The sequence below is a fragment of the Spinacia oleracea genome, chromosome 3, assembly GCF_020520425.1.
Source record: "Spinacia oleracea cultivar Varoflay chromosome 3, BTI_SOV_V1, whole genome shotgun sequence".
Lineage (NCBI taxonomy): Eukaryota > Viridiplantae > Streptophyta > Magnoliopsida > Caryophyllales > Amaranthaceae > Spinacia > Spinacia oleracea.
In genome coordinates this window covers 92,059,543-92,131,631 of record NC_079489.1, presented here as the reverse complement: position 1 = coordinate 92,131,631, position 72,089 = coordinate 92,059,543, and the positions used below count along the sequence as shown (strand labels likewise).

Here is a 72,089-nt window from a genome sequence, read left to right as displayed (position 1 = left end):
ATGACTACCAAGACCGTCAAGCTGAGCCGTCTGCATCACTCCAGTAGGCAGACTCAGGAATCTCTCTGTCTGGTAGAAGGCGAGGGTCGGCATTCTGAATAACAATGTCTGGGAAGGTCTGGGTCTCCATGCCAGTCGGATCAACATGGCCACCTTCTTCATAAGACACCTCCACCTTACCCCAGCCACCCTCCGTTAGAGCCAAGGCTTTGACGGCGCAGCGGTGGGCTGCAGTCCACCCACCATTGTAACGCCCCTTCATATCCTCACAATAGAAATCAGACTTCATAAACTTCTGCACAGCCTTGAAGGCCACAGCCTTATGATCATCCTTGGCAGCCTTTTCAGCATCCCGAACTGCATGCAGCGCCGCATCCAGCTTTTTCTGCAACTCAACTGACTTCTACTCCTCGACCGTCAACTTGGCTGGAAGAAGCTCCAGTGCAGCTTTCCTCTTGCCTGCGGCAATAACATCCAGCACAAGTTTCGCAATCTCCTTCCGGCAGTCACCTTCAGTCTTGACCGATTCAGCAAGGTCAGCCTGAAGCTTCTCTTTCTCAGCTTGTGATCGTTTTAAACGACGTTGATAACTCCGATAGCACTCCACAAGCTCGGTAGCAGATTGCGTCACCTGGAAGGAAAATTGTTTAGAACTGAGAATAAAATCAAGTACGGAAATCAGAGAGAATAACCTAGTCAAGGATGGAAGTAAATACTGAATACAGGTCATGCATCAACTGTGCAGCCGGCGTCTCAATCTCCTGGGGTATACCGTCGGCAGGTGTAACAACTTGGCGCAAAGACCGGTAGCCCAGTGTACCTCCGTCTTTGGGACGGTAAAAAAGAATAGACTCACCCCTCAGAACATCATTCTGCGGCTGCCAGTGCTCATCAGCATGACCGGGAGCGACAGCTAGACCGGCAAGAGTATCCGGAGACAGCACGACAGTCTTGTCCTCAATAAATCCCCCAGAAGGAACTATGACCCCATACTTAGAGGCCGAGCTGGCAGACCGGTTCATACTAGGACTATGCCTCGACACGGGCATAGGGTGGATCGGATCGCTAATCAAATCGCTCAACACCTGCTTCCGGTTCAGTTTGGATAGCAGATCGACATCCAGAATCTCAACCGACTGAGCAGGCTGCTCAACAATCTTCGTACCAGCGCCAGATGTCTGCACGGGCTTGTCAACGCTGGCGTAGACATCCTTCACCTTCTCCTGCGTTGTCCCCCGCGACCGGTAGGAAGAGCAGCAAACCTGTTGCCGGCAGTCATTTCGTCTTGGGCGGGAGAGGTAGTTTGAGCAGCTGCCGGAATCTTTGTTCGTGTTACACGAGGGACAACACCTCGATTCACAACGGCAGAAGGAGTCACAAAGCTGGTTGGCCGACCGCGACAAGCTTTCGCGCAGAAAGTAGCAACGGTATAATACTTCTCAGCAGGCGGCGCCGGACACTTTTCAACCACCCTCCAGTTCTTGTCAAGACCGAGTGAAGCCTTGTTTAAAAGATGGTGCCCTGAGAAAAAGAGCGGTGAAGTCAGGAGAAAATTTAACAAACGCAAAACGACACAACAAAAAACCAAAAAATATAAACAAGTACAACAGGTAAAGAACACAAGCAAGCGACTGCATTTACCAAGGGGATGTGTAGGTGCAAGACCGACTGCACCCAATGCAGCAGGACTAAGAATATAACCGGCAGGAGGAAGCCAGAAAGCCGGCAAGGTTTTGGGCTTAGTCAACCCAACGTCGACATAATCAACCAACAGCCTGTCGTACGCACGTTGCTCACGGGGCCCAAGGTCAGCCTAGTCAAACTGTTCCATCTTAGGTTTAGGCTGGTAGAAAGTACGCCGAAGGGGATAGTCTTCGGGAACAGCCATGAAATAGAAGTGATCCCTCCAGTCCTTGCAACTGGAAAGTCGAGGACTTGCAGTCTGACGCTGATTCTTGGTAAAGATTATCCACCATCCAGTATCTTTCCCATCACGCTTCACCCAGTGCAGTCTTTTGAAAAGGTTGAGGGTCAAGGGCCACTGCTTGTATGAAAACAGCCAAGTGTACGCAACCAAGTTGCGAATAACTATGGGGGATAACTGAACGAGGCCGACATTCCAGGCCCGTAGAACCTTCTCAATGAATGGGTGCAAGGGAAAACGCAACCCATAGTCGAACATCTTCGTATATACAACAACATGGCCTTCAGGAAAGTCGGCCGCCGTTTGCTCTTCTTTCGGCACAACCAGTCTGTAGCCCTCAGGTAAACCCAAGAAGCGACCACCAACCTCGGAATGCCGGTTGGCAATGGCGTCTTTCACAAAATCACCATCTATCTTAGTGGTGAGGGCAGCAGAGTCATTAGGGGGAGGGGCCGGAACCAAGAATGTAGCGGCCTCACCTTCGAAATTCACATCGGCGTCCAAAGCCTCCTCTTCAAACACTTGCTGCAAAATCGCAGCATCCTCCTCATCTTCATCAGAGTCGGCAATGGGCGGTGCCCTTAATCCAGGAGACCCAGATTCAGAAGACTCCAGTATGGAGTCGCCAGGGGTGGAAGGCACATCACCACTACCGGCAGAATTAGCCTCACCCGCATCATGGACGGCTTCCGCGTCTGACGGCATGGCCCTAGAAACATATATATTGCCGATGCTAGTACCGTACTCCCCAAGACCAGAGCCGCCAGGCTGAGTAAATTCCCGGTAATCCCGCAAGTGGTACCTAACCGAAATCGGATCTACGTCTAAGATCGCCTCCCCTGCTGGCACGTTATGCTCATTCGGCCTAAGTTCCCTCTCCATTCGTGCCCGCAGGCCATGTAACTGTTGTGAGCGAGAAAACTGAGCCGCAGTCATGGGTATAAAAGGGCCGGTAGCAGGATTCCCACCCATGAACTGCGCAAAAGGAGGTGGCGTGTTCGATTTTATCCCCCACCCAGTATTCCTAACATTACTACCGGTCGTATTCCCGTCCATATTTAATTCAATGCCAGAGTCGCTACTTGTGTCTGAGAGGTTTATAACATTATCAACCCCAACCCAACCAGTCATGTTTTGGCTACCCCCACTCAAAACACATGCAAACAAAAACAGAAACACCCGACAAAAAGAGAAAGTAAAGCCAGAAACCGTACCTAATTCTGGAAATTCACAACGAAATTCACTCTCAACAGCTGCAAAGTCCCTCAAACAACCCAACTGAAAGAACAAAACGAGAAAGTCAGACAGCCAAACCCTAATAAAACACCAGACAACCTAAAAACCAGACCAAGTTCGAAACTTACCAAGAGGGACAACCAAACCCCAACAGAAAAAGGACGGCAGTAAGAGACAGGCACAAAAGGGAGAGAAAAGAAGAGAGAGAGAGAGAGAGAGAGAGAGAGAGAGAGAGAGAGAGAGAGAGAGAGAGAGAGAGAGAGCAAATTGGCAGCGCAAAGAAAAATGAGAGAGAGCGGAAATGGAAAGAAAGGAAGAAACGGTAATTTAAAGAAACGAAAAGAAGTTGAAACGACAGGAAGCAGATCTAGGCGGTTGAAAAATATCACAACTCCCAACATTTACCGGATGGCCGACACGTGTCCAGAGCACTTTTCAAATCTCCCGCCACGCGTATAAGGAAAACTAAACCGCCGCCACGTGTCACTCAAGGGGGCTAGTCAGCCTAAAAATTCAAGGGGGCTAGTCAGCCTAAAAATTCAAGGGGGCTAGTCAGCCTAAAAATTCAAGGGGGCTAGTCAGCCTAAAAACGCAAGGGGGCTAGTCAGCGTAAAAGACTCAAAGGGGGCTGGTCAGTCAAAGAAATAAAAAATGACAGTCAGCCAAGAGAATCAAACACAGACATGGACAGCCGGCCTACAGGAAGTTATCCACTTAAAGCGATCAATCCTTGTACTAATGGGGGCTAGTCGTGGCATTAGAACAAGAATTGAACACAAATCCGCATTACAAACGACAACTTTCAGAACAATCACACCCGTTGGGTATTGATCGTCCCTGAGGGGGCTAGTTGTATGGGGAGCTTACCCCCACTTTTCGCTTTTTTCTTTTATCAGAGCAACTACAAGCTGTCAAAGATAGCTGCAGTCGCTCTGAGGGGGCTAGTTGTACGGGAGCCCTACCGGCAGGCCGGTAGGACGTCCCATAACAGTTGTAAACACACGCATATGTTCATAAGAAGCACCAAGTGTGCAGTCGGTACCTTGGGTTTACAATCCCAGCCGGCATCTCTCTGACATCAACCTTCAGTAAGACCCAAAAGAGAGGACCCGGACCCAACGGGTAATAACCCGGATCCTCCGTACAAGTAACCCGTCTATATATACGGACCCCCATCAATGCCAAAGGTACGCAATTCCACCCCAATCATTCTTATAAGCATTTATTACAGAGCTATCAGCATAATCTGACTTAAGCATCGGAGGCGTAATTCTTGGATCACCCCCGAGGCTAGTTAACGGTTTCACTGTGCAGGATCCAGTCAGCAATTTCAGTCGGAAGCCAGTCATCCCTTTCCTGTTCCAAGTCCACAACCGGAACAGATTACATAGTTAGTAAGTTAGTTCATCATCTTTCTCGTCAAATTCATCTTCTCTTAAGTAAAGCTTATTGCTGGACAATTCTGCTATCCCCGTCGGTGTTTTGCTCTTGGACTCAAAAAAATCCTCGTCGGTGCTCCTCAATCCTCATCCCTACTGTTCTTCGTTGCTACTCGCCCAAACGGCAATATCTCTCTCGCTTCTATTTTGCCTCGCCTTACTGTTCTTGCTCATTCTCCCTCTCTAACAACCATAGTTTCATTCTTGCTCGTTCTACACTTCTACTGGTATTAACTAGGTTTTTTGTTGAGCCCAATTGTATTTAGGAGATTAGTTGCTCATATTAGGCCCATATATTAGGTTTTATATAAACGCATATTTGACACAGAAATAGAATCAAGGAAACTCATTTCCTAACATGGTATCGGAGCTCACAAAATATAAACCCTAAAAACCCTAAAACGATTTATTTTTTTTACCCTGCGCCTAGCCTGCAACAATGAGTGAGGATGGAAAAATCGATCCTTCTTCTCCGTTCTACCTATGCTCAGGAGATCAGCCCGGAAATTTGATCACTCACGTGGTCCTAAAGGGCAAAGAAAACTACTTAGCGTGGTCAAGGGCTATTACCCTGTCCTTGAAATCATGTCGGAAATTTGGCTTTATAGATGGCTCCATCACGAAACCAAAAAAGGGGACTAAGGTTCTTGATTGGGAGACTAACAACTCCATGATTGTATCATGGATACAGAAAACAATGTTACCCAAAGTTGCGGTCTCGATCCCATAGATGGCGGAAGCTAAACCTCTATGGGATTATTTAGAGAAACGGTTTTGTGTATCGAGCGGTCCTCGTCTGCAACAACTACGGGCCAAGATCACAGATTGTAGGCAAGCCAAGAATATGTCCCTTGAGGACTACTATAATACGTTGATGGGATACTATGACGATCTCAACCAATTGAAACCTCCCCATGGCTGTGAATGTGGTGCCTGCACCTGTGATGTAGCTGGTAAGTATGAGCAAGACAAGGATGAGGAGAAACTACATTAATTCTTGAGTGGTGTAGATGATGATTTATATGCAGTGGTAAGGACAAACTTGTTGTCTCAAAAACCTCCAGCAGATTTGGAAGCGGCTCTCGAGGCTCTTATTCAAGAGGAGGAGTCACGTGGAAATGCAAAAGGGAAGGCTATGAAGGCGAGTGAGGAGACTCATGTGTTTGCCTTACCTCCTGCTCGCTGGAAGGGAACTGATAGTTGGAAGGATAAGTCCAAATTAACATGCTCTCACTGTCCCAAATCTGGACATGATAATACATGCTGTTTTACACTATATGGGTATCCAGAGTGGTGGCCCGACAAGTCTCGTGGTGGAAAAAGCGGTGCCCCTTTGTCTCGTGCACCTTTGTCTGATCAGCCACGTCAGACTGCCAACACTTCTCATGTGCGTGCCCATGCTGTGAGTGGTGGGAGTTTTGCTGCAGGGGCATCATCTAGCAATGAGCAGACCCCTAGTGTGTCGTTGGAGGACTTAAAACCAGAACATGTTCAAGCTCTCCTTAATATGATAAATAACAACAAACAGGACAAGATGACGGGTGAGTATTTCTCATCGTCGTGGATAATAGACACTGGTGCTTCTCATCACGTCACTGGCGATGTATCCTGCATGCTTGATACTCAAATAATCTCGCCATGTCCGATCGGACTTCCTGATGGTGCTCACGCAATTGCAACGACGAAAGGCCGTGTCTCATTAGGCGATGAATTATTTCTTGAACATATTTTATTTGTGCCCCAATTACATTGCAATTTAATATCGGTGTCTCAAATGATTGATGATTCTCACTGTTTTGTCCGATTCACTGACTCTTTGTGTGCTATACAGGACCAACGTTCGGGGAGCCTGATTGGAGCCGGTGAACGGAATGATGGACTCTATTATTTTCGGCGACTTCCTACAGTATGTGCGGTGACAGTTCCGGAGATTTCTGAATTTGAGCTGTGGCATATTGGAGAATGGGGCATCCGTCAGACAGAGTCGTCAAGTTAATTCCTGCTGTTAGTACTAGTTCTAGTAGAAGAGTAATGAATAAAGCATGTGATGTTTGTCCTCAAGCAAAACAATCACGGATTCTTTCCCGGTTAGTGATAGTCGAGTCAGTCGGATTTTTGAACTTATTCATTGTGATTTATGGGAGCCATACAAGACTCCCTCTACTAGTGGTACACATTATTTTCTGACATTAGTTGATGATTTTTCAAGAGGTGTTTGGGTTTATTTATTGAATTCAAAAACTGAAGTTCATTCCGCATTTTGTTCCTTTTTCTCTATGATTCAACGCCAATTTGAAGTGTCTGTAAAGTTGGTTAGAAGTGACAACGGGACTGAATTTAAATGCATGTTGCCCTACTTTGATGAAAATGGCATCATTTTTCAAACCTCTTGTGTTGGGACTCCACAACAAAATGGTCGGGTTGAGCGTAAGCATCAACATATACTAAATGTGGGGCGTGCATTGATGTTTCAGGGAAATTTGCCAATTGGTTTTTGGGGAGAATGTGTTCTTGGTGCGGTTTATTTTATTAATCGCACACCGTCTCGATTATTGGGAAATAAAACACCGTTTGAGATTTTGTTTGGCATCGCACCTAATTTTGATGAATTGAAAGTTTTTGGTTCGCTTTGCTTTGCTGAATCAACGGGCAAAGGGCGACAAATTTGCACCACGTAATAGAAAATGTGTTTTTTTGGGCTATCCTAATGGCAAGAAAGGTTGGAAAGTGTATGATCTTGAAACAAAGGAAATATTTGTGTCTCGGGATGTCAAATTTTATGAAAATGAATTTCCATTTTCCCGTACAATAGGGACGGATGTTGATTCTGATTGTCCCACTGCGGGCAGTGGCGGACCCACGTTGGGGCCAGGGGGGCACGTGCCACCCCGAAAAAAAAAAAAAAAAAAAAAAAAAAAAACTTAAAATGTTATAAAAACAATTAAAACAGAGGATATATACATTAACCTCGCGAATAAGACTCATAAATATGTTCTGTTGTAGTGGTCAGTATAGTGAGTCACACATAGATTATCTTGGGTGCCGCGAGATCTGGGGTTCGATTCCCTTCAAATGCAATTTTTGTTTCTCCTCCATTGCACATTTTATTTGTCTTTTTTTTCCTAATTATTCTTTTAATCGTTTCTAATCAAATCATTGTTTGTATTTTCCAATTTTGTTTCTCCTCCATTTGCACATTGTATTTGTCTTTCTTTTCTTTTTTTATTAATCGTTTTTTTGGATGGATTCTTTTAATTGTTTCTAATAAATTTATTGTTTGTATCTTTAATTTTTTTTATCTTCTTAAATTTCTACACAAATTAAAGCATTTTTTTTTCTGTCCTTCATATTCAGTTGGACTACACTTGAAGAAAATTTTGTTTCGACTAGAACAAAATAAAATCAATGAGTTACTATTCTATGATAATAATAATCCCTAAAAAAATTCTTTAAGATTCTTTTACTTTTTCTAAATTTATAGCGAAATATTTTTAAAAAAAATTCTCAATTAATTTGAACTTTGAGCGATCTACCATCTATATATTGATACAAAATTAACATCGTAAAAAATATCTTCGACTTGTAGCTACAAGTTACCCTCTCTTCGTGACTACACTCTATTCCAAAACGTACAACAACTTTTTTTGTATATATTCTATAACTACGAAATACTTGTCTACTTTTGTGCCACCCCTGGCCCAAAATCTTGGGTCCGCCACTGACTGCGGGGGTGCCAAATGATAATGTGGGAATTGACAAGGAGGTTTTAGATGATTTGGAATGTGTTTTGGAGGTGCGTGACAACATTTCGTATCATCTTCACTTATTTCATAAAGGTGAGCCCAATTTTCTTCTGCAAACAACATTTCGTGGACACCTATTTCATAAAGGTGAGCCCAATTTTCTGCTACTGTTGATTGCGTAGATTTGGGTTCTTATTCTAATTAAATCGGAGATTTTATGTTTTTTGGTCAATTAATGATATAATTAAGCAATCTAGGTATATATCTTGCTCAATTTCCTTCTGCATTGGAAGAATTAATTTAGGGAAGCCAATGCATTTTATTCGGGTGTTCATATTTGTTTTCTCTCAATCACCAAGGGAGTAGATTTTAACGTACTTGTCAATGTTTTATTCATTTACAGAGTAGAAAAATCAAGAACGGACGAATTAAAGATCTCCATTAAAGAAGCGTCGAGATGAACATGGCAGCGACGAGGAAGATGAATAGACGATGAACTATGTAATCAGTTTTTTTTTTTTTTGGTTTTGGGTGGGTTTTTATTGGGGGGGTAATTTACGGGTTTTGGGTTTTTTTATTTAATTTTGCAATGGCTACAATAATTTGGTAATCATTGTAAATTTTTTATCAGAGCCGTTGAATTTCTAATATTAGATCAGGACCTCTCATTAAGTTGACTATTAATTAATAATAAAAATATTTTTAAAAATAAAATTATTTCTCTTTTAAAAAAAAACAGTTTGTTCCTCCCTTCGTACCTTAGATTCCATTGATTGTTCATCTAAATTTTGGATTAGAAAATGATCTATTTTGTATTTTTAAATTTATGAAAGCATTTTTTACCAATATCAAATTATCAACGTGGAAGTGAAAATAAACATAGTTGTAGAACATTGATGATTATGATGGATATATAGACGCAAGTTTTTTTCCCTTCAACTTATTAAACTTTATGTTGTTAATTTTGGGTAGAAACATATATATAATAATTATATGATAATATTGAAGGTGTTATCATAGAACCAAATTTACTTTTAATAAAAATACTTGCAGTGAATTTGATGTTTGATCTTGAGGATCGTCAATGGTGACTGCAATTTTTTTGAGGTGTGGATTAGCAGCGGTTTCTAAGCAATTAGATAAGAAATACTTTTTTTTTTATTGTGACTTAAAAATAGGAAATTAAACTTTTATAAAAGGTTAAAGTCAAACAATCGGATGGACAAGATTAGTCTCCAAAATTTTGAGAGTTGAGATTGAAAATAACTACAATGGCTACCTTTTCATCGTAGCTATTGAAAAACCTTCCACTTTTTATTCATTAATTAAAATATAATTAAGGTGATAATGGTGTAATTAGTTGACTAATTAGTTTAAAAGTGGATTTATTTATATCTAGGTAGTACTTAGTGTTGTGGGAGTTTTTCCTTTGTATGATGACGAGGAGGTATGAGGTTCCACGTAGTGTCGAGTCCAGTCCACGTCGGCAGCGTACCTACAAAACAAGAATATTCCCGAAGGAATATTCCCTCGGATGCTTAAGTAAGACACGAGTTTTTAGGAAGATGTAATTAATGAACAGAAAGCATTTAATGTAAGTAGTAGAATGTTTCTCTATCTAGAATTGTGTGTCCATTTCTTGGGAATTTGATGTATTTATAGTCTTCCCCTTTGGGGGAAAACCCTAGATGTTAGGTTATGATACATATGACATTACATAGATCATGCGGAAACAACCATTAACCCAGGAAACATATTATTTACACATAATCATTTAGCATAGTTTAGATGCATACTCTTTGTTGCGTGCCTTCCCTAGCTGCGCCCGAACCGAACAAGAACAAGTCTTTTAGGACTCCAAGTGTCGTCCCTCCGTAGAAAGTCCACAGCACGTCCGGATCCGCCTTAAGATTGACCAACTAGAATCGCCCTTAAGGTACTCAGAAAATTCGGCACTTTTGGGGCAAGATGGGTGTTTGAATTTTCTCTCAAAAAAAACTCACTTTTGAATACTTTGAAACTTGTGTATAAATTATGACCCCTAGGCCTTTATTTATAGAGTTATGGAAAAGGAATCGTAATCCTAGTAGGATGCGAATTAATTGGAATTAGAATTCTACATGAATTCTACTTAATCAATTTATCCAATAGGAATAGACATTTAATCATACACTGACTCTTGCAGATTCAGGAATCTCGCATGAGCTCAAACTCACACACACACGGCAGCCACAAGGGCTGCCCACGCATGCGAGCAGCAGCCCACGCAGCGCGGCCCACGCATGCGTGGCCTTGTGCGCGCTGGGCTGTGGCGTGCGTGCTTGCTGGGCGATGGCCTGGCTTCGTGCTGGGCCTTCGTCCGGCAGGCCTCGTCCGATGCTAATTCGTACGATACGCTTCCGATTAAAATTCCATTTCCGGAATCTATTTCCGATACGAACAATATTCAATATTTCCGATTCCGGAATTAATTTCCGTTTCGAACAAATATTTAATATTTCCGTTTCCGGAATTATTTTCCGATTCCGGTAATATTTCCGATTCTGACAATATTTCCGTTTCCGGCAATATTTCCGATTCTGGTAATATTTCCATTTCCAATAATATTTTCCGATACGTACCATGTTTCCGTTTCCGGCAACATCTACGACTTGGATAATATTCATATTTCCGATACGATCCATATTTCCGTTTCCGGCAATATCATCGTTTCCGGAGTATTCATTTCTTGCCTGTGACGATCTTAGCTCCCACTGAAATCAAGATCCGTCGGTTCCGAATATTCATAGATGGAGTATTTAATGCCATTAAATACTTGATCCGTTTACGTACTATTTGTGTGACCCTACGGGTTCAGTCAAGAGTAAGCTGTGGATTAATATCATTAATTCCACTTGAACTGAAGCGGCCTCTAGCTAGGCATTCAGCTCACTTGATCTCACTGAATTATTAACTTGTTAATTAATACTGAACCGCATTTATTAGACTTAACATAGAATGCATACTTGGACCAAGGGCATTATTTCCTTCAGTCTCCCACTTGTCCTTAGGGACAAGTGTGCATTTCCTAATTCCTTTGTCGCTCGATGCTTGCTCTTGATCATAAGGTAAGAGTTGTCATCCTTATTATGTCCAGAGGTGTTCCTCGGTTTCAGAGTTCAACTGATCAAATAAACAGATAATCATAGCCTATGATTCATCCGAGCACGGCCATGCATTTCACAGTTTCTAGCTCTCCGAGTGGCCTTGTACAACTTTTAAGCATCTCATCCCGATTTATGGGAGGACAATCCCAATCTTGCGATCTTGAGATTAGACTTCGTTTGATAGGTGATTACCTGAGCGTTGCCTTTATAGCCTCCTTTTACGGTGCGACGGTTGGTCAACGTCAAAGCAACCAGTTCTCAAACAAGTAATCTCAAATCACTCAGGTATTGAGGATTTAGTGTCTAATAATTTAATGAAATTTACTTATGACAGACTTTCATCTCTTACAGTAAAGTTTCATAGGTCTTGTCCGATACTAGTCTTCCCAAAGTAAGTATCTATGCAAATGATTATGACATTGCCATGTCCACATAGTTCAAGAAACAGAACTACTAGTCATCTTGCATTCTAATCGTCTAACGTTTTCTATGCGTCCAATTTTATAGAAAACTCCGACTAGGGACCATTTTCAACCTTTGACATTCAAGTTCACTTGATAGACATTTCTTAGTCACAGGACTGGTCCTGACAGTCTATCTTGAATATATCGTCAAGTTGAAGGGACTCATCATTTAATAAACCACAAATTAAATGGAAAAATGAATTCCTTTCATTTATTGTGAATGATTAACCAATAATGTTTTACAAAGATTTAAACTCTAAAACTTTAAAACATTAAACAGAGACATCAAAGCCATTCTCCAATATGCTTGATTCCCATAGCTGCAGTGTGCGAGTTGTGCTTCGCTTGCGGCAGAGGTTTAGTTAATGGATCTGATATGTTGTCATCAGTTCCAATTTTGCTTATCTCGACTTCTTTTCTTTCAACGAACTCTCGTAGAAGGTGAAATCTACGAAGTACATGCTTGACTCTCTGGTGGTGTCTAGGCTCTTTTGCCTGTGCAATAGCTCCGTTATTATCACAATACAGGGCTATTGGTCCTTTAATGGAGGGGACTACACCAAGTTCTCCTATGAACTTCCTTAGCCATATAGCTTCCTTTGCTGCTTCATGTGCAGCAATGTACTCCGCTTCAGTTGTAGAATCCGCAATGGTGCTTTGCTTAGCACTTTTCCAGCTTACTGCTCCTCCGTTGAGGCAGAAGACAAACCCAGACTGTGATCTGAAATCATCTTTGTCGGTTTGGAAACTTGCGTCCGTATAGCCTTTAACAATTAATTCATCATCTCCACCATAGACCAGGAAGTCATCTTTGTGCCTTTTTCAGGTACTTCAGAATATTCTTGGCAGCAGTCCAATGCGCCTCTCCTGGGTCTGACTGGTATCTGCTCGTAGCACTGAGTGCGTACGCAACATCCGGGCGTGTACATATCATAGCATACATTATTGAACCAATCAATGATGCATATGGAATCCCATTCATTCGTCTACGCTCATCAAGTGTTTTTGGGCACTGAGTCTTGCTTAGAGTCATTCCATGAGACATGGGTAGGTAGCCTCGCTTGGAGTCCGCCATCTTGAACCTATCAAGCACCTTATTGATATAAGTGCTTTGACTAAGTCCAATCATCTTTTTAGATCTATCTCTGTAAATCTTGATGCCCAATATGTACTGTGCTTCTCCTAGATCCTTCATCGAAAAACATTTCCCAAGCCAAATCTTGACAGAGTTCAACATAGGAATGTCATTTCCGATAAGCAATATGTCGTCGACATATAATACTAGGAAAGCAATTTTGCTCCCACTGACCTTCTTGTATACACAAGATTCGTCCGCGTTCTTGATGAAACCAAAGTCACTGACTGCTTCATCAAAACGTATATTCCAGCTCCTGGATGCCTGCTTCAATCCGTAGATTGACTTCTTTAGCTTGCATACCTTTTTAGCATTCTTTGGATCCTCAAAACCTTCAGGCTGTGTCATAAACACAGTTTCTGTTAAAACGCCGTTTAAGAAAGCAGTTTTGACATCCATCTGCCATATTTCGTAATCGTAATATGCAGCGATTGCTAACATTATTCGAATAGACTTTAGCATTGCAACTGGTGAAAAGGTTTCATCGTAATCCACACCGTGGACTTGCCTGTAACCTTTCGCAACCAATCTAGCTTTGAAAACTTCAAGTTTCCCATCCTTGTCCTTTTTCAGTTTGAAAACCCATTTGCTTCCAATGGCTTGGTAGCCATCTGGCAAATCGACCAAATCCCATACTTGGTTTTCAGACATGGAGTCTAATTCAGATTGCATGGCTTCTTGCCATTGCTTGGAGCTAGGGCTCGTCATAGCTTGCTTGTAGGTCGCAGGTTCATCACTTTCAAGTAATAGAACGTCATAGCTCTCGTTCGTCAAAATACCTAAGTACCTTTCCGGTTGAGATCTATATCTTTGCGATCTACGCGGGGTAACATTTCTAGATTGACCATGATTCTCACCAGATTCTTCTAAAGGTCTCTGAGTTTCATCCTGAATGTCATCTTGAGCATTCTCTAGAGTTTGTTGTTCGACTCGAATTTCTTCGAGGTCTACTTTTCTCCCACTTGTCATTTTGGAAATATGATCCTTCTCCAAAAAGACACCATCTCGAGCAACAAACACTTTGTTCTCAGATGTATTGTAGAAGTAATACCCCTTTGTTTCCTTTGGATAGCCCACAAGGATACATTTGTCAGATTTTGGATGAAGTTTGTCTGAAATTAATCGTTTGACGTAAACTTCACATCCCCAAATCTTAAGAAAAGACACATTTGGAGGCTTTCCAAACCATAATTCGTATGGAGTCTTTTCGACAGCTTTAGACGGAGCTCTATTTATAGTGAGTGCAGCTGTATTTAGTGCATGTCCCCAAAATTCTAATGGAAGTTCGGCCTAACCCATCATTGACCTGACCATGTCTAGCAAGGTTCTGTTCCTCCGTTCTGACACACCGTTCCATTGTGGTGTTCCAGGAGGAGTCAATTCTGATAGAATTCCACATTCTTTCAGATGGTCATCAAATTCATAGCTCAGATATTCACCGCCTCTATCAGACCGCAGTGCCTTGATCTTCTTGCCTAATTGATTCTCTACTTCACTCTGAAATTCCTTGAATTTGTCAAAGGATTCAGACTTATGCTTCATTAGGTAGACATAACCATACCTACTGAAGTCATCAGTGAAAGTGATAAAGTAGCTGAAACCACCTCTAGCATTTGTACTCATTGGTCCACATACATCTGTATGGATTAAACCCAATAGTTCATTTGCTCTTTCTCCAACTTTAGAGAAAGGTTGCTTTGTCATTTTGCCAAGTAAACATGATTCGCATTTACCATAATCCTCTAAGTCAAATGGTTCTAGAATTCCTTCCCTTTGAAGTCTTTCTAAGCGTTTCAAGTTTATATGGCCTAATCGACAATGCCACAGATAGGTGAGATCTGAATCATCCTTTTTGGCCTTTTTGGTATTTATGTTATATACTTGTTTGTCGTGATCTAATAAATAAAGTCCATTGACTAATCTAGCAGATCCATAAAACATCTCTTTAAAATAAAACGAACAACTATTGTCTTTTATTATAAAGGAAAATCCCTTAGCATCTAAGCAAGAAACTGAAATGATGTTTTTAGTAAGACTTGGAACATGGAAACATTCTTCCAGTTCCAAAACTAGCCCGGAGGGCAACGACAAATAGTATGTTCCTACAGCTAATGCAGCAATCCGTGCTCCATTTCCCACTCGTAGGTCGACTTCACCCTTGCTTAACTTTCTACTTCTTCTTAGTCCCTGTGGATTGGAACATAAGTGTGAGCCACAACCTGTATCTAATACCCAAGAAGTTGAATTAGCAAGTATACAGTCTATAACGAAAATACCTGAAGATGGAACGACTGTTCCGTTCTTCTGATCTTCCTTTAGCTTCAAGCAATCTCTCTTCCAATGCCCCTTCTTCTTGCAGTAGAAGCATTCGGATTCAGAAGTGGGTTGACTGACCTTCCTCTTTGCAGATTTGGCGCCAGTTTGCTTAGTTGGGCTGGCCTTGTTGCCACCTTTCTTAGCATTCCTCTTCTTTCCAGATTTCTTGAACTTGCCCCCACGCACCATAAGCACATCCTGCTTATCACTTTTGAGCGTCTTTTCAGCGGTCTTCAGCATACCGTGAAGCTCAGTGAGCGTTTTGTCCAGACTATTCATACTGTAGTTCAGTTTGAACTGATCATACCCGCTATGAAGAGAATGGAGGATGGTGTCTATAGCCATTTCCTGAGAAAATTGCTGATCCAGCCGACTCATATTCTCAATGAGTCCAATCATTTTGAGAACATGTGGACTTACGGGCTCGCCTTTCTTAAGCTTGGTCTCAAGAATTTGCCTATGAGTCTCGAATCTTTCGACTCGAGCCAGATCTTGGAACATGTTCTTCAACTCACTGATGATTGTGAAAGCATCTGAGTTGATGAACGTTTTCTGCAGATCCGCACTCATGGTGGCGAGCATTAGACATTTCACATCCTTGTTGGCATCAATCCAACGATTGAGGGCTGCCTGAGTGATCCCGTCGCCTGGAGCTTCGGGCATCGCCTCATCTAGGACATACTCCTTTTTCTTCCTGCATAAGAACTATTTGCAAGTTCCTTTGCCAGTCAAGGAAGTTTTTCCCGTTCAACTTCTCCTTTTCGAGAATTGATCGAATGTTGAATGAATTGTTGTTTGCCATATTAAAAACTACAATTGAAAAGAATAAACAAATAAATAACCATTCACAGTTTCTCTTAATAAACTTAAATTCTAGCATTCATGCATAATTCAATGTTTATTAAGCATTTTATTCAAGTTATGTGTTCCGGCAGGTGTGAATAAAATGATTCCAAGATCCTAAAATCATTGAAGAACTAAGCACAGTTTGTCGACTTAATCCTAGAACATCTTAGGTAAGCAAAAGCCTTTTGCTAATAGTCTAGAAACTATTCTTGGTTGATAGGTACGTCTAAGAACTTATTAGGTAAACCTATCGAATTTGCCACGACATAAAAGGACTCCTTACTTATATCGTTGAGTTTCACCAAAACTAACATGTACTCACAATTATTTGTGTACCTTGCCCCTTTAGGACCAATAAGTAACACCTCGCTGAGCGAAAACTATTACTAGATTGATGTAAAGGATATCCAAGCAAGTGTATATTTTGGCATGGCACCTTTTAACTCAATTTTTAAGTTTGGAACTTAAGGCTCTTACTATGTTGGTTAGATTTTAAGTGAACTAAAATCCTTAATCATGCAACATAATCAAGCTTTTGATCTCATGCATTTTAAGACATATTTAAAGCAATAAATAACTTAAAACATGCATAAGATATTTGTGATCTAGTATGGCCCGACTTCATCTTGAAGCTTTGACTTCAAAGTCCGTCTTGAAAATCTCCGTGGGAGGCACCATTTTCTTCAAATAGGATAAGTTATAACTAATTACAACTATTTGATGGTACGCAGACCATATTTGAATTGAAAAACAACTTTGGTACTTTAGACCAATTACATTCAAATTAATGGTACGCAGACCATATTTTCTATCCTATTTGGGCCATACTAGTCACTTCATAACCTGCAAAACAGTACATATACAATATATACCATTCACCCATTCATTATCATGAATGGCCCACATAGCTGGTTAGTTAAACACATTATGCATCACGTAAACATTTGCAGCAATTAATCAAGGGCACCAATAATCTACCAATTATTCAGTCCTTATTAATTCTAATCGAGTTGTTTTAACCTTAAGGATTTGTAGACCTAATCAAGAGTTTATGACTAAAAGCACTCCCACTCAAACCAATAAATTCATATGCTTTACTAATTTTAAACATAAAATTGTATTTCTAGTCTAACCGGAAACATACAAATTTAATTAAAATTTAAAGCTCATATAAATTTATAATTGAATCCAAAAATTTAATTTTAATTTCAGTCACATTTAAATTAATTTATGATTTTAATTTTAGTAAAATAATTAGAATAAATGCCATTTATTATAATTATAATATTCAAAATTAAAATCCAAGAAATTAATTCAAATTACTAATTTTAAAATCAATTAAAAATTACGTGAACTGAAATTTTCAAATTAAACATTCAAAACGATCTAATCGTAACGCAAACACCCTACGCGTTGCACGCCCATGGGCTGTACGCACACAGCCATTGCTGGCCATGTGCGCGCAGCCCATGCGCTCGTTGCATAGCTGCTGCTGTCCCATACGCAAGCCTCCGCACAGCGCCCACCGCACGCGAGCTATCGCTCGCAGCGCGCGCGCGTTACCGCGCTCGCTGGTGCGCGAGATCGCTCGCTGGTGCGCGCGAGCCATCGCTCGCTGGGGCGCTGCATCGCTCGCTGGCGCGCGAGATCGCGCGCTGGCGCGCGAGATCGCTCGCTGGTGCGCGCGAGCCATCGCTCGCTGGCGCGCGAGATCGCGCGCTGGCGCGCGAGATCGCTCGCTGGTGCGCGCGAGTGATGCTGGGCGCAGCGCTCGTGGCACGCGAGCTTGCGCTCGCTGCGCACGAGGCTGCGCGCTGTTGTGCGAGGCAGCGCGCGCTGTGGCGCAGCTCGCTTGCTGCCCACACGCGACTGCCTTGGCTCGCCCCTCGCCCATGCCCATACGTTCATTGCTCGTGGCACACGACACAAGGCAGGGCTGCTGCCTTGCGCTCGTGCACTACGCCCTTGCTCATTGCATTCGTGCCGCACGGGCGACGAGCTCCCTTGCTCGTCGTCGCATGCCCGCATTATACAACACCCCTTAAGGGTAACACGAAGCGTCCATTGCTTCGCGCGTGCAAGTTATTTGAACGAATCGCATAAAATTTAAAATTTATATTTAAAATTAATGACAAATTAATAAATATTATTAATTTCATAATTTTAGGGCGAAAAAATCGAAAATTTATTATCCAATTGATTTCCGATTGTTATGGATTCAAGTCTAGGTCATAAAAATTTAAAATTTATCATAAATTTACAATTTTTATGGTGGTTTTTAATCATAGATTTCTAATTAAATTACAATTAATTATGAAAATCAAATTAATTCTAAATTATTCTAATTTTCAACAAATTAATCATAATTACAAATTAGATTGCATAATTAACAAGACTAGGCATTCAAACTTGTTAAACATATGCAGTAGGTCAATCAAAAATTCAAGATTTATCAACAGGAATCGCAAATATTTAATTTAACATCTTAAATTTACGAAATTTTGCATCCGAAAAACTAAAACCTTCGAAAAGTCATAGTTAGGCTTCGAATTTGAGAATTCTGGGTTCGGCAGAAAAATACTATTTTTGTCAAAATTTTAGAATGCCTTTTACATGCGGAATTGACACAAAAATCACTCAATTCGGATGAGTAATGAAGAAACTGCCGAAAAACTGCGTACGTATAATTAAATAAACGCAATTTGCAACTAATTAACAATTACGAAAATTAATCACCCCTTTTAATTCTTGCAAATTTGTAATATTTAACCATGTTCATGCAATTTAGATTATGAAAATAATAAGGGGCTCGTGATACCACTGTTAGGTTATGATACATATGACATTACATAGATCATGCGGAAACAACCATTAACCCAGGAAACATATTATTTACACATAATCATTTAGCATAGTTTAGATGCATACTCTTTGTTGCGTGCCTTCCCTAGCTGCGCCCGAACCGAACAAGAACAAGTCTTTTAGGACTCCAAGTGTCGTCCCTCCGTAGAAAGTCCACAGCACGTCCGGATCCGCCTTAAGATTGACCAACTAGAATCGCCCTTAAGGTACTCAGAAAATTCGGCACTTTTGGGGCAAGATGGGTGTTTGAATTTTCTCTCAAAAAAAACTCACTTTTGAATACTTTGAAACTTGTGTATAAATTATGACCCCTATGCCTTTATTTATAGAGTTATGGAAAAGGAATCGTAATCCTAGTAGGATGCGAATTAATTGGAATTAGAATTCTACATGAATTCTACTTAATCAATTTATCCAATAGGAATAGACATTTAATCATACACTGACTCTTGCAGATTCAGGAATCTCGCATGAGCTCAAACTCACACACACACGGCAGCCACAAGGGCTGCCCACGCATGCGAGCAGCAGCCCACGCAGCGCGGCCCACGCATGCGTGGCCTTGTGCGCGCTGGGCTGTGGCGTGCGTGCTTGCTGGGCGATGGCCTGGCTTCGTGCTGGGCCTTCGTCCGGCAGGCCTCGTCCGATGCTAATTCGTACGATACGCTTCCGATTAAAATTCCATTTCCGGAATCTATTTCCGATACGAACAATATTCAATATTTCCGATTCCGGAATTAATTTCCGTTTCGAACAAATATTTAATATTTCCGTTTCCGGAATTATTTTCCGATTCCGGTAATATTTCCGATTCTGACAATATTTCCGTTTCCGGCAATATTTCCGATTCTGGTAATATTTCCATTTCCAATAATATTTTCCGATACGTACCATGTTTCCGTTTCCGGCAACATCTACGACTTGGATAATATTCATATTTCCGATACGATCCATATTTCCGTTTCCGGCAATATCATCGTTTCCGGAGTATTCATTTCTTGCCTGTGACGATCTTAGCTCCCACTGAAATCAAGATCCGTCGGTTCCGAATATTCATAGATGGAGTATTTAATGCCATTAAATACTTGATCCGTTTACGTACTATTTGTGTGACCCTACGGGTTCAGTCAAGAGTAAGCTGTGGATTAATATCATTAATTCCACTTGAACTGAAGCGGCCTCTAGCTAGGCATTCAGCTCACTTGATCTCACTGAATTATTAACTTGTTAATTAATACTGAACCGCATTTATTAGACTTAACATAGAATGCATACTTGGACCAAGGGCATTATTTCCTTCACTAGAGTCATGTCACATGATTGGTTAGTTTACCCGATAATGACATATGTCACTATCATAACATTCTTTATGGGCCATGGGCCTCGAAAGGGACTAGCACATTTAGTTTAACCTTTCATCAGCATAGGCTGATTCTTAGGTGGCAGCCAAAATAGGCGGCTGACCAGTGATCAGGAGCCACGTGTCGCGTGACGTTGGTGCCACGTAGGTGGGGTATTTTTACCCACATCACTTAGCAACAATTGTTAAAAATTGAGGTAGTAATTACAATTTTTAAAGGGCTAGGTAGTAATTCACAAACTCACAAACTACCTAGCCAACCTAGGTAGTAATTGACAAATTTTCAATTTTCAATAAGGTATTCCTTGAGAGATTTGTGATCTAAAGTTAAACAAGAGAGGACAAAATTAAGATTTTTTTGTTATATAAAGTGGATCAATATTGGTGTTTATTTATAGAGCATAAAAAAATAAAGACATTTATAATAACTATTTTTTTTGAGTTGTAATATTTATTTTATGGGCATTGTAAATTTGCAATGTGGATGTATTTTTAACATAACAAATCTATATCATAAATCACATAGCAATTAAAAAAAAAGGATAACCAATAATTTTTGTCCCCATATGACACATGTCAATATCTTCAAGCAAGATTTTGGTTTTCCATTTGGTGTTCATGAACACCAATTTTTTTTTTTGGTTTCAAATTCTCTATATCTTTCTCTCTCATCTCTCTACCTCTTTTATTATTTTTATTCACTTCTCTCTCATAAACACCAAATCAAGGTGTTTGATAACTATGATTTTAAGTTGTCTCTGTCTAAGGGACTAACCTGATTTTCTTTTCGTACATAAAAAATAAAAAAATAATTAAAAAAAAACCAACGCCAATTATACGTACCACAATATAATGCATAGAAAAGCAAGTCCAATTATTTACCTAAGGTTGTGGTAGAGCTGTCAAAATGGTTACTCGAGTCGGGTTTGGGTCTAGTCATCTCGGGTCTGGTCATCTCGGTCTCGGGTCATGATCTGGTCGGGTCGTGTCGGGTCGTGATTTGGTCGGGTCGTGTTCAGGCCGGGTTCGGTCAGGTTGATTATTTAATTCGTCGGGTCATGTTGGGTTATTTTACCATTTCGGTATCGGGTTCGGATCGGGTCTTTTCTGTCCGGGTACAATTTCGGGTTCGAGTTTTAACGAGTCGGGTTTGAGTCAGACTTGTAGCAGTTAATTTCGGGTTCGGGCCAAGTTCGGATCGAATAAATATTGGGTCGGTTAAAATTTAGGTCGGGTTCACTATCGAACAAGGGTTAAGACCGAGTCCTATAACTATTAGGTCTAGTCAAGTTTAAACCTTACAATTAACTTTTATAAATTTTGTTTAACGCTTTTCACTTGTTCTAGATTAGGTAATTATAAAAATTAATATTAACTCGGGTCAACAAAAAATATAATCGGGTTATAATCGGTTTCTGGTTGACATTGCGTCGGGTGTTGATTTGGGTTCGGGTCATTTTTCGGTCAGGACAGTTGACTCGGTTCTGTTATCGGTTATATTTTGGTCAGGTGTCAGGTTCGGGTCCAGGTCATGCATTAATGGGTCAAAATCGATCGTCGGGTTTAACGGGTTGGATACGGTTGAGTTATGGGTTTCCTATTTTAACAACGTACATTTCAGGTCTCGGGACGGGGCCAAGTCCTTAAAAATATAGGTCGATTCAGGTTAATTGGTTTCTCGGGTCGGGTTAGTTTTTGACAGCTCTAATTTGTGGGATTAACTTTTAGCATACTAAAACATATCACTAATTAGGTATATCTGAGATCTTCAAATTCTTTGAAAAAAATTGTCCCATACAACTAAATTTATTTTATTAATATTCGGGTATAAAATGTGCACATGAGTTAGTAAGTGGGCCTATAAAGAGAGATAGAGCGAAACTTGGAAAAAGTTACTAAATAAGGTATAGAGCAAACAAATATGGACATTCCAAAAATAAATATGATCCTTTAGGGACAAGGGTAGTATGAAAAGTTAATCTATTACTCTCTCTGTTCCCATTTGATCTTCCTATTTGAAGTTTGGGGTGGAAATTAAGACAATGGAATATTGTGATAATTGGGTGTAAAAGTAATGATTGTGTGTAAGAGAAAGTAATAAAGAAATGAAGGAGAGAGTAAAGATATTTTTATTAAACTAACAAAAAATCATAAAAGTGGGGTTGGGTGGGTGAATGGGGAAATGTGAATGAATTAAATAAGGGATGGTGGGGAAGTTTATGGTAAAAAATCATGTTCAAAAATAGAAACAGGAAGATCAAATAGGAACGATATTTATGGAAACGGGAAGATCAAAAGGGAACGGAGAGAGTACATTATACTCAAACAGACACCAAAAATGACACATTTCCTGGTGCAAAATTTTCCCGCCAAAAAACTTTTTCCTAAAAAATATATTTACTTTGTTTTTTATTTTATTTTCTCTCATTTTGTATAAACTGTTACGTATGGGAAAAAAATAAGGTTATAGAATTTTATAGTAATAGACGATTTTGGTAATATTTAGTAATCGACATATCAGTTATAGAAAATATATTTACTCTTAGTCAAATTAACATATTAAACATATCAAATATTGTGGTAAAATTATCATATTTAACATATAAAAATATATCACGTAACAGGGAGAAATTTTCATATTAGATGATTAAATAAATATTTCAGTTAAATATTTTACAAGAAAGATGCTAAAATAATAATTTTCCAATATATGTGCTTGCACGAGACATGATCTAGTTTCTTATATAAATCGGTTGCACGACAAATATCTAACGAGGAACCTGATACCACTAGGCTTTGTTCTCTTCACTTGGGCTGGTTTGATTTTTTTAGTTTCTGATCTTGTATGGTCTGGTCTGAATGATTTCTGTGAGTACTTTTTGCTTTTTCTGGTATGACATTATCTGGTCTTATCTAATACGAAGTAGTAAACATAGAATAAGGTGAAGATACCAAAGCATAAGTATGAAGTATCTAATAAATGGCATCAATGTGTTAGCTTATCATGTGTTAGCTTAGCTTGCAACCCCTTGTGCTTTACTAATAAATGGCATCAATGTTCGACACTGCTGTTTGTTACGAAAACATCCTCACTTTGAAAGTTCGAAAATGGCATCAATGTTCATTGCCACGTTGACATTGCAACTAAAATATATCCTCACGAAATTATGTAATAAATAGGGTCGACTTTTATGAGTGTTTCATTTGGAAAAGAGTTAAGGAATTCGGTTGTCAAGCCTTATAATCTGCTTGCCCGAGCAGTAAAAATAGCCTTCTTTTTGGGTGGTTGGTGTTTTCTAGTATGAATTATTGTAAAAACCACTACACTTATCGAGTTTTCATGTCTCAACATGCTTAATCATTCTCCTGTAATACCGATGGTTATTGGCTTAGTGGTTAGACTGAGGACTTGTATACGATAGTTATCAGGTTCCAAGTCCCCGCCCCATTTGTAATTTATATTGCCCTTGTCACTCGTTCATACCAAAGGGAAAAAACAAACATTCTTATGTATGAAAGATTTAATCAAAGGGTTTTTGCTTAATACTCACTATTAAAGTCTGATCCAAATACCAATTGCCTGTTGGTTCAGTGGTGATTGAGACTGAACTTGGTAGGGAGGACCCGTGTTCGATCCCCTGCAACAACAATTGGGAGGGACTGAAACCTATCCCCCCAGAACTCGCCCAGAATCCGAATTAGCCCTAACAGTGAACCGGGTGCTAACAAAAAAAAAAGTCTGATCCAGACGGATTAATGGCCTAAGCCTGCCTAAGGATTCTTCTAAAACAAGAGCACGTTCTTTTCTATTTACATTGAGATCTCTGAATAAGAGTGCGTTCATTTCTATTGGACAACAGCGCACAATGAGCAAAGAACACAAGCACCCTTGTAAATTAACATGTCATGTTTAATAGTTAAAAAAAGAGCACATATACAGTTGTCGACGTGGTGAATATTCAAAGCCTTAGGGGGTACATAAGGAATCACCTTAAACTTCATTGTTCTTAATCCAACGGAAATCAAACTTGTCATAGCAAGGAACTAAGGTTTGGATGTTAAAACAAAATTAATCCCAACCCATAATATTAGAACTTGATTCTACAGAACATACAATATTCAGACAAAAAAGGTTCAAGAGACGGTTTGTGGGAACTACGAACCTTGGAAAAATACTCCCCCCCCTTGCTATAGAACTTAAATTTGTGGGAGACCTTCCTATCAAAAGAGCCCAATAAAATAGAAAACTAACAAGAAATCAAATAATAAGAATGAAAACTCAGAATGTCGAACATGACACAAAAAATGGAGCAAGAAGCAGCCAGCCATTTAACTTCTGCACGAATCACCCCTTGATTGAATTCTGATCAGCGTCGAGGCTTATGCAGACGGGGCCGATTGCAAAACACCCGACCATTGGCTCTCACAAATACAGCTATAGCGATGCTTAAGCTTGCCCACAGAAGTGAAAAGAATAGGTGTCGCCAATCTAACCGAACTGTTTATCAAAATTGCAACAAAAATAAGAACATCTGGATGTTTGTTGTACGCAATTATTCTTAGAGAACAATATCTATCTATAATAAAATGAGGTACATAAGATATTAAAAAACAAATCCTTGAAACAGAAGGATGATGCAGGCAACAAACATGTACCAGAATTGGGCCAAAAGATCATGCCAATTGGAAACCAATCCGATTTTTCAGGATGCTGTATCATTATTAATTTGTTGGAAGTAAACATGTTGTATACGTAAAATATAATCATAAAAGCTAACATAGTAACCATTTCAAACATAACTTTGAAATCCTTGTGCTACCATGGACAAATCCTTGTGGTAGATATTAGAAAAGGAAAAAGTATAACATGATTTTACTTCTAAACTTAACACCCATGAACATGAAAGGAAAAGTAGACTTAAAATATATCTGAAAGAAAACAATCTCACAGTTTGTTAGTTATATTCTGGACAATTTAATTCCAATTGGATATTGGTTCGATACTTCATTCACCAACTTGCAACGAGATCGACCATACCTAAATGCAGTTGATGTTCTATAGAAAGTGAATTAGTTAAACCTGGGATTAGTTACTTTCCAAAAAATATTGGACGCAATGTGATGAGTTTCAGTATCCTAGCACAACGTCATGATGGTTTGAGGAAAATTTTAAGCTGTTGGGAGTTAGTGGTTGCAGTTGGAGGCTGGATAAGAGTTGTTAAAGGAGGTATTATTTTGAACAAGACCATGTTAGTTCTCTGGCACTCATAATAAGAGTTTTTTTTGCAACAACAGAGCTCCTCCAAGGAACATTTTTATGGCTTGGTTTACTATGGACATAGGACAGGCTTCTGTCTTGGCAGGTCATTTCTACTGATGTTTGTGTTTTCTGTGGTCTGCATGGGGAAACTGTGGAGCATCTATTCTTTCTTTGCTGTTTTCTGCTGAAGCTTGGGTGAAGGTTCTAAGGGTTTTTCACTTGTCAGGCCTGCTAGAGGATTGTCAGAGGAATTGAGTAGGTTATTAGACGCAGTAAGAAGTCAAGCCTCAAGTTCAAGTTGTATCTGATTTGTTTTGCTGAATGTATTTAAAAAACGTGGCTGAAGAGGAATGGAATTTTTTTCTCTCAGAGTTGTAAAGTTCCGGATGTAATTTTTAGAGAGATTATGTTTAAGGTAGCATGGAGAGCTTCTGAGGCGCAAGTATAAATCATACTCAACTCTTAGCGCTTTTTGCTTTTGCCTTGGTTTGTTTTGCTTATGGTGATTCCCTTTCATTGCCAAATAAATACTAGACACATATCCTCTATTTGTTGTTTTTTTCCCTGCATAATACTCATACTTGGAATAAATTAAGCCAGTTTTCCTTTTATTTGTGTGCTATATGATAGATATGTAGACCAAGACTCCACAGTCCCACTTCTTCCTGGTTTCCTCTTCTGTTAGGTCGGGGGGTGAAACAAACAGGTACACTGAAAATAACACGTGGGCAACTGAAGCAAACTTGTTTATTTGTAATTCTACTTTATAAAGGAAGAGACTCATTTGCATAAGAAAAGTCAGCCTTAAGAAAAGAACCCAACAGTAATATACAAAACACACCTTGCTTCAGAGACATGAATGCGAAAACGATTCCAGCCAAGACCAAGGAAAGACCTATAGGAACAGACTACAATAACAAAAGTCATTAGATCATTACACGTTTCCAATGGACTGTGTCTACAAAAGGGTAAAGAGGCACATAGGGAGAAAAGGTAGCCACTGAATTCTAGCGATAAAGTTATAGCAATCACTCACAGCTACAGTCTCAAGGCCTCCTTTTTGAGGTTGTGTAGTCATATCTCGACTGACAGAAGCAATGAAGTGTCCATGCACCATATCAATGGCATCCTGGAAACATGGCAATAACAAGTGAACAACAAATAAGGGATCTAGTTTAAGGAATGTTTTACATGACCATAAGAAATCAGAAAAAGAAAAGAATTGAGTAACATGAGATATGAATATGATGTTGCTGGACAGTTCAATGCAAAAGAGACAACATGAACTAATTGATACAACCAAACTTATTTTAACTGAATGGAGAACATATTGAGTACAAAGCATTAGATTTCAAACATTTTCAAGGGAAGATTGATAATCATGTATCAGAAAAAGAAAAAAAAAACATTTTCGACAAGGCAGAAGTAGTACACTCCACAATGCACATTTAGTGTTAATGCACTATAAAAAAAATATTAAATGGAGCTGCAGAAGGCAAACTGAACTACTGATGAACAAGTATACATTAGCTTGTAACATATCAATTATTTACTAGATTTTAACCTGCTTCGTTTTCCATTTTGTCTAATCCTCAATAGTTGTCCACTTTGCTTTAGAGAACATGCTACTCTTTTCTTATCAAATCAAACATAAAATTATGCAATAACTCACTCTTTAAAAGTAAAATTATTTACTGCAGGAAGAATACAGGAGCCATAACTAACAGATACGAAGTATTACTCAACGAGCTACAAGGAAAGTTATTACACCTGTTTGGTTCCATCACAAAAGTTATTCAGATAATATCTAGCAAGTGCATTCCTCCCATCATTGAACACACCTTCAAATGTACGCTTGCCATATCTGTAAAATAAAGTGTTGCATAAGTACATTGCTCTGCCTTCTTATGTTGAAGTTAATATTAGCTTGTGGAATCAGTACAATCAAAAATATAATACAAGTATCAACTATGGGAACAAAACATTCTTAATAAGTAACAACATAAAGTACAAATGTTAACAGATTGATACAATGTATCGTTATGATGCCATATGAACTAGTCCGAATACGCATAAGAGAGAGCAGGGGAAGGATAGCTAAATAAATTAACCACTGATAACTCATTACATTATTTTCTTATCAACACTAAACCAGGACCAGAAACAAGTTATCAACAACTTTTTTTTCCTGGAATATAGAAAAGTTTAGGCAACCATAATACCATACTAATACTAACACACCCAACGGAAAAACACATCACTCAATGAACAACTTTGAAACTGTCCTTGTCAGTTAGACCCGATAACAATTGAAAGTCATTGCATAACAAAATTGGAATACAAAACTTAAAAATAATTTCTGGAGGAAGTATATTTAGATAAGAATATATTGCCAAACAAGGAGAATTACAAGGACAGAAAATCCACCAAAATCAAGCAATAAATAAATAAATGAAGAGCACCAAAAGAATATCCTCAAACATAGTGGGGCTTTCTCTGTACAAGTCTAGTTACTTCACCTTGTACAGATGAAGGTGACAAAGTGCCTTACCTGGACTAAGTGAAGGTTACAAAGTACCTTGGTCCATAGGAAGATCCCCTTTTTTATGCAACTTTTTCCCCCTCCCCCCCCCCCCCCCCCCCCCTCTTTCACCGTAAGAGAGGGTATTTTAGAGAGGTAACTTAGTCATCTAGGAGGGAGGAGGGGGGGAAGGGGGGTCTATCTGTCAACTAGAGAGGTAATAATCATGATTTGCAGTGGGCATCAAATCAAAAGACATCTTTACTCTTTTGATGGAATGTCGCAACTGCAGGAATACTAATAATTTAACAATCACCACTTTCATTTTCTAATGAACTGCAGAAGATGTCCTGCTCAGAAATACAAAGAATTTCTGATGTAACTAGAGCCCAGTCCATCAAATACAATAGAATCAAAACAGGCGTGGCTTTCAGGAGGCCTAGTCAGACACACAGAAGTTGGCCCCAAAATTTTGGGGGCCAAAAAAGTCGAGTTAAAGTCTAAAACCCAGAAACAACGGAAAGTCTTTCTTCCCCACTTGGGCCAATTCACATGATAGTAAATGAGTAATAATCAATAAAAGTAAATAACTTCCCTCATTAAAACCCAATTAAGCTTTTCAATTTCTCCACCAGTTTCCATGATTTTGATTTCTAATACTTTGTAGTTGATGCTCTTAAATCTCAATTACTATATCTCTCTCTCCAACTATAATCGACTGAACTACTTCCTTTATATTTTTTTGCAATAATGAAGAAATCACCCATTTTCATGCCTATCAAACCATTTAATTCATTTTCTCAAATAACCCGTTTAAAATCTTAAACATTCTTAGTATTTTGGCTCTATATTTTTGTATAAACAATCTTAATAATGTGATTTACATTTAATTTTCACAAATTTTCTAGGGGCCTAATATTTAAACTTAGAACAAGGCCCCCATATTGCCAGAGATGGCACTGGAATCAGGTAAGCACTTAGGATCCAGTAAAAAATAATGGCCACAAAAAGTCAGAGGTTTAATTCTTCATCCACAGGCCCACTGGAGATATGTTTTCAATGATGGCTTTACAGATAACAAAAAATGATACACACTGGTACTAAAATACACCACATCTAGAAGAATCCATTGGCTTCAGGAGCCTGACTTTGCCAAAAGTTGTATCAAAATGGGAAAGCAGTTAGTATATAGTTAACGCATCTACAAAAATTAAAATGGATTGAAAAAAAGAAACTCTATTTTAAGGGGTATAACAAACTGCATCTAACCATAGACAGGTGTCACACACTCACAGTTGCTACAACAGGAATTCTCAATTCAGTGACTTTCGATTGTGGACTCTTGAACCCACCAACCTATAAAGCAATAACACCCCTCCAAACAGAGTACCAAAATTACATCATGCAATAGCACACAAAATAAATAAATAAAATTGGAGTTCCAAGCATATGGTGATGTAAGCTCTCCATACCACAAAGACATGCAGCAGATTTCGATCTTGACAACTACTGCCTTTTAAACAATAGTTGCTCTCTCCATTTTTTTCATGTATGCCACTCCCATTTTCCGAGTTGGGATGTCCAACAGTTAAATGACATTTACTTCGAGTAAGCTTTATCCCTCTATTTATTCTTTAAGTTGAAAGCCAAATCCCACCAACACCTATTTCTCTATACACAATCTCATTTATCTCCGCGCAAAAAATAGACGGTACTTAAAACAGGACGGGGAGTAGTGGACATTTGCCAGAGGAGACTAAGAAATTAAATGATCTCATAAGTCGTCTACATACCCTAACCATAAAGTTCATCAAAGCCATGAAGTATAAAGAGTATTCCAGTTGAATAAAAAATTCCCAATGTTTTGGGGATGAATATGTACTCTACTAGCCTAGAAGGAGGTGTACTATTGGTATTAACAACATGAGTTAGTTAGGATTAGCTTGAAAAGGAAGGCATTGAGTTTGTAAGATGTGAGAGTGAAGAAGTCAGAAAATACCTAGAGGTGACCAGTGAGAAAAACAAGAAGAAATTAGTTGAGTTTTATTTTGTTTCTTTTACTCCCTCCGTCCCAAAATTATAGTCCTGTTTTTTAAATCGGGTGTCCCAAAATTATAGTTTCGATTCTAATTTTGGCTATTAAGGTCCCCACTTTCTCATGTACTATATTAATTAAAAATGCATTGAAAACCCCAACCATGTACTATATTCCACCTTCCTATGTACTATATTCTCTTTCCCTTGTACTTTATTCCATTTTTCCATCCAACTCAATCATTATTTGTACTTTATTCCACTTTTTCATGTACTATATTCCTTTTTTTTTAAAACCCGTGTTTTTGGTCAAACAGGACTATAATTATGGGACGGAGGGAGTAGCTTTTAGTGGGAGTGTCAAGCCACTATAAAGGTCTGGGGTTGTAATGTCTGTACTTTGTAGTGATGACTTAATTGCATTTCTAATACAACCATCTATTGAATGTAAGCCAAATTCTGTTCTTTATAAAAATCTGATTATCTGACCTATTACAGAATCAATGCTACATTATATGTACAAAATAAATGATTCTATAGAAATAAACCTACAACCAACCTTAGTTTTAAAAAGCGCGCTAAAGCGCTGGGAGCAAAGAAGCGCCACTAGGAATGCTTCTGTTGGCAGAAGCCAAGCGAGGTACAGGAAGCGCATGCTTCCAAGCGCTTCTGGGGAGGCGAGGAGCGATGGAAGCGTGGGCTTCCTGTTGTCTGGGCGCGCTTTAGATCCCCACGTGACTTATCCTTCTTTTTTAAAGTATAACTGATTTGTTTTTAAATGCACCTGAGTTTTAGTTTTAGGCAGTGAGGAGTAATTTGAGAGAGAAAAAATCTTTCCATTATTTTGGGGGTTTTGGAGAAACCCTAGTGCGATTCTCCAGCCTTCTCGCCGCCCACTCCAGTCTTCTCAGCGCCCGCTGCAGCCTTCTCGCCGGCCAGCGGCCAGTCGCTCCAGCCTTCTCGCCGGATTTTTCCTTTTTCTAGTCTTTCTACTTACTTGTTTTATGTTGTTTGTGACTTTTGTGAGCTTGTGACTTACTCCAAGTCTTTGTTTAGTACTTTAGCCTCTTAGAGGTATTTCGGTGTCTAGTATGAATTATGCTTCCCTTTGTTAATTTATGCATTTATAATATAAGTATCATGTTGTTTTAAGTACAATAAGTATCATGTTGTTTTAAGTACAAAATATGTTCTAGAAATGATTTTAAAGGTTTTTGGCACTTAAGGCTGCGTACGCTTTGCGCTTAGGCTCCATGGCTCTTGTGCGCTTCGCGCTTTTTAAAACTAAGCAACCAACAAGTTTAAACAACGTTGGCATAATTCTTGTCAAAGTGAACCTACTGAAAAGCTGAAGATAGTAAGCAGTAAGCACCAAAGCCAATCACAATCACGCAATTTTTTTTTATATCCAAGGGACAATGCCATCCAAAGAAATGCACATTTTCGCATTTACTCCTGCACAAGTATAGAAATATAATGTGCGTTCCCTTAGAAAACAATGATTACATACCTGACAAAATCCCCTTTCAAAGCAGGAGTGCCAGAATACTGGATGCTTACATTATCCCCATGATTTGCCCACACTAAAAGAGAGACGAAAGAGGAAATAAATCAACACCTTTGCTTTTATACTATTAATATAACGTGAATGGTCTCTTAAGCACCAAAAACGCCTTGCACCTTTGTTGCAATTTCAACACTGTTGCATCACTTGGATGTGACTAAGTGAGCTAATGGTTTCAACAATGTCAAAATTTCAAATGATCAAACACCATTTAAACAAAAACAGTAGTACTCACATATTTTGAAATTCTCATCAAATTTTAAATGTGAGCTAATGGTCTCTTCAGCACCAAAAACACCTATACGCCTTAGTTGCAATTCCAACATTTTCCGTCCTATCATGCTCTGTTACCACAATTCATGAAGGCATGGCATAACATCAACAGTATGAGATCAGCAAGATATGTTAGACTAATACAAAAAGTATAAAATAACTGAATAAGATAACTGCAGTGAAGAAAATGTAGAGAACAGATGAAGTTCAATTAACACAAACCAGATACGCCGCAAAGAAAATTACCGAGTGTTATCAGAGGGAAGTTTTTCTAATCAACACCCCACATAATGGAGTTCAACTAGAAACATACATGGGAGAGTGGATTCTCATTCAGTTATAGCACAAGTCAAACAGAACCATTCAACAAACCCACCTGTGTGACATTGGTGCGATCTAAGCAATCAATACAATTTGTTCTCACAACGCCACTTTGCTCCTCAATTTTTTCTCCTTTTTCATTCAGCAGGAGATACCTAAGACAGGAATTGATTTACAGGAATGAGCAGTCCTTAACATGAACATCAGTAACTAACAAGTACATAGGATGTTCCTATATATACAACTTAACAATTTCCAGCATTCATTGAAAATATTAATTATAGTGATAGAGGAAAATATTAACAACCATTAATAAACGAAAAAAGTTAAAGAAAGATCATACTCTGTGTTATTCCATCTCAAGAAGAAAAACTACATACATTCAATAAAACAAAACAACTGAACATACCAGATTCGGTAGGTCAACATACTCTGTTGCCAAAGAGTTTTAAATATTGTAGCTTCTAATTCATAGATCAATGAAATTTTAAATATGGTATATGGAGATTGATTTGTTCAGTACATGGAATGCCAAACTTAATTACAATACTCATGTTCCAAGCTGTTACATGCACTGTACTCCATATGAGCCAGGTAACCAGTTCAACTCCCTCTCCTGCTGTCAGTGGCCTCAAGAGAAAAAAATGGAGCCATGGGTAATTTGTAACAAAGTGCAACAAACTTTGCTCACTTCGAAATCCCTCATGTTGATCTAAATAATTCTAGACAACTTCTTCCTGAAACAAATCATAAACAACCTCCTCCATCACCACCATGACCACAAACTGGTCTTTATTATTCACTCCAGTCTCCAAACAGCTCTAAGTTCCTTTTCCCACACTTAACTAGAGGTGCTTCAAGTACACAGACACAGATTCCTTATGCAGATGCCACTTTAACAACACCTCCAATAGGCAGAAAAATAATCATAAATCCAAATTTTTCAATTCACTCATCACCTTACAGCCTCATACTCCACGAACCACCAGAAAGAAAATCAAGTCCGCACAATCAACATATACCTTCTAAGTCCAACCACACTCATCATACTTTCCAACTTTCTACTAGTTCATGTTAGTTGCAACTTTGTGGGGGGGGAGAGGGAAGTTAGAATCCTGTCAAATTAATAAAAAAATTAAAGGTTCCTATTTTGTCGTAACAGCTAAGTCTGAGTATTTAACATAAGTCGGACATTGGTACATTAGCTGGGCCAAGGACCCAAGGCCCTCTTAATTATGGAAAACTCGATAGAGTATAAAACTAATCTTGAGGCTCCAACCATCAGCTTAAGCTTTTGGTTGAGTTGGTCCTCTGACATGGTATCAGAGCTAGAGTGACACAAAGGTCACAGGTTCAAATCTCATCCACCCCTCCTTTCAAAGTGGAATATTTATCGCCGGGCATGAGGAGCCCCATGCTGCATCCACACTTCAAGCCCAAAGGATTTCATGTGAGGGGGCGTGATAGAGTATAAAACTAATCTTGAGGCTTCAACCATCAACTTAAGCTTTTGGTTGAGTTGGTCCTTTGACAAAAATGATTGTGGCCTCAGCCCGATCGATCTTTTGGGCACGCAAGCAACAAAAGAAAACCTTTCCAGTTTTCTTAGTACTCGCACTCGGTCGAGCCACTCCGCCCGGGCGAAGCTCTTTTCCAAGCTTTACTTCCAACACCTATGTCAAACACTTAACACTCCAACAAGGGAACGGAAACCTTACCCAACTCTTCAATTTTCACTTTGACGAGGTCCTTATATCATCCGATTATGATGATCGAAGAACCCGAAATGGTTCTATTTTCTCAATTTAACCTTAGCTTCTCATATGATCTTGATTCTATATATGTATACGTAGATGTCATAGGAGATAATTGGGTAATTCTTTTAATTGAAAAGGTACAGTTGTACATGTGCAGGAGAGACTAGAGAGTGGTTTTTGTTTTTGAATGAGAGGAAGTGTGGTACCTTGACTTTATAGAAGTAAAAAGAGAGAGGCGTTAAAATATTCGTGGGACCTTTACCAAAGTAGATAGAAAAAGTAATTCGGGAAGGATAAGAAAAGAAAGTGTGAGAGGGAGTTATTAAAATGTATTGAATTCGCTAATCTTCATCATACAGAAAACTTCAAAGACTAAACTTTCATCATCGTTTAGTAACGATAATGAAGCACTAAATTCATAATGAAAGACCTAAAGCTTTAGCGAGTTACTTGCCAAACATGAAACAAGATTTAAATTAAGACTTAAAGTTATAAAAAGTCAAAGTAACACGATTACAGAAGATATAAGTATATCAAAGACTAGTAATAGCATAGCTCCCCGATATAAAAAGGATGAAAATAAGACAAGAATTCTCATAAACCGGTATTTTTAAACTAAATCGATTGAACTCGACTCGAGGATATTAATGATAACGAGTCAAATCTAGCAATTATTAACTCTACTAGAAAACTTGCAAGAAACTCGCAATTTTTTCACTATTTTAAATTTGTACTTCATATTAAATTATACAGAGTATGAAATATTTAATATTATATGATTTCTCTATTTCTTGTTAGTTGACACACTTCCATTTTGGGAAAGTTTTGTATGCTGAATTGTCATCTTTACCCTCACTCCTCTTCTCTGTCACCCCTTTCCCCCCATCGCTTCTCTTCTCTCTCCTCCCTAGCCCACATTATGCCCTCTCCCCACAGAGTAATCAACTACCATGGCCTACCCCCACGACCCCATTTCTATTTCCTCCTCCCTCATCGTCGGTGTCCTGATTTCTCCTTCCTCGCCATCGGCTTCTCACATCCGTCATCTTCTCTCTCACCGTCGCAGACTATCTTCTCTCCTCTATCGCTGGCCGGAAGTTGCTCATTTGTTCCCCTCGTCTTCCCGTCAACGTCCCACACGTACTAAAAACCCTAACTTTAGCGTCGTCCTCCACCACCGCCCTCACAACCCTAATTCCATCGCACTTTTCTCTCCCCCCGATGTGTTGTTATTAAGCGCTTGGACTGGAAAAACACATGGCATTAAAAGACGATGAATCGATTCAAATTGGAGAGGTACGGAACTATAATTTAGAGAAATTTGGGTTAATTCGAGAAATTGTTGATTTATAACCTTATGTTGTTATAGATTTCAGTCTCATGGGCTTGTTCGCCCAGGTTGGAATTGTTGGATCTTTCCCTACCCTAAGTGACGGTGAGGAAGGGAGTGGTTGGGTGGTGACGAAGGTAGGGGTTGTGACATGTGAGTCTGCTGACGATGACGGAGGTGGTAATGGTGAGGAAAGGAGTGATTAGGTTGTGAGTCTGAGAAGGAGAGAAGGGGACAAGTTTTACGGCAAGGACATTTGCGGCGAAGAAGGTGGGTGTGGAGGTGGTGGTTGAGGAGTAATTGACGGTGGGTAGGGGTGGTTGGTTATTGTTCTGTCGAGGAGTAGTGTATATGGATAAGGATAGGTAAGGGTAGATAAGGGTACTTTAGCCTTTTGTGTTTCTCTTTTACTTTAGCTTAATACATGTGCCTATTTCAAGTGTGTCATTTAATAATAAGAAACAGAGGAAGTAATACACAAGGTTGGTTTTATTTTTCATAACGAAAACTTTAACAAAGCAATAGGCATTTGTTTCTGGCGAATTTTAAGTCTTAACTCAAGCTTGACTGTCGGGCTCGAATCAAACGTCAGATTTTTGGGTTTTCTAGTTTTGAAGTTCGAGTTGAGCCCGTCTTGTAGTCAATTTTGTCATTCTAAAATTTAGTGCATTTGTAATAGCCAAATTCAATGTTTGGTGCCATTGTTACCTCTTGCTTAAACTAAGATAGAAAATAATGGGCATTGACCTTATTGCCTCTTGCTACAACATAGGCATACCATTATGCTATAAAAGTAAGCGTTTTTCTCTTTATTCGTGAAAGAAAAGGCTTTTAATTGTTAATTTAAGCACTAGTATATGTTTTTGAGGTTCCTATTAACCTTTCACAAATACCCTGAGGCCCCATTAAGAGTAGAACAAAGTGGTGGTTACAGCCTTACATGAACATGGAATTGAAAACGAGAGGACGGGAACGGGACGGGGAAGAAGGGAGTTGCTCATACCTGTTTTTGTTCAAAAAATCTGAGATTTGGTCGTACAGGATTGAAAGTCGCTCGAAATGCATGTGTCCACATATACGATGGAAATCGAAGTGCAAATATCTACACCAGAAAATGGCCTTAGCAAAAATAAGAGATATTAAATGTAAGGGACAAAGGAATAGAATATTTCAAACACCTTATTTCCTCATTCACAATCTTCTGCATTGTACTCCCATACATCTCGCACAATTGGCCCTCACCTCCGCTCTGGCAAGAACAAGAACAGAAAATGGCTTAAGAATCCTAGCAAAGAAGATTTTATAAATGTCTTCACTAACATAAAAAGCAAGCATAAAGAGCAAGTTGTTTGCGTATAAGCATCTTCTCACAAATGAAAATCATCCAACTCAAAATTTGGAAATGTTGGTTTTGGAAAGTAGTCCTTGTACATCTATAAAATATATTAATATTATTTGTAAAAAAAAACCTTTTTCTTTTTCGAGATGGTCATATAACCAAGAAGTTCCTTTACATACTTTTGTAATACTTGGTATGGACCTTTGGGTTTTCAAGTAACATAGAACCAAAAAGTTGGAAAACATCAAGCAAGAACAACAAAATGGAGTGAACATAGGGAGGAAATCTGACTAGAATAACAACTACTCCCTCTATTTCCTTTTTGTTTGTCCATTTAAAATATTCCATTTCAAGAGAGAAATTTTGACCATGCAAATATATAAAGGGGGTGTTCGGTTATGAGAGGTTTGGACAAAAAAGAGACGTTTGAGGTGAGTAGAGGTTTGACCATTTCAAAAAGCTAATGGGAGTGTTTGATTATAAGAGTTTTGGAAAAGGAGTTTTTGGTTTAAAAGGCTAATTTTGAAAAAGTTAAATATATGAGTTTTTGCATTAAAAGTTTGAAAAAGTGGGTGTAAGATGACAACTTTGTCCTAATTTGTCTCAAATTACAACCCTTACCAACCTACATCTTTATGTCAATGTCTTTAATGGTCATTTTACACATTAAATAGCTAATACTCCCTCCGTCCCACATTACTTGTTACACTTTCCTTTTTCATCCGTTCTAGATTACTTGTTACAATTCTAAATTAGGAATGACCCCGCAATTATTATATTGTCTCTCTCTTCCCACTATAAAAAGTTTGATCCCTACTCTCTCTCTCATACAATTAAAAAAATACTTCACTAACTCCTATCACATCTACTTTTTCAATAAAATAACAATTGATAACCAAACAACCACTTATCACCTAAAACTTTGTACAAATGTAAGTGTAACGAGTAATGTGGGACGGAGGGAGTAACTTAAAACTAGTTTACCAAACACTTTACACAAGCATCTAGTTAAACCAACTAACAACTAATTGCCAAACAAGGCCAAACACTTCATAATTTTTGAAGTGCATAGCTCAAGACAAAAATTCTCAAATTTATGCATTGGAAACTGCAAAAAAAGGCTAATGGGACAAAAAAAAAAAGGGAGGTAGTATAAAATTATTGAATGTTGGGGACTTTATACGAAATACCAAACACTGATAAGCATTTACTGCTCTTCTCTTAATGAGAACAACATCATGGAAAAAGACAACAAAGTTTCACAAAACAAAAAAAAAGCTAAATCCTTGCATAGAATAATGTAAGAGTGAAACGAACAAGATAAGAAGAAACATGTCAACGAAAGCAAATGAAAGTTACTAATATTCTGTAAGTGACAACTATTTCAGTAACACTCTCCTACCCATAAAAAATTTAATGTCCCAAACTTATGTTCGCAATCATTGATTTAAGGAAATTAGGTTAGAGAAGTTTTGGAGAACTCTAAAAAGAATAAAGGGAAAGGGAAATCAATAGAAAGACGAACCAAACATCATTAAGGGAATCAAAGTTACCGTTTCCCTTGCCTATTCTTGAAAACCCTGAACCAAACAGCCCCTAAGTTTGTCGAGCAAACCATAAAGAGAATCCCGAGAGCATTAAGTAGTATATGACACATCTATACTTGGTAGGTACACCATATTGATTTACATGACAATGGCTGGTGGGATCATTTCTCCCATAAAAGCTAGCTGGTATTCAGTTATGCGCTGTGAGAGGCCGCATCCAGGCAGGTTACATTACTTATGTAGGAAAAGGCAATACTTGGGTTCAAAGTGTGTATATGGGGATAAACTGGTAAACTGTCAAAGCTAGTTACTCTTGGCTTCAGGGTCCTCAGGAAAGTGTGCTTCGCACATATGGGTTTGGAGTAGGTATTATGTACCTAAGCATTCTTTGATATATTGAACAGCTGCTTGTGTGAGCTTAAAACAAAAGATAAACTGGTTATGTGACGATGATTTATGCCTTATTGTGGCATTGGACCTGAGACCCTGCCTGTCTATTCAATACCGACCCTCTTGCCCAGCAATTCATTTTTGCTTCGTAATTTCACTTGCTATTAAAAAATTGCAGGCTACAGATATAATCTAGGGAAGAAAGGAAGCAGATCCTGGAGTTAATCCGAAGAGAAGAAGTGCCATCCTTGTATTGATGTGATGGTTTGCAGGATTTGGTGTGCATGGAACAATGCTCTTTGGCAAGATAAAATTTTAACTACTTGTAGTACTTCATGCAAAACTCAGGATGTGTTTGTAATCAAATTCATAAGCTCGTATCTAATAAATGGCTGATAGAGAGTGGTTTCATTTCTTACTTTCTGCTTTCAGATAACTGGTTAGCTTAAAGCAGTTTTTGGTAGTATCTTCTATAAACAGTCCTTTACCAGAACTAACTTGTTCAATAGGTAAGATGAGTCACATGTCATATTTTTACTGGTCCTACTTCTAAAAAATATAAATAATAAATAAAATAAAATCCATGAATTTTCTTTTATGTCTCTTCTCCCACGTTACTCTGGGAAAACTTTTAGCACTGTTAGGCGCTAGCCACGCTACTCAACATTGCAGCCACCTCTCCTACTCCTTTGTTCATCTCCCTTTCATTCTTAGTTTATAATGACACGTAAATTATCAAAATAATTCATTTATAAAGAAACTCAAATCAGAAAATGAATGCAAGGAATAAAATAAAAAATCAACCCCCTTTTCCCCAAATAAAAGGGCTTAAAAAATTAACAAAATTCATAGGTTAATTTCGCTTTAATATTCATTCATCTTCCTCCCATTGTCAATTGCAATGATGTACCAGCACGAGTCTTCCCAAATTTGATTTTGGTGTTTGAGATGTTAAATGAACTTTTTTTTAATATGCGAATTGCACTGACCAATATAATCACGATCTTTCCAAATTTGATTTGGTGTTTGAGTTTTTCAATTTGTCATGGATTTCTCTGCAATTGGGGGAATCAAAAACAACATTATCAACTAGGAGGAGAGAGAAGGCGCTGTGAAGAAAGGGGGTAAACATAGAGGAAGGATTAGAGCTGGTTTGTAAATTTGCACCAAAATCTCACTGAATTTTCTGGGATTTTAGGCAAATCTGGAGCTGAAGGAAAACAATACCCAATTTTTAAATTCATTTTGAGCAATTTCTGTGAATTTTAATTGTAGGTATTGGAAATATATTCCAATTCCACAACCCCTTTTTCTGAATATATTACATATTTACATATGGGAGTATGTATACATATGTCTACATTAATCACTGATAAATTTTTTCAAATAATAAAACTTGAGTTACATCAATGGCGGATTAAAAGACTGCAGATGAAAGAGGGAGGAGAGAGAAAGGAAAGCAAGAGGAGGAGGAGGAGGAGGAGGAGGAGGAGGAGGAGGAGGAGAGTGAGGTGATGAAATTAAGGAAAAGCGCAGATGACCAATAAGATAATGAAAAGTGTCACAGGCATTAAATGGGTTTTAGAAGAAAATAGGCCATGTAAAAAAATGTAGCCGGTCACTAGTCGGCAGGGACTGTTAAAAGAAGAAGGTAAAGAAATATAGGATTATTCTTAGTTCCCAAGGATGAGACTGTTTTAAGAAGACCTCCCAAATGTTGGATTTTTAGAATTAACTTCTCCTAAAAATTAATTAAACTTAAGCTCAGTACATACTCCCTTCGGTTTTTTTATGACGTACCCACTTTCATTAAGGGGTGTTTTTTTTCTACTCACTTCTACTTTATTCTATTTTTGGCAAACATGCACTTTTACCATCTTACCCTTTTCCCACAATATTTACACATTTCCACTCCCCTTTCTCTTACTCAATCACCTTTTTCTTACACCTTCCCACTTTTTTACTGCATCTCTCTTGCTTTATCCACCTTTTTCTTAGTCTACGGTACTTCAATAAGTGGGTATAACAAAAATAAAAACGGAGGGAGTATTATAAAATTTAAGAGAATCCAATTACGCCTAAATCAGCCCTATCAACAAGACTAATTATGTTGGTCAATACAACTAAATGATAGGAATTGTTCTCATACCTTATTGACAAGATCAACAGCTAGCACAGCACCGTATCTTTTCCTCAAATCCAGGAAATGTCTCTCAGCAACTTGTGGCTGCATGAGGCACAAAAAAAAAACCCTGTAAGTTAAACAATCAGATTATGAAATTCATTGAAAATGTGGACCCCACCCCTAAGAAGAAAACTCACTGCTTCCTCTGGGTTCACGATTTCGAATTTCGGTTTATATTTCAGATTAACAATTTGCTCCCACAGAAATGGCATTGACCCACGTACCTGCAGACAGCATAAGGAAAGAGTATTACTCATACCTATAACCTACACAACACAGCCCAATACATAAATGAAGAGAGCAAGAAATATCCGCGAAGACTGCTCATTTACTAAAGTCAAGTAATACAGTTCATCAGATCAACATTCTCAATCAGTCGAAATCCAAATTTTTTTCCCTTTGCGGCCTCCATATCAGCAAATGTATGGAAAATTCATTGACTCACCAGAAAAACTTTTTGCACCATAGAATTATCATTGTGTCTTTAGGTTGGCCAACTCAACAAGAAGATTTTGTGGTAGATAAACTACTAATAACTATCATCAGTTAAAACAGATCAAACTTTCAGGAAGAGGTGAGAACCAAGTTATTTCTCACTAACATACATGGAACTTTTTCCCTCCCATAATATAGTATGGATCTTACTAATACATAATAATCTGAACCTACTCTTAGTACTAAATTGAAGAAAAAATACCAGTTAACACAGACTCTTATGACAAGTTGACAACGCTACATCCATAAAGGAACTAGCATTCTAGCCCAAATCACTACATAATCTGGATAATAATCCCAATATAACTTTACCTATAATGCATAAATTTCAAGGACGGAAATAGTTAAAGACATACGTAAACATTTTATAAGTATTCATGTAAAACAAGCGAAGAATTTTTTTGAAGAATTTTATTTTAACATTTTTTTTATTAAACCACTTGGAATCGAGGGATTCTATTGTTTATCATCAAAGACATAAACCTTTAAGAACTCAAAAACTACAAAGAGAAATCAATACACTAGTGTTTGCTCATTATTTGAATGTTGCTTTCCACCGTAACCCCTGAAATTATGATACTCTTACCTGCACAAAAGATGCTGTGTAGCCATTCAACTGCATAATTTGCTCTGTTTCAACAAAATTCGCGACATAACCATCAGGATCAGCTCCTCTTCTCCACATTCGGGTACCTTTAAAAAATTGAGGACTCCTGAATCATTACAGTGACTTAGTTGATGGAAATAAACCCTATTTCCTACCAAAGAAAGTGAATGAAAGATGCACAAATCAGGTTGTTTGTCTTGCAGAAGCTATTAAAAATTCCTATAGAGAAACAGGTAACCAAAACAGTAGCCTACCTTAAGAAGGAAAATCAAAAATGGTGTAGCCTATCAATGATACATATCCTTTTCAGTATCAGAAAAGTAGGGACTGGAATATTAGACACCACAATGTCATACAATTCATAATTTCATCTTCACAAATCTTCAGTAGCTAAACATTAAATTACAAAAGAGAATTTTTTATCATGTACACAGAGGGACAGCAAGGACCTCTCAAGAATGATTTTGTAAGAGCATGATATATACTCCCTCCCCCTTTTTTGTTTGCTCCATTTGACTTTTCACTGTCTCCAAGACACGACTTAAAACGTAAAGATCTACAATTCTACAGGCGTAAAAAATCTAAAAAGTTGATAAATATACCCTAGTCTAACAAGATCTCACATGACTAGATTATTTGACCCTAAAAAATGCAACTGCGCAAACATTTAGGGACTAAGGTACTCCCTCCGTTTCGAAATAATGGGGACAGTTTACCTTTTCAGCTTGTCATTGTAAATGTTTCGAAACGGAGGGAGTATGGAGTAACTTTTAATAGAGGCAATTGCCGATTGGTATCCCTCCGGACAATCAAACTATATTTGGCACTCGGGTTTTCGTCATGGACTAAATTCCATAATATCAACAATATTAAGAGCATACACAGAAGATTACCTTGATCTATTAGAAGAATAACCCTACTCAAAACAGTGGAATAACACACATAACAAATGAGACAGAGACACCTCAACTATCAGAATGAAGGAGATAGGAAGCTGAGTTAAAAACAAAGTACCTTTGTTTATTACTTTATCCTTGCAAATAAACCAATCTCTAGCCTTTATGTCAGCGCATGATAAAATAAACAGACTCTTTTACATCATGGATTGCGTTATCATATTTTCTAAGTATTCCAGTTCCAGCAAATCAAAATAGTTTAGCTGGCTTTCAATTGCAGATCAGTGGACCAGAGAAAAGATAATTACTAGATGTATGCCATAACTATAAGTCAATAAGCAATAAATTGTGATCAGATTAAAATAGGCTATGTCATCACTTCTCATCTCAGCAATTAAGAGTAAGTTTTCAAGTACATTGGCAACATAGGGCATGTTCAATGCATTACAAGATCCTTGCTCCACAATTTTAGTCATTTAGAGGTCTTGGGGTCACTAGGTTCTCAACAGTTTCAGAGGATACCCAAGGCGAAAGACGAGTACAATAACAATAGGCAGAAAAGGCTCCTGGTGGAGCAGTAAAGTTAAATTTTAAATTAAAACATGCATACCAGTTCTCCTGGTACATCTGCGAGCAATCAAAGTAACATCAATAGTATCATTCCCTATACCAGCTTGGAAGTGATGGAAAGCTTATGACAGTTAAGGACTCCAGTCAACTAGGAAGATATCAATGAAAGTTGCTTCCAAAAAACAGAAAAACTACATAAGAAAAAAGGATACTTCCTTGGAGAATGGGAAGCAAGTATGGATCAAGCTGCCAAAAAAGAACAAATGCAATAATAATGCAATAGCAAGAGTAATAGAAACTATTGAAGAAACAGTAAAGTGGATAACTAGTAATAGTGATGATGGGTCAGAAACCAACAACACAGAGAAATAAGACCATTAACAAACCTTGTTGTCAATAAGCATTTCCATCATATAGTTGTTCCAGCAATATCTTGGGTCTGCCTGCAACAACAATAACTTAAGCATTGACAAATTCCCTTTTATATAATCAAATTAGATTTTAAAAAAATAATAACAATAATAAGCATATGCAGCTCGCCAGCCTCAAACAGAAGTTAAAATTACAACTGAACTCAATTCCTCTGAATCACTTAACTGAATGGGCATAAAACCCCTAAACCCCCTATCCCAACAAGGAGATGAAGAGTAAGGCAACACACTTGATAATGTGGGCTATGAAACAGAGTCCCAAGAACATAGTACATTTCAATAGTTGAAAGTTGGATCAGTTACAAAATTGTAGTTCCTCCATTATTTTTAGACGCAACTTTTTGACTTTTGCATTATTCAAATATTCTATTTTGACTATGTTTGGTAATTTAAACTCAAGGAAAAACATAGTCATGTGATCATCTTGTTACATTCATCTCAAAAGTATATTTTCAAAATATCAACTTTATACAATAATTACTTGTTGATAATTAAAGATATAAAGGGTTAAACTTATGCATTGGCAAGCACGAAAATAAAAATGTTGCATACAAAAATAAACAGAGGAAGTATTTCGCAAGGCAACTTTTTTTGTGGTTCGAATGGGCAGGTTAATTGATAAAGTTTATGTTTCATGATACTGTGTAAGTCTTTTTATAGTCTGGACTCTGGAAGCCTTTTGCTTAAGTTTTGAACTAAGTTTTTTCCTTATTTACTGCTAAAAGCACTAGTGACAATTACATGCACAACACAAGATATGATATTCGAGATAAATAAGTAACTTCACTTTGGTCAATAAAAATAAACAGCCTCGTTTATTTTAAAAAGAAAACTTGAAGTACTACGTCACTTAGGTCAATAAAAAGTTCTATATAGGAACATCTTTCATTAAGAAAATGGTGTTCATATATGTACAAAAGTAACTTATCTGAATAAGTCTTTTAAAAGTAAAAGGGAGAAAATGATTACTGACTACTTCCACATGAATTTCAATACCTCGCACACAAACTTGAAAAGAAGTAAATTTCCACTGTGGTAGTACGGTACCCCTAAGGTTTAATGAAATACACCATGTACCCCAATTTTTCTAAAAATTCCCCATGTAACCCCACAAGGTTGGATATAATATCTAAATTGGAACAACCTAATGGAGATTTCGTTTTATCCATAAAAAAAAGAAAAAGAAAAGAAGAAGAACGTGAAAGACTACTCCAAACTATCACACTTAGCGCCAAAGAAAATAATCACCATCTCCGTACTACATATAGGGGACATGAACCTCATCTAACCTTAATCCTAACCTTTAACTAATTAATGGCTACAAATCCTTTCCAACATCATACCGAGCATATCCACGGCTAAGGTAAAAGTAACAGGTGCTGGTAATCCTCTCATAACCTTTATACCGAAAGAGACTTGTCACTTGGGCTCTAATACCTTATGCCAATAAAATTGAACAAACAAATCTAGATTTTTGCTGATATAAAAGTTGGACAAGTCCTGCCCAAAGGCTTCTGTAAGAGGAGCTCCTGTGAAAAAATATATTAGGCAAGACTATCGTCCGGAGATCTCTAAAATCCATATAATCCCATCTCTCAACTCTCCTTACCGATGCAACTTCAGGTCGACTTTTCAAATGCCCTCACCAACATAGACATTCACCCATAGCTTATACTCAACATCCGTAACTCCAACAGTAAACCTTCTTCCAAATATCTTCATTCAAAATTTTATCCCTTAAAGAGTTTCGTACATGCATCTCAACATACACATCTTTCTAGTCTGCGACATTTTTATTCCTAATAAGATCCTTCCTAAAAGGCCAATATTAAAACCCACATAATAAGGATGGTATAATAGCCATCCTAAAGAATTTCCCCTTTACCCTCAGAGGTGTGATATGGTCGCACAAAACCACAGTTATTGATCTCAATTTAAGCTACCCAAACTTAATCCGGTGAGTACATAGTGGTCAATATCTTCATCATTTTGCGAAAGGACCAAGGTACTTAAAACACTCACTAATGGGTATCTGTTTACAATCTATTGTTACTACCACCTCAATTGAATCCTACTCAGTGGTGGTGACACTCCATGTACTCAGTTTTGGCTTACTCTGCAATCTTAAATTTACAATGTGAAAGATCAAGTCACATGAATTATCCTAATGCTTCTGCCTAAGACTCCCAGCCAATAGAAGAAGCACAATTCCTTCTGTATTTCAATTGTTCGGTTGTCAATGCTAAACAGTGGTTGCTTCAAGTATCTTTCCAAACACTAAGGGTTTATTTAGCCAAACTTTTTGAAATCAACTTTTGTTTCCAAGAAATGGTTGAATGGTTACTGTGTGTAAGAGGTGCTCACCCACAAAAAGGCATCATCTTAGTTTTTTTTTTTCCAGATGACATTATGATGTTTTGAAACCCCGACAAGATAAATTGGTTCAGTTTTAGTATTTTCTTTCATGCTAGTACTGATATCGATCAAGTCCTCAATGTCGATTTTATTTCGAAGAGAAAAATCGAGAATTTTAAAATCCAAAGCGGTGCTTGCAAGTAGGGGTGTTCATAAAAAATGGAAGCCACGAACCGTACCGAAAACCAGATTTTAAACGATCGGTAAACCGAATAGAAAAATTTAACATAAACAGTATGGTAATCAAACCGGCAAATTAACAGTTAAACGAGGTCGGTTACGTTTACACATTTGACAAAACGATTAACTGGAAAAACCGATCTATTTTTAAAAAAAAAAATTTTAATTTAGTTGGAGGTGACAAAAAGCACAAAATAATACTTCCTCCATTTTTTTTTAATTGCACCATCTTGGATTTCACGCTTGTCAATGCACTATTTTAACCACTAATATATCTCATTATACATTTTAAAAAATTATAAAAATTTGATAATTTTAAAGTATATTTCGAGACGAATCTAACAAGATCCCACTTGATTATATTTTTCCTTACATATAAATCACAAAAAATAACTGTATAAGAATATGTGAATAGTGCTAAAACCAAGATGGTGCAATTATAAAAAAATGGAGGAAGTAGCAGTTAAGTATTTAAGTATAAGAGGCTTTTGTTTGTGCTAGCACAAAGTACTCTAATTTGTAAGTTTTCTTAGCCCACTAGAGCATTACTCCATGTCTCATTGTCTCCATTAGCTTAGCCCACCTAAAGCTAAAGTGGAAAGTTTTCATCTAGGGTTTCATCCTTCAATTGCATTCTAAACTTGTCAAATTCTCCTCTCTGTAATTTGTAATTTGTCTCATTTCCTTGTCGAACAGTCTCCCAAATCGCCATTGTTATCGCAAGCTACCGAGAACCACCGAGGTTGTGCTCCCCCTCCTTCATTGTCATAATTTTAGTCCTTGTTTGAGGTTACTTATGTTTGACTTTTCACATTCTCCTCTTCGTAATCTGTTGAACGGTATCCTACATTGCCATTATTGTTGCGAGCCACCAAAAACCACTGAGGTTGTTGCTACCCCTCCTTCATTCTCGTAATTTTAGTCCTTGTTTGGAGCTAATTATGTTGGACTTGATCTTCATTTTCAAATGTTTCTTATTTGTAAAAATTATTTACAAATAAGGTAAAAGCGATAAAAAATTAATTACAAAAGTCGAATGGTGGATTATGGTTAGCCGGGTAACCGTACCGAAACCGCGGTTGACCGTTCAAACAGTAACCGGTTTAAATGGTACAGTTACGATTCATGAAAATACCAAACCGAAACTTTTGGTTACCATTCCGAAACAAGTTTCGTGACAGTTAACCACGCAAGAACTCCCAACTCCCCTACTTGCAAGTGCACTGCTGATTTTTGAAGTGAAGGCTAGTTTCAAGAAAATTTAGAAACGAACATTCTGGTATTGGTGGTTAAGGCTCTTAGCTTGCATGCTTTGGCTAAGTTATCCAAGCGTAAGGTTACCTTAGTTTATTTCATATTAACTACTGTATTAGGTTTCAGCTTGGTGCTTTCTATAACCGAAAATTATAGACTCCAAAAATACTCTGTACAAAGGTAGTCCCTTATTTGTAAGTAATTGTCCATCCTCGACTTTCATGGGCAAACTTATCAAATATCACCATTATTTTCCTTCGTTGTATAATACGGAGTACATTCATACTATTAGACAAAAATAATTGATGGATAATCTTACAAGATAAATTTGCACAACATTTTCAACTTATTACTCAAATACATACATCGAAGAATAAATTTTCAAAATAGCAACCTTTGACCACCAACTAGAATGAGGCGTTGTAGTGAAATGGCGACAAAATTAAAAGTTGAAGACACTAAGAGAGTGTTTGGTTTGGTGTAAAACATTTTCATGGAAAACGATTTTCCCCTTTTCAATCATTTTATATTGTTTGGTTTGGCAATGGGATGGAAAACAATTTTCCATGACTCCCTCAAAGGTGGAAGAACCTTTTCCATTTAAAAGGAAAGGAAACCATTTTTCCTCCTTACCTCTCTCTTCCTTCTTCCCATCTATCTTCACCCATCTTCTCCCATTTTCCCTTTTCTATGAATTTTCTTGTAAAGAACCAAACAAAAATAAATTAGTTTGGAATTGTGTTTTACCTTGGAAAATCATTTTTCACGGAAAATGATTTACGCCAAACCAAACAGAGCCTAAGTCTTTTCATTTTGCACCACGATAATTTTTAAAATTCCGTGTTCAAATTACTATAGGTTTATCAAGTAAATTTAACCAACTAACAATAGTTACAGATCCTATGATCATGTATCCACTCTTATCGACAAATAGTAGGCTTACCTGTCTCCAAAGAGGGATCGTTTTTTCTTCATCTCCTAAATCGTGCAATCTCTGCATACTACAATAGACAAATATTAGATATTTGTAAACACATTGCATGCTTGACTAGCCTCCCCCCTCTCGCCTTACCCGGTCATCTTCTGCAAAGTTGTAATAAGGGCTAGGGTCAAAACAGATGATGCCTTCGAATCTCTATTATCTCTATTAACTCATAAGGAGTTCGTTGTCCACCTAAATACCTTAAAAGCCTCTATTTTTTATGTACTTTTTATAAAAGGTTGCTGTACATTTTTTTAAAAAAAAAATTCTAGTACACCGATCCGTGCATTCCTTCCAAACTTCCACCCCTTTCCCCCAAAAAATGGAATACCAGTTGACAGAAACCTGACCACTTATCCTATGAAATCAAGCATAATTTCATGCTCATAATAGACAAGTCTGAATCTGTGATATGAGTAATAAAGAAATAAACTTAGGTGTAAATCATGTTCGGAAACAAAAGCTTTAGCCAAAAGTACGATGTTGTCAAACTAGCATGAAATAGGATTAAAATGCCAGAGGAGCTGCATATTCAGCCTGACAAACTCTGGCCCTTAACAACGGTTACAAAATCCATCTCCCCACCTAACAACCTGCACCATATACCTAAAGTGTCTATAAATGCCTTTGCAGTTGATATAAAAAGACAAATCCATTATTATGACTTCTCAATATTCTCAGTGATGCATGTAGAGTCAGTAAATAGCTCTTTTTAGAACAAAATAAGTTGGATCAGGTCACTATCTGTCTAGTGTGGGATACACTTGATACTCGGCCTCAGTTAGGTATTGTACTTCAAGGACTTTCCCAGACTGGTATTGTGATTCTGACACTCACTTAAGAGCACTCTAACTATACTGCAGTAGTTCACTTTTTTATTCATGAAATTATCTCTGCTTCATAAGTGGATAGTTAAAATGGCAGAGATGTTACTTTATGGGGACAAGAACACTGAAGAGAAGAAAAGAAGAAATAAAGGATAGAACAGATAAGATACCTCAGTGTTAGATTGACGTCATAAGAGAAAAACAACCCAGGAGTGCTCACTGCAGCAGTTAACAAAGAGGAAAATTCTGTCTCCATCCTTTTCTGCCACAATTGGCAAGTCCAAAATATGAGCTTCAGTCTCTTTAGAAGAATGAAATACGGAAAAGAAAATCCTTTAGTGTTACCTGCTCTTCTGGAGAACTCTTAAGGGATTGATCACAAGGTAATATCTTCATAGATGAAACTTTAAAGATAGGATGCCCCAGGTAAGATCCAACAGCTTCGCGTTCTGTAATCACAAATACATATAGCCCTGCAATGTTGAACACAATTGGGTTGTAGATCAACAGATCAAATGACATCTAAGCATTAGTTGTGGCTTTAAACCTGTTATGAGAATTTTCATGCCTTAGATGCCGTCAGAACTTAGACCAACAGCTCCCAAAAGAGAGCAAAATATATTGAAATTAGCAAATCCATGTAAAGTTTTCTTTAATGGTATTCTGGGGCAAATCCAGAAATTATATGTAGCGGAGTCACTAGTTAAAATAAATGAAAAATTAACTAAACTTAAGCAATCTCTTTTGCCAAGTGAGGTAATTTGTAACCCCACTTCCATACACTGAATCCGCCAGTGATGGTAGCACGAAGTCACGTAATTCTTTGATCAATTTTCAAACAATACACAAAAGTGCCAGAAATTGCATCGTCCTTATGAACTTGCAATTCAATTTAGGTCCTCAACAAATCAACCAGGAAGGACTGAAAAGTGGCAGTCACTTGATCAACCTAAGATTTAAGTTCCCACCAACTCTGGGAGTGTGATAATGGACAAGAATTAAAAGTAAAGTATAGGAAGAAAAAGGAAATGCAGAAGCCAATTTCATAAAGCATTTAGTATAATGGTCAACACAAGAAATTAAGAAATCGGAGTGCAATGTTCATGCAATGAAATACACAACAATAACCATGCACACAACCAAGTAAATCAGCTTACCTGCCAAGAGCTTCAGCACCCCCATCACACCATAAATCGTCTGAATTTTCGGTACGCGCTCAGCACTGCATTGCGGAAGCTCATCTGACAATAATATATAATTCCAGTCAAAAAACCTAAACAACAGCACAATAAGCCCAAGCACAAACACATCTTTTTAAAGCAAAAGATCCAAAAAAAACAAACCAAGTAGCTTCATGGATCCATCCACACGGCTGACTGACAAAAACGAGCCACCGGTGCCATCAGTGGGTTCGATAACATACTCATCAGGAAACTCCCACAGCCTCATTCTTGCATGCAATTTGTGTCCAGCATCTCCCTTCCCCATCATTGTCCACAATACCCCAGTTCCCCACTTCATTAACAATAAAAATAACAACAACGACAATAATAACAACGTTTCAGATCCATTAAACCAATTAACTCGTGCAACAATCTAGATAAATAAGCATAAAATTGAAATTCAAAACAATTAACATCAAACAAAAACAATAATTAAAATTTAGCAGGCAAGGTCATAATCAAAATTATGTGAAATTATCTTAACTCAACTATTTAATTCAATGATCAAAGACCCATAAATTTACATACCTACGTGAAAAATTATTATCAAAGTCTACGAATTCATAATAACCTAAGAAATTAATGGAAAAATAGAGGAGGAGAAGAAGAAGATCAGTGAAACTTACCGGAGAAGAAAAGTGGTAATCGGAGATTGAACGTGGTAAAGTGAGTAGAGGAGAGAGAGAAAATAACCGGGAATCTGAAATCGAAGAGAGAGAGATATGTCGTGCACGTCGGAAAAAAAAAAGGTGTCGTTATTAATGCCTGACTTGTGAAAATTTAGTTAAATTGTACTGTTCCGTACGTGAGTTGAGGAAACTCGATTGAATTTCATCCTCCCTTATTTCCCCTGGAAATAGAGGTCCTTTTTGTTGTTTTAAGCTTGTTTTCCCAATTTAATAAAATAATAAATAAATCTTTTTTTAATTTGTTGTTACAAATTAAACAAATTCTTAATTTAGCATTTGTACAAAACTTATTCCATAATCTAGTGTTTAAGTAGGCCCGATATTACGAAATAAATTTCATTTAGTACATTAAAGCAAAAAAAAAATTTAATTATTTCTACTTCTTTTCACATTCTCACAACCGTCGTTGACGCCACCTTTGACCATGTCCACCAAAACTCATTTTCACAACTGTCATTGACGCCAACTTCGACCATGCCTACCAAAACTGTCAACCATCTCGGTCATTGCAACAACTATTTTGACTTTAAAAACTCCCTACTAATGTGATTTTTTCCATCAATTAGCGTACTAATCAAAGTTGTGAACTTTGTAATACTACTTGTTGAAAATTATAAAATATATTGATTATATACTCTAAAATTATGCTTTAAATACTTGAAATATGCATAAATCACATACTCAGTATTCATTATACTTGAACACATGCATAAAACCACAAATTCATTAAATCTACTTTTTTCATGGATGAAATACACTTAAGCAAAAATATAAATCTGAAAATCAATGAAATTAATTTAAAAGTTCCTTTTTTATATGTAATTGTACTAAAAAAAATAGGAGAGAAGACATGACATAACACGCACAGCACCAACGGGCAACTTCTCTGAGAGACAATAGGCGGCGGCGAAATGCAGGGCTTTGGCACACGCAACCAAGGAGAGGAGAGAGAGTGAGGCGTGATGGAAATTGCACCAAGCATTTATGTCATATTTGGAAAACTTTAGCTCAAGTGGTATTTCTGCATTTGGGCTAAAAGGGGAAATATGACATTTAAGGTGATAAAAGTCTCACTATAAGTCATCCACAATTTGTCCAACAATCGTTTGTTTGAACCTTTTTTACTATTTCCGCCTTGAGACTAGGAGGAGGCTCGAGAGCATTTATTTCACTAACTTCATTGACATTCCTAGAAGAAGAGACAATATCATTTCTCTTGCCCTTCCACTTGTCATTAGCATATCGTGGAGGATTCTTGATCAAACTACTCAATGTCGATACCAATGTCACATACTGTAACACCCTAATAATTCCTTGCTTTTATTAAACCATTTTCCAACTTTAAAATAAGGAATTACCAAAGTATTACCGCCATCGTGATAACGGCTAAGGCTAGTACCAGAATTACGCAGCAGAATTAACTAACTTTCAAACAATTATTAATAGCTAATGGCCTCCTGTAGACACCTACTTTTGTCCCCATTCCCGAAAGGGAAGGTTCGATGATGAGAACATAAAATCTCCACTTGGCAACGCATCTCCTATAAAATAACGAATCTCAATCACCCTTTTCATTTCACCCGAAGCCTGCTATTTATGGAAACCTGCTAAAAATAGTAATTGCCGTAAAGGGTAGTTGCTAAAAGTAGTAAGAATAAAAAGATAGAAACCTGTCAGAATTAGGTGTTGCACTCCAACATAAATCCTAAAAGAGATAGAAATTGTAAAAGCAATTCTATTCCTATCGCAGTTCGATAAAAGAGTTAACGTATTAATTAAACTCATAACGAACCTAGAGTTCGTAAAGGGCCCAGACGCATTCCGTCGTAAATTGATACGCACCAAATAACTCGGATTAAGTCTCTTAATGAACTCCATACTCTAGAGTCCAATCTGACAAAGAATTCTGCCAGACTCTATTTTCAACGCCCAGCCCTGGGCGCCGAAATCTTTGACGCCCAGAGCTGGGCGCCGAAAATACCTGGGACGGATTCTTTTCCTAATCCGTTTCGTATTCAAATTCCTGAAAATCTATTTTTCTACGCCGCTCTTTCCTATAAATAGACCCCTAAGTTCGACGTGAAGAAAACACAACACACAATTATTATTCCGACTATTGACTCTAAACCCCTAAGCCTAAGCCTCACGCTGCAAAACTGATCACGCGTTCTGTCGCAATCGATCCATAAATCGAACAGAACGTATCCCGTCCCATAATTTGAGATTCGTTAAATAAAAGGAGAAATAGCAAAGTCAAAGTGGTCAGTTTTCTGAGAACCGTGACGCACCTCTCAAGGGTGCGTCGTAATGTGTCCCTTTTCTATGATTTAATTGCTTTCCTCGCCCTTTTATGAACTGTTAAACTAACTAAAATTTGATAGTTCGATCACGCTTAATAAATATGATATTTTTGGGAAATTGGATTATCATGCTAGGTCCCTTAAAATAATCTAAATCAGATAATCGCGCTCGATCTAGTACTATGTGTTGCATATTGTTAAAATCAACTCAGATTAGTTTAATAGTTAACGCATGTCCCTTCAATTATTTATGCTGAGCTAGTAAGGATATCCTGCCTCTGGAGTTATCGAAGAGCGAGTACTCCTCTCGGTAGTTACAGTCCCCCGAACCCTCAATCTCTACCCTGCGGGTGTACGTTGAGCGATCCCCACCACCAGGGATCACAAGGGAACCTACGGTCGTCGTGGTCAAACATAATTGCACTCCCTTTATGTCACGATAACCGGGTTTTGTCAGTTTTTCTCATTGTCGTTAAAAACCGAATGGCGACTCCTATATTACTAGTCAATTGGGTGTAAACTCACAGGACATCTAATTACACTTGATTTGACAAAAAGAAGCGTCACACCCACGAGGGACGAGGTCACGCATTAGCCTCGTGCTTTTTTGACCCCCTCACACCTCCACACAAATTGGAACCATAACCGCCCGAAACCAAATACTTTATATAAAATCCATTAACTAACGTTGAAATCATTATAGTCTAGACTAAATAAAATATATATAGTTTAGAAACAATGCTAGAGAAAACAACTCGCTCAACCAATCCCCATGCTAGATAAACTTCTCTTGCAAGTCATCTCTACAAACCTGTTTATTAAAATTCTACTCCCCAACAATGCAATTGCAAATGATGGATCATCATAGGGTCATTACGGCAAAAACCATGACCAAACACAAAGCACGTAATCAGCAAAAGCTGAGTACAAACAATCTAGAATGAATCCTATATCTATCATGCTTCATTCCAACGATAAATTAGATCACATGCGAAAGCCAACTAAGTAAACAATTAATCATGAAGACAAGACTCGACTCTCGAAGCGACTCTTGACTCATAGATTAATTAGAATAAGCTTCAAACGGGCGCAAAAGAAATATCCATTACGGAAGGGTGTTGGGAGCCAACCAAACACCAAAACAATAATATTAATAATAACCCAGTTGTCGGATCATACCGACGGAATTGCAGCGCATAAAAGAAATGAAATAACGTCTTGTATCATTCATAGGAGTACAAACCCCTTAGTAAGGTACTCCCCTCATTGTTCATACCCAAGGTATATACGTTCCAAGAGTTTTGAAGCTTGTTTAGGTTGCACTTTACGTTTATTAATATTTTATTCACAAAGCCGACTCAGAACCCAATTAAGAAAGGCATTAAATAAACGAACAACCAAACAATACTTATTTTAGGCAAAATTGATTCTAAAAATACAACCTTTAAGCGGTTTCCTTAAAAAGGGTCGAGCTTTTGTTTAACCTAGAATAACACAACCTTTTGCACATATCTTCTTTGAAAGGGCTCCTTTAAAAAAACGACCTACTATTACAGGTAATATGCTGATGTGGCTTTACTAAGCTTAATTTGACTCGATTTTTTTGACTTCAACTAATATTTCTATCCCACATTTTCAATCACCTCACAGACTCTTCCTCTCAGCCACTAATCTCCTCTGTTACATACAAATGGCCTAAAAGCCACTGCAAAAACCACCACCACAGCTAGGCCCATCGTTACAAGCCGCCTAAAACCCTTACAATCCACCTCTACAATCATTCTTCAACAAATAGACGAGTTAACCCAGCGCAGCAACACCAAACAGGTGCTTAAAACACAATAAAACCTCAAAAAAAAACCACCCATCAAATCCCTCCCTTAAATTAGCGCCAAAATCAAACCCAACAAAAAGTCATTATACTAAAAATGTATGTATATGATGAACAACCACCACTAAATGTCCTGATGAAAAGTCGAATGGAATTCAAGTGTCGTTTGAGCTCGATCACTCACTTCACTTCACCTCCCCCTTTTCTTCTTTTTTTTCAACCAAAAAAAATGATGAACAATCAAGAACGCAGGAGACTAAATAAACAAAACCCAGATAAATCTCTGCATCCAAACTCCGATTAAATCGATAAATGGCATAGTGAAAAATCCAAATATGAGACCACAACGGTGATTCTATAGAAGTAAATAACATAATTTAACCTTGTAATTAAGACCTTCATGAACGTTAACAATGGCGGATTTGGGCGGCGAGATTACAGAGAGAAAGTGTTCGAAATTGGCGAAGAAAGGGGTGAAATCGAGTGTCCATTTGATTGGTGGTGTTTGAATTCCAGTGAGAACGAGGGAGAGAGTGGATGGTGATGAGGTAATTGCGGTGGTCTTCGGAATGTGGTTTGTGGTAAGATGTGTTAGGTTATGATACATATGATATTACATAAATCATGCGGAAACAACCATTAACCCAGGATTACATATTATTTACACATAATCATATAGCATAATTTAGATGCATACTCTTTGTTGCGTGCCCTCCCTAGCTGCGCCCGAACCGAGCAAGAACAAGTCTTTAGGACTCCAAGTGTCGTCCCTCCGTAGATAGTCCACAGCACGTCCGGATCCGCCTTAAGATTGACCAACTAGAATCGCCCTTAAGGTACTAGAATTTTCGGCACTTTTGAGCAAGATGTGTGGCTGAATTTTTCTCTCAAAAACTCACTTTAAATACTTTGAAACTCGTTTTAAATTGTGAACCCAGGCCACATATTTATAGGGTTATGGAAAGGGAATTGGAATCCTATTCAGATACAAATTAATTAAACCTAGAATCCTACAAGAACTCTAATTTAATTATTTTATCAAATAGAATTAGGAATTTAATCATTAACCGAACTCTGCACGTTTTAGGAAACGTGCACGAACACAAACACTTACGCACACACACACGGCAGCCTCGATGGGCCGCCCATGCGTGCGTGCGAGCAGCAGCCCACGCAGCGAGGCCTGCGCGAGCCACAAGCCCACGCAAGCACCCGCGCGCGCTGCGCGCGCTGTGCGCGCTGCCACGGCCTGCTGGGCCTGGCCTTGCGCTGGGCCTGGCGTGGCTGTTTGTGTGGCGCGCTTGGCTTGCTGGGCGATGGCCTGGCTTCGTGCTGGGCCCTCGTCCGGCAGGCCTCGTCCGATGCTTATTCGTACGATACGCTTCCGATTAAATTTCCGATTCCGGAATTCATTTCCGATACGAACAATATTTAAAATTTCCGATTCCGGAATTAATTTCCGTTTCGAACAAATATTTAATATTTCCGTTTCCGGAATTATTTTCCGATTCCGGTAATATTTCCGATTCTGACAATATTTCCGTTTCCGGCAATATTTCCGATTCTGGTAATATTTCCATTTCCGATAATATTTTCCGATACGTACCATGTTTCCGTTTCCGGCAACATCTACGACTTGGATAATATTTATATTTCCGATACGATCCATATTTCCGTTTCCGGCAATATCATCGTTTCCGGAGTATTCATTTCTTGCCTGTGACGATCTCAGCTCCCACTGAAACCAAGATCCGTCGATTCCGAATATCCATAGATAGAGTATTTAATGCCATTAAATACTTGATCCGTTTACGTACTATTTGTGTGACCCTACGGGTTCAGTCAAGAGTAAGCTGTGGATTAATATCATTAATTCCACTTGAACTGAAGCGGCCTCTAGCTAGGCATTCAGCTCACTTGATCTCACTGAATTATTAACTTGTTAATTAATACTGAACCGCATTTATTAGACTTAACATAGAATGCATACTTGGACCAAGGGCATTATTTCCTTCAGTCTCCCACTTGTCCTTAGGGACAAGTGTGCATTTCCTAATTCCTTTGTCGCTCGATGCTTGCTCTTGAACATAAGGTAAGAGTTGTCATCCTTATTATGTCCAGAGGTGTTTCTCGGTTTCAGAGTTTAACTGATCAAATAAACAGATAATCATAGCCTATGATTCATCCGAGCACGGCCATGCATTTCACAGTTTCTAGCTCTCCGAGTGGCCTTGTATAACTTTTAAGCATCTCATCCCGAACTATGGGAGGACAATCCCAATCTTGCGATCTTGAGATTAGACTTCGTTTGATAGGTGATTACCCGAGCGTTGCCTTTATAGCCTCCTTTTACGGTGCGACGGTTGGTCAACGTCAAAGCAACCAGTTCTCAAACAAGTAATCTCAAATCACTCAGGTATTGAGGATTTAGTGTCTAATAATTTAATGAAATTTACTTATGACAGATTTTCATCTCTTACAGTAAAGTTTCATAGGTCTTTTCCGATACTAGTCTTCCCAAAGTAAGTATCTATGCAAATGATTATAACATTGCCATGTCCACATAGTTCAAGAAACAGAACTACTAGTCATCTTGCATTCTAATCGTCTAACGTTTTCTATGCGTCCAATTTTATAGAAAACTCCGACTAGGGACCATTTTCAACCTTTGACATTCAAGTTCACTTGATAGACATTTCTTAGTCACAGGACTGGTCCTGACAGTCTATCTTGAATATATCGTCAAATTGAAGGGACTCATCATTTAATAAACCACAAATTAAATGGAAAAATGAATTCTTTTCATTTATTGTGAATGATTAACCAAAAATTTTTTACAAAGATTTAAACTCTAAAACTTTAAAACATTAAACAGAGACATCAAAGCCATTCTCCAATATGCTTGATTCCCATAGCTGTAGTGTGCGAGTTGTGCTTCGCATGCGGCAGAGGTTTAGTTAATGGATCTGATATGTTGTCATCAGTTCCAATTTTGCTTATCTCGACTTCTTTTCTTTCAACGAACTCTCGTAGAAGGTGAAATCTACGAAGTACATGCTTGACTCTCTGGTGGTGTCTAGGCTCTTTTGCCTGTGCAATAGCTCCGTTATTGTCACAATACAGGGCTATTGGTCCTTTAATGGAGGGGACTACACCAAGTTCACCTATGAACTTCCTTAGCCATATAGCTTCCTTTGCTGCTTCATGTGCAGCAATGTACTCCGCTTCAGTTGTAGAATCCGCAATGGTGCTTTGCTTAGCACTTTTCCAGCTTACTGCTCCTCCGTTGAGGAAGAAGACAAACCCAGACTGTGATCTGAAATCATCTTTGTCGGTTTGGAAACTTGCGTCCGTATAGCCTTTAACAATTAATTCATCATCTCCACCATAGACCAGGAAGTCATCTTTGTGCCTTTTCAGGTACTTCAGAATATTCTTGGCAGCAGTCCAATGCGCCTCTCCTGGGTCTGACTGGTATCTGCTCGTAGCACTGAGTGCGTACGCAACATCCGGGCGTGTACATATCATAGCATACATTATTGAACCAATCAATGATGCATATGGAATCCCATTCATTCGTCTACGCTCATCAAGTGTTTTTGGGCACTAAGTCTTGCTTAGAGTCATTCCATGAGACATGGGTAGGTAGCCTCGCTTGGAGTCCGCCATCTTGAACCTATCAAGCACCTTATTGATATAAGTGCTTTGACTAAGTCCAATCATCCTTTTAGATCTATCTCTGTAAATCTTGATGCCCAATATGTACTGTGCTTCTCCTAGATCCTTCATCGAAAAACATTTCCCAAGCCAAATCTTGACAGAGTTCAACATAGGAATGTCATTTCCGATAAGTAATATGTCGTCGACATATAATACTAGGAAAGCAATTTTGCTCCCACTGACCTTCTTGTATACACAAGATTCGTCTGCGTTCTTGATGAAACCAAAGTCACTGACTGCTTCATCAAAACGTATATTCCAGCTCCTGGATGCCTGCTTCAATCCGTAGATTGACTTCTTTAGCTTGCATACCTTTTTAGCATTCTTTGGATCCTCAAAACCTTCAGGCTGTGTCATAAACACAGTTTCTGTTAAAACGCCGTTTAAGAAAGCAGTTTTGACATCCATCTGCCATATTTCGTAATCGTAATATGCAGCGATTGCTAACATTATCCGAATAGACTTTAGCATTGCAACTGGTGAAAAGGTTTCATCGTAATCCACACCGTGGACTTGCCTGTAACCTTTTGCAACCAATCTAGCTTTGAAAACTTCAAGTTTCCCATCCTTGTCCTTTTTCAGTTTGAAAACCCATTTGCTTCCAATGGCTTGATAGCCATCTGGCAAATCGACCAAATCCCATACTTGGTTTTCAGACATGGAGTCTAATTCAGATTGCATGGCTTCTTGCCATTGCTTGGAGCTAGGGCTCGTCATAGCTTGTTTGTAAGTCGCAGGTTCATCACTTTCAAGTAATAGAACGTCATAGCTCTCGTTCGTCAAAATACCTAAGTACCTTTCCGGTTGAGATCTATATCTTTGCGATCTACGCGGGGTAACATTTCTAGATTGACCATGATTCTCACCAGATTCTTCTAAAGATCTCTGAGTTTCATCCTGAATGTCATCTTGAGCATTCTCTAGAGTTTGTTGTTCGACTCGAATTTCTTCGAGGTCTACTTTTCTCCCACTTGTCATTTTGGAAATGTGATCCTTCTCCAAAAAGACACCATCTCGAGCAACAAACACCTTGTTCTCAGATGTATTGTAGAAGTAATACCCCTTTGTTTCCTTTGGATAGCCCACAAGGATACATTTGTCAGATTTTGGATGAAGTTTGTCTGAAATTAATCGTTTGACGTATACTTCACATCCCCAAATCTTAAGAAAAGACACATTTGGAGGCTTTCCAAACCATAATTCGTATGGAGTCTTTTCGACAGCTTTAGACGGAGCTCTATTTATAGTGAGTGCAGCTGTATTTAGTGCATGTCCCCAAAATTCTAATGGAAGTTCGGCCTGACCCATCATTGACCTGACCATGTCTAGCAAGGTTCTGTTCCTCCGTTCCGACACACCGTTCCATTGTGGTGTTCCAGGAGGAGTCAACTCTGATAGAATTCCACATTCTTTTAGATGGTCATCAAATTCATAGCTCAGATATTCACCGCCTCTATCAGACCGCAGTGCCTTAATCTTCTTGCCTAATTGATTCTCTACTTCACTCTGAAATTCCTTGAATTTGTCAAAGGATTCAGACTTATGCTTCATTAGGTAGACATAACCATACCTACTGAAGTCATCAGTGAAAGTGATAAAGTAGCTGAAACCACCTCTAGCATTTGTACTCATTGGTCCACATACATCTGTATGGATTAAACCCAATAGTTCATTTGCTCTTTCTCCAACTTTAGAGAAAGGTTGCTTTGTCATTTTGCCAAGTAAACATGATTCGCATTTACCATAATCCTCTAAGTCAAATGGTTCTAGAATTCCTTCCTTTTGAAGACTTTCTAAGCGTTTCAAGTTTATATGGCCTAATCGACAATGCCACAGATAGGTGAGATCTGAATCATTCTTTTTGGCCTTTTTGGTATTTATGTTATATACTTGTTTGTCGTGATCTAATAAATAAAGTCCATTGACTAATCTAGCAGATCCATAAAACATCTCTTTAAAATAAAACGAACAACTATTGTCTTTTATTAAAAAGGAAAATCCCTTAGCATCTAAGCAAGAAACTGAAATGATGTTTTTAGTAAGACTTGGAACATGGAAACATTCTTCCAGTTCCAAAACTAGCCCGTAGGGCAACGACAAATAGTAAGTTCCTACAGCTAATGCAGCAATCCGTGCTCCATTTCCCACTCGTAGGTCGACTTCACCCTTGCTTAACTTTCTACTTTTTCTTAGTCCCTGTGGATTGGAACATAAGTGTGAGCCACAACCTGTATCTAATACCCAAGAAGTTGAATTAGCAAGTATACAGTCTATAACGAAAATACCTGAAGATGGAACGACTGTTCCGTTCTTCTGATCTTCCTTTAGCTTTGGACATTCTCTTTTGTAATGGCCTATTCCATCACAATAAAGACAGCTTGATGTGGACTTGTCCTGCTTTGATTTAGCATTGCCCTTGGACTTTCCACCTTTCTTGAATGGTCTCTTTCTAGCCTTGAGTAAATCTTTGGCTTCACAGTCCAGTACTATTTCAGCCTTTCTGACAAGGTGAATAAATTCTGCAACTGTTTCTTCTCTTGGTTCACTTAGGTATAGTTGCTTGAAGCGACCAAACCCACTGTGTAGTGAATTGAGCAAGACAGAGACTGCCATCCTTTCGCTTATTGGTGTTCCTAGTAGACTTAGGCGATCAAAATATGAACACATAAGATCCACATGGAACCTCAGTGGGACGCCTACCCTCTGTTTAGTGCGAAGGAGCTGAACATGTGTTTCTTGGACCTCCATCCTATAACACCTGTTGGGAGAACTAACCTTTAGACCAGACATTGATTCAATCAACTCATGGACGTTCAGGTCCCTGTCCTCCGTACTTCCACGACAGATATCCCTCAGATTCTTGATGAGCGTAAAAGGTTCATAGGCTACAAACCTTTTAGCCCAATCATCAGGGATATTGTTCAGCATGAGACTCATAACCTTTTTGAGATCCGCATCCCAGGCGTAAAATCTCTCAGGGGTCATGTCTCTGGCATAGTAGCTTGGCATGGGATGTGACAGTACATACTCAAGTCCATTGAGTTTGACTATTTCAACTAGCTTAGCTTCCCATTCAAGAAAATTTGTCAGGTTCAGCTTGACCATAAGCTCAGAACCCATGATGATGTTTTGATTGTTGTTTGCCATATTAAAACTACAATTGAAAAGAATAAACAAATAAATAACCATTCACAGTTTCTCTTAATAAACTTAAATTCTAGCATACATGCATAATTCAATGTTTATTAAGCATTTTATTCAAGTTACGTGTTCCGGCAGGTGTGAATAAAATGATTCCAAGATCCTAAAATCATTGAAGAACTAAGCACAATTTGTCGACTTAATCCTAGAACATCTTAGGTAAGCAAAAGCCTTTTGCTAATAGTCTAGAAACTATTCTTGGTTGATAGGTACGTCTAAGAACTTATTAGGTAAACCTATCGATTTTGCCACGACATAAAAGGACTCCTTACTTATATCGTTGAGTTTCACCAAAACTAACATGTACTCACAATTATTTGTGTACCTTGCCCCTTTAGGACCAATAAGTAACACCTCGCTGAGCGAAAACTATTACTAGATTGATGTAAAGGATATCCAAGCAAGTGTATATTTTGGCATAGCACCTTTTAACTCAATTTTTAAGTTTGGAACTTAAGGCTCTTACTATGTTGGTTAGATTTTAAGTGAACTAAAATCCTTAATCATGCAACATAATCAAGCTTTTGATCTCATGCATTTTAAGACATATTTAAAAGTAATAAATAACTTAAAACATGCATAAGATAAATGTGATCTAGTATGGCCCGACTTCATCTTGAAGCTTTGACTTCAAAGTCCGTCTTGAAAATCTCCGTGGGAGGCACCATTTTCTTCAAATAGGATAAGCTATAACTAATTACAACTCTTTGATGGTTCACAGACCATATTTGAATTGAAAAATAACTTTGGTACTTTAGACCAATTACATTCAAATTAATGGTACGCAGACCATATTTTCTATCCTATTTGGGCCATACTAGTCACTTCATAACCTGCAAAACAGTACATATACAATATATACCATTCACCCATTCATTATCATGAATGGCCCACATAGCTGGTTAGTAAAACACATTATGCATCACGTAAACATTTGCAGCAATTAATCAAGGGCACCAATAATCTACCAATTATTCAGTCCTTATTAATTCTAATCAAGTTGTTTTAACCTGAAGGATTTGTAGACCTAATCAAGAGTTTATGACTAAAAAACGCTCCCACTTAAACCAATAAATTCATATGCTTTACTAATTTTAAACATAAAAATGTATTTCTAGTCTAACCGGAAACATACAAATTTAATTAAAATTTAAAGCTCATATAAATTTATAATTGAATCCAAAAAGTTTAATTTAATTTCAGTCGTTATTTAAATTAATTCATGATTTTAATTTTAGTAAAATAATTAGAATAAATAACATTTATTATAATTACAATATTCAAAATTAAAATCCAAGAAAATAATTTAAATTATTAATTTTAAAATTAATTAAAATTACGTGAACTGAAATTTTCAAATTAAACATTCAAAACGATCTAATCGTAACGCAAACACCCTACGCATTGCACGCCCATGGGCCGCACGCACACAGCCATCGCTGGCCATGTGCGCGCAGCCCATGCGCTCGTCGCATAGCTGCTGCATCTCCATCGCAAGCCATCGCACGCTGTGGTGCTTGCTGCGCGCGCGCCAGCGCTCGTCGCACGCGAGCCATCGCTCGCAGTGCGCGCGAGCCATCGCTCGCTGGGCGCGCGACATCGCTCGCTGTGCGCGCGACATCGCTCGCTGTGTGCGCGAGCAACGCTGGGCGCAGCGCTCGTGGCACGCGAGCTTGCGCTAGCTGCGCGCGAGGCTGCGCGCTCATGCGCGAGGCAGTGCGCGTTGTGGCGCAGCTCGCTTGCTGCCCACACGCGACTGCCTTGGCTCGCCCTTCGCCCATGCCCATTCGTCCATTGCTCGTGGCCCACGACACAAGGCAGGGCTGCTGCCTTGTGCTCGTGCACTACGCCCTTGCTCATTGCATTCGTGCCGCACGGGCGACGAGCTCCCTTGCTCGTCGTCGCATGCCCGCATTATACAACACCCCTTAAGGGTAACACGAAGCGTCCATTGCTTTGTGCGTGCAAGTTATATGAACGAATCGCATAAAAAATTTAAAATTTATAAAATTAATGACAAATTAATAAATATTATTAATTACATAATTTTAGGGCGAAAAATCGAAAATTTATTATCCAATTGATTTCCGATTGTTATGGATTCAAGTCTAGGTCATAAAAATTTAAAATTTATCATAAATTTACAATTTTTATGGTGGTTTTTAATCATAGGTTTCTAATTAAATTACAATTAATTATGAAAATCAAATTAATTCTAAATTATTCTAATTTTCAACAAATTAATCATAATTACAAATTAGATTGCATAATTAACAAGACTAGGCATTCAAACTTGTTAAACATATACAGTAGGTCAATCAAAAATTCAAGATTTATCAACAAGAATCGCAAATATTTAATTTAACAACTTAAATTTACGAAATTTTGCATTCGAAAAACTAAAACCTTCGAAAAGTCATAGTTAGGCTTCGAATTTGAGAATTCTGGGTTCGGCAGAAAAATAATTTTTTTGCCAAAATTTTAGAATGCCTTTTACATGCGGAATTGACACAAAAATCACTCGATTTGGATGAGTAACGAAGAAACTGCCGAAAAACTGCGTACGTATAATTAAATAAACGCAATTTGCAATTAATTAACAATTACGAAAATTAATCACCCCTTTTAATTTTTGCAAATTTGTAATATTTAACCATGTTTATGCAATTTAAATTATGAAAATAATAAGGGGCTCTGATACCACTGTTAGGTTATGATACATATGATATTACATAAATCATGCGGAAACAACCATTAACCCAGGATTACATATTATTTACACATAATCATATAACATAATTTAGATGCATACTCTTTGTTGCGTGCCCTCCCTAGCTGCGCCCGAACCGAGCAAGAACAAGTCTTTAGGACTCCAAGTGTCGTCCCTCCGTAGATAGTCCACAGCACGTCCGGATCCGCCTTAAGATTGACCAACTAGAATCGCCCTTAAGGTACTAGAATTTTCGGCACTTTTGAGCAAGATGTGTGGCTGAATTTTTCTCTCAAAAACTCACTTTAAATACTTTGAAACTCGTTTTAAATTGTGAACCCAGGCCACATATTTATAGGGTTATGGAAAGGGAATTGGAATCCTATTCAGATACAAATTAATTAAACCTAGAATCCTACAAGAACTCTAATTTAATTAATTTATCAAATAGAATTAGGAATTTAATCATTAACCGAACTCTGCACGTTTTAGGAAACGTGCACGAACACAAACACTTACGCACACACACACGGCAGCCTCGATGGGCCGCCCATGCGTGCGTGCGAGCAGCAGCCCACGCAGCGAGGCCTGCGCGAGCCACAAGCCCACGCAAGCACCCGCGCGCGCTGCGCGCGCTGTGCGCGCTGCCACGGCCTGCTGGGCCTGGCCTTGCGCTGGGCCTGGCGTGGCTGTTTGTGTGGCGCGCTTGGCTTGCTGGGCGATGGCCTGGCTTCGTGCTGGGCCCTCGTCCGGCAGGCCTCGTCCGATGCTTATTCGTACGATACGCTTCCGATTAAATTTCCGATTCCGGAATTCATTTCCGATACGAACAATATTTAACATTTCCGATTCCGGAATTAATTTCCGTTTCGAACAAATATTTAATATTTCCGTTTCCGGAATTATTTTCCGATTCCGGTAATATTTCCGATTCTGACAATATTTCCGTTTCCGGCAATATTTCCGATTCTGGTAATATTTCCATTTCCGATAATATTTTCCGATACGTACCATGTTTCCGTTTCCGGCAACATCTACGACTTGGATAATATTTATATTTCCGATACGATCCATATTTCCGTTTCCGGCAATATCATCGTTTCCGGAGTATTCATTTCTTGCCTGTGACGATCTCAGCTCCCACTGAAACCAAGATCCGTCGATTCCGAATATCCATAGATAGAGTATTTAATGCCATTAAATACTTGATCCGTTTACGTACTATTTGTGTGACCCTACGGGTTCAGTCAAGAGTAAGCTGTGGATTAATATCATTAATTCCACTTGAACTGAAGCGGCCTCTAGCTAGGCATTCAGCTCACTTGATCTCACTGAATTATTAACTTGTTAATTAATACTGAACCGCATTTATTAGACTTAACATAGAATGCATACTTGGACCAAGGGCATTGACATAGAATGCATACTTGGACCAAGGGCATTATTTATTAGACTTAACATAGAATGCGGTGGTCTTCGGAATGTGGTTTGTGGTAAGATGGGAATAAGATGAGCCTAATTGATGGGGATAGTAGGGAGAACCATGAGAATTCTTGGATGGGGTTTGAAGGATTTTTTGAAGGTTTTTGTTGTTGTTCTTCCATGGAGGAGAGAGAAAATGGAGATTATGAGGAAGAACGACAATGGGGGTTTTGATACAGGTGTGACAATGTGAGGAGAGGGAGCTGTGTAAGTGTAGAAAAGCCACATCATCATATTACCTACGGTAGCAAGTCGTTGTTGAGGGGAACCCTTTCAAAGAAGATATGTGCAAAAGGTTGTGTTATTTTAGGTTAAACAAAAGCTCGGCCCTTTTTAAGTAAACCGCTTAAAGGTTGTATTTTTAGAATCAATTTTTCCCTTATTTTAAGATCATTAGGACTTGTGATCAAACATCCAAGACTCATTAGTCCAATGTTCTTTCTCAACAGTTCCACGACATGCCTGTTAATATGCGGATTGTGCACTAAGCACAAATAATTCCTAATTCAATTCACTTTGACTTATCCTACATATGAGGTGGCTTACGTGAGAATACCCTTCATATGTAACTTAGTAAACATGACTCGAAAGTCTACCCTACACATGCGGTGGCTTACAAGAGCATACCCTCCATGTGTGGTCACTAAAAATGGTGCATCTAGGTAATAGCCACTTGAAAGTCCTTTGAATATTCTGTTCTCCTTGAAGCACTTGTAAAGTCTTCTAAGAGATGTCTATTCTTTAAAGCCATTTCTAAAATCCTTTAAGAATAAGTGTTCGGATTTTATGAAGAACTTCGAAAAGCCTCCGGAATCTCCATTTTATGTTTGTTGTTCGCCTTGAAGACTTTCGAGGTCTATTTTCTCCCACTTGCCATTTGGAAAAAAATCTCCAAAAGGACATTATTTCGAGCAAATAAACATTATGTTCTAAAAAATTCGTGGTAGAAAGATTACCCTTTTGTCCCATTTGAATAAATCACAATGAAACATAATCTGTACTTGGGTTTAGTTTGTTGGATAACAAACACTAAGCTCCCACTGAGTTTAGCAACTCTTTAGACATATATATTATTGAAAAGATATTCTGAAATTACTTTTCAATAGCTTTGACGAATTTGGTTTAGTTTGGTGGTAGTTGAGCATTTTGTTTAGAAAATATAGGAAAATCTTTATGATTCATCATTGATCGAATCAAGTACTAATTGACTTCGATCATTCCAATTTAGATATACCATATCTTATGGAGCTAGATTGTGAAATTACAACACACAATCATTGATGATCATGCTTGGTCTAAGTAATCATCAACATGATCTAACCTAGATCTTTATGATTTCTTGCCAAGTGTTGATTTTATACTTTTCTATGAATCTTTGAACTAGCCAAACAGATTCAAACTTATATCACATTGAGTAAATAAACCAATATTCACTCAAATCCCGGTGATATAATAAAGTCATAAAATCTTTCTTTAGCTTTGAACTCTATTGTCTAGGAGTTCTAACAATAGTTCATATCTTTTGTTACTTTCAACAAGTAAAGACTAGCTTGTCTTGAAATTGATCTAGAAATCAATCAACTTTAATTTCAAAAGTCCATCAAAATAGATCTTTTTAATGTTTCCTTGTTGACATGGTCTAAGTAACAATGCTAAAGGTTAGTGGAACTCAAATCAAGAGATTTGATTTGAACCTAGTAAAGTTTTTATTGTTAAAGGGTTGTTTGTTTTAATCAAGCATACATGACTCATCCCGTAAATGACAATTTCATTCAAATAAACAAACAAACATTGTTTTTGTTTTTCTTGAATGTGAGTCTTTCTGTGTTTGAAACAGAAATTTAGGTATGTTGATTATGGAACAAAATAGCCATTAAGTTCGAGCCTTGAAAGGTCTTAAAATTGTTGTAATAATTGGGTTTTCAAGGCAAATACTAGAATAAGAATAAGAACGAGTTTAGGAAATCGCTGCGCCGTGGTAACCAAACCACTGCCTTGAAAACGAGATTCGGTGCAACCGGGGTGCACAATTGTATCCACCAATTCGTTCCCTAAGGTTTACACAGCTCTCAACACACAAAGGCACTTTTGGGTGATGAGATGGAGCCACATAAACTTATGCTCAAAAGAATAAGAAGGAAAAGGTTTGAAGAGATACGAATAATCATGACTTAATCATGAACCAAAATTCTTCCATCCAAAACAAAGAGAAAAGGAGGAGGAGAGGAAGAGATCAATATATGTGTGTACAAACAACTCAGAAAATGAAGAGTACTTATAGAATTTGTGGAGGGTACAAAACAATCCAAAGAAATCAAAGGTTTCAAAGGAATTCAATGACATTAATCAACCATAAACCCATGATAATGAAGAGTTGATAACCCCCATAATCAAGAGAAATAATGGACCAACATAATCACCATAATCAGAATGATAATTGTCCATAAATCATATTTAAAAGGTTATCATAAAGGAGGAATCCAAAGAGAAGATAAAAAACGGACAACACCAAGAACCGATCTCGAAACCTGCCGGCTTTCCAAAACCGGCCGGTTTTCGGTTCACTTCAAGAAATGCCTTTTAAGTCCGTTTTTCAACTTACGCTCGAAACCTGCCGGTTTTGGAAAACCTGGCAGGCAGATTTCGAGAAACCTGCCGGTTTTCCAAAACCTGGCAGGCAGGTTTTGAGCGCTTTTCCATCTTTAAATTCCAACAATCCCCCACTAAAGATGAGAAAATATACCAAATGAAAGAGGAAGAAATTGGGCATAAGAGGAGCTTAATACATAACACTTGGTGTTACATAAAGTAAATTGAAACCAAATGCTTAGTGAAGTGAGTTATGACTTACAAACCCAAGGGTGGACGAACCTTGAAACCCTCAAGTTCTTGATCAAAGAGTGGACTAACCTTGAAACTCTAAGATTTAAGTCACACCCCCACAACACATACCTTACTCCAAAAATTGTGTGGACTCCGCAAAGTGTACGCGTTTTAAGCCATGCGTTTACCTTAGTTCTCATGGAAGCTCTAGCCAAGTTTCCATAGAAGATGGTGATTCTTCACAACCACGTCGGTGAATCCTCAAGTGCTTCTCAAAATAGCACTTAGTCAATAGGGTTAAAATATGTTCACTTTTTTAGTGAACCATCGAGAGCTACCTCGTAGCTATATTAACCCCCACAAGACTATAGATTCATTAAGAACATAATATAATGTTCAACCTCTCAAATAATTTGGTTGGTGAATCAGCAAGTTGAATGCGTCCATTTCAATATGTTAGATTCATTAATAGTTTATACAACTCAACCCTCATACAAGCGGTGGTTCTCAACTAGCACTCTACCATTAAGAGTTCAAAGACTCAACCTCATTCAAGCATTACAACACATTATAACACATGCCATAAGAATAAGCAAGTAATGCTTATTACTTTATGAAGGAAATATGTCCTTCACCCAAGGTGCATTAAGTCTAATACCAAGGTTCAGATTAATTGCGAACAATTAATTCAGTGAGATCAAGTGATCGGAACAGCTAGCTGGAGCAATGCTTCCGATCAGTGAGTTCTAATGAATATTAAACTCACAACTTACTCTTGACTAAACCTACAAGGTCACACCAATGACACGTAACAGATCACCGGATTAAATGAATCGGAAATTCATAGCTTTTCGGGAATTAGTTGGAAAACGTATTATACGACACGACCTTGCATCGGAATCGTATATCGTATCGCGAATATTCGTAAGTTAGGCGAAACGAATAAATCGTATCGTACGACGGTGATTCGTCGTATACGAAACGATAAATAATATATCGGAAATATATTAATCGCGAATACGAAGAGCGGCCCACGAGCCGAGTGCACGAAGCACTCAAGGCCCATGGGCGCGCTGGGCAAGCAAGCAAGGCCACGGCAACACGGAAGCGCTGGCCCATGGCCGAGCAAGCTGCGCGTGTGCGCGCGGGCCGAAGCAGCGACACAGCCACAGCAGCGAGGCCCATGGCCCAGCTCACTGTGCTCGTCTTGCGCGGGGCTTGCTGGCCGGCCTTGCCTTATGGCTTGGTCGGTTAGTAAGGTTATGTTAATAACCTTCTAACCCTTTTTCCAACACAACACAATTCAGTAACACAAAAACCCTAGAGTCACAGAGAACCCTAATTCTCTCTGTGCCTCCAAAGTGTGTTCATCCCAAAAGCCAAAAACTCTTGATCGATTGTCTAAGCTACGATAATCAAGACGGATCTGATCGTGTCGGTGAACCAAGTAGAGGAACGACAAGTGGAGTTCTAAGTTCGTGTTCGTTGACAATTTGTGGAAAACACGCTTCAAACGTAAGTATGCTTAATCTGTGCTTTATACATGCTTCCTGGCTTTGGGGATTGTTTCCGCACATGTTATTATGTTTAACTGTATTCCCCTACAGTGGTATCATGAGCGTTATGTATTCAAAGCATGTTTTAGCATGATTTATTTGTTTTTGCATCTGTCGAAATTTTGGAATTTTTTGTTGAATTTTCGGAATTTTTACGAATTATTGGATGAATTGCGTAATAATCTGTTCCGAAATCAAAAAGATTCGTTTTTTCGATTTTTAAAACCCTAATATGATGGAAAACGATTTTCTAAGATCAACTCATGCGAACGGAATTGCAAAAACAGGCCTCGAAGTGTCGTTTTTTGGGCGTTTTTGTTAATTTTTTAATAAAAATTAAAAGTGTCGGACATTAATTCAATTAAAAGGTCGACCTAAACTACCCGGAATTGCTTGAAGTTTTGAAACAATGTTTCTGGGTATAATCTTGATATATGGTAAAAATTTCAGATTTTTCCGATAAGTATAAACCCTAGTTTTGCCTTTCCCCAATTCGTAAAATTTGGAACCCTAATTGAATTTTAATTAATTTTGGTTTAATAATTCGGTTAATTGGGAAAGGGGATATAATTTCATGGGTCAGTGGCTAATTTTAAAAATTATTGGATTAAAATTTTGAATGGTTTCGTTAATTTTAATCGCACTTAAACCTAATTATTAAAATCTGAAATTTAAATGTTAAAGAACGATTTAAAGTTTTGGATTTTATTATTTAAAAGTTATAATTTTTAATGTTGATTCGTTCGTTCTTAAAAATTTGAATAATGTTAACCTTGATTTAATAATTTTACGAAATTGGATTGTCGTTGAAGTTTATTAAATCGTTAAAAATCGTTGTTTTTCGAAAATAAAAATCGTAACTTTTTGAAGAATAATATTAATGCAAGTTCGTAAAATTAAAATTA

The 72,089-nt window shown here is 38.2% G+C and overlaps 1 protein-coding gene across 1 annotated transcript; it reads right to left on the bottom strand.

The window, feature by feature from the left end:
• Positions 1 to 24,472: 24,472 nt before the first annotated feature.
• LOC110782554 (phosphoinositide phosphatase SAC7) lies at positions 24,473 to 51,715 on the bottom strand. Its single transcript, XM_056840578.1, has 21 exons — positions 51,499 to 51,715; positions 50,993 to 51,164; positions 50,807 to 50,890; positions 49,995 to 50,122; positions 49,820 to 49,911; positions 48,784 to 48,841; positions 43,947 to 44,003; positions 43,773 to 43,806; positions 43,601 to 43,681; positions 42,074 to 42,180; positions 41,130 to 41,216; positions 40,957 to 41,034; positions 36,710 to 36,780; positions 36,535 to 36,633; positions 32,500 to 32,599; positions 32,086 to 32,194; positions 31,797 to 31,869; positions 27,502 to 27,595; positions 26,768 to 26,860; positions 26,573 to 26,639; positions 24,473 to 24,969 (listed from the first exon to the last, which is right to left on the bottom strand). The coding sequence occupies exons 2-21, from the start codon at positions 51,138 to 51,140 to the stop codon at positions 24,839 to 24,841; spliced, it is 1,791 nt and encodes a 596-aa protein (XP_056696556.1). The 5' UTR covers positions 51,141 to 51,164; positions 51,499 to 51,715; the 3' UTR covers positions 24,473 to 24,838.
• Positions 51,716 to 72,089: the final 20,374 nt, after the last annotated feature.

Excerpts from the sequence above, each read along its gene's own strand:
- LOC110782554 (XM_056840578.1), bottom strand. The coding sequence starts at position 51,140 with ATGATGGGGAAGGGAGATGCTGGACACAAATTGCATGCAAGAATGAGG. Across the intron at positions 48,842-49,819 it reads GACGTCAATCTAACACTGAG|TATGCAGAGATTGCACGATT; the intron begins GTATCTTATCTG and ends TGTCTATTGTAG. Across the intron at positions 36,634-36,709 it reads ATTGTGAATGAGGAAATAAG|ATATTTGCACTTCGATTTCC; the intron begins GTGTTTGAAATA and ends TTTCTGGTGTAG.